Source organism: Carya illinoinensis, chromosome 14, assembly GCF_018687715.1.
Source record: "Carya illinoinensis cultivar Pawnee chromosome 14, C.illinoinensisPawnee_v1, whole genome shotgun sequence".
Classification (NCBI taxonomy): domain Eukaryota; kingdom Viridiplantae; phylum Streptophyta; class Magnoliopsida; order Fagales; family Juglandaceae; genus Carya; species Carya illinoinensis.
In genome coordinates this window covers 20,298,393-20,370,481 of record NC_056765.1, presented here as the reverse complement: position 1 = coordinate 20,370,481, position 72,089 = coordinate 20,298,393, and the positions used below count along the sequence as shown (strand labels likewise).

Below are 72,089 nucleotides of genomic sequence, written 5' to 3'. Positions count from 1 at the left end.
TCCGATAAACAAAATCATAAGTAGGTTAAACAGATATGACAAGACTACTAATGAGAAACAATGCATACAAAGATGTAATGCATAGTTTCATGTAAAAGATCTGTGAACACGTGTATTTGTGCATGGCAAGGAATCACCTTCTAAGCAAAACACATGCATTCAAAGTCATGGCGAGGGATCACCCTTCAAGTAAAACACAAGTATATAAGAATGGGGAGGAATCACCCTCTGAAGAATTACCCTCTATGCAAAACTCAAGTGTGTGTGTATATATATATGTATCACTTAGGCGAGGAATCACCCTCTTCTAAAGCATGTAAAACTCATCTCATCACATCACATAGATTCTCATCCCATAAAGTCTTATCTCAACCCCAACAGCCTCAGGGGCTTCTCTTTGCAATACATAGCAAGCCAACAATATACAACCCAACATGCAAGCCAATAATAATCAAGAATGTCTCAAATGGGGTGATAGAACTTAAGCCTTAATTTCATCGAGAACATCCCAATGTACAAACTAACATGCTCATTGGCCCATTAATTGGTGACTATGCCACTGAGTGAGTCGAGAAGAATCAATCAGATAGAATCTAGGATTCCAAACCATTCCCTCGCAGAGTCTAACTCCACTAGAGTGGTGGTCACAACCCATCGAGTCTCCTTAAAGGTGATAGAGTGGGTGAAGTCCACCCTAGTAATGTGTTTAGAATCATGCCCAGAGAGGGGTTCCAGTGAGCGTCGTCCGAAGACCAATGCGAAAGAGAAGATCGAGAGGTGTTTCTGGTAGGGTTTCCAAGAGCAAAGGAGAGTGTAAGGTAAGAAGAATTGAAAGAGTGAGAGTCAACAGAATAAGAGAAAGAAGTGAGAGAGAAGAAGGAGAAGGGAAGAGAATGAAGAAGACCAACAATTATGGGAAGATGAAAGGACTAGATGAGGGGAAATTAGGCCAAGTGTAAAACACCATGTGTTGGAAAAAAGGAAGGCACGCCGAAAATAATCTCAGGATTCATGTTGTACAAAGCAACTGGTGATAGTGTCAAGCGAACCCTTGAATGGGTGAGGATTTGTTAGGTGAACCATTAACACACACCTGGAAAAGGACGTGTGTCCAAGAAGGCAGGCCATGATAGGAATTCGAAAAGAAAATTCATGTTAGCAGGGAACCTTACCCGACGAGGTTTATCTAGAAGGAGATTCACGCTGACAATAGCTAGCTTAGAGATACCTTCACTGACGGGGCATCATCATCTCCAATATTGTATCCACGAGAAAGACTTCACCATGTGAGACCACTTAAACCCTATAAATACACCCCTCGTATTATAAGATGATTAGATTGATTAAGAGACTCTAGCTTCTATTTAACTTAACCATTGGACGCATCCCTTATTGGGATTGCCCAAGATTGTTTCTCTATTTGCAGGTGGTTGTTGGAAGTGCTGCATACATCGATGAGAATCGTCTCAATAGTAGTGTCGTTTCGTGACTTATGTGAACGAGAAGATCAAGAGGTGTTTCTTGCAAGGTTTGTAGGAGCCATGAAGAGTGCAAGAGTAATATAAAGTGCAAAGCAGGAGGAGGAAGGAGAAGGAAAAAAAGATGAAGAAGGCCAACGATTATGGAAAGATGAAATGACAAGAAGTGGAAATTGGGCCAAGGCTAAAACGTCCCATTTGGAAAGAAGGGAGGCACACCTTGCACAAAGCAACAAGTGAGAGAGGTGAACAATCAACACACGCTAGGAAAATGACACATGTCTAGGCAGGCAAGCCACAATAAGAATGTGAAAAGGAAAAGTCCCACCATCACATGTGTGGTAAGAATTTGTAAGCTAATTGTGATGACCTAGACTTAGCCAAGCCCTTGAGCATGTATTATTCTTGGGTTATACATAGTTGTTGGGCCATGCAAGGTGGTGAGACCCACTTAGAAATTTTGACTTGATGCACTAGGCATCTAAGCCAACTAGGGAGGCCCACAAGGCCCATGCAAATATAGCCTCAACTTGGATTTAGGGTTTAGAAACCCTAGAGGATGCAGGGCACACGCCTAACCTATCCCTTAGTGTCATTTGTCATTCACTTGAGACCTACACTAGGAGCAATGAACCTGGACATAATATGAGGAAATGGAGGCGAGAGAATTTAGGGATTGGTGATCTAAGAAGCCCTACACGTCTACCCAATAACTTTTCACCTACTTTTGCCACTTGTGAAGCATATAAAGAGCTTTGTTTGTAGAAAAGTGCTTTTGACACAGGTCACTAGTTAGAGAAGGCTTCTAGAAAAAGGAATGATGAATACATGGGGAAGTGACACCTAGGGGAAGCCAATAGACAAAGGGGCACAACAACACTAGAAGGGAATTTTCGGTTTCAATAAGAGATGGCCAAGTTGCATCCATGCATTTGGGTCTTTGGTCTTTCAAGAAGGGATCACATGCCTATATAAGGGGGAGGGGCCGAAACCATGGAGTCCTTTGGTCACTTGGTGAAATTTTCTTTTGAATCATTTGGCCATACCATTCTCTCTCAATTTCCACCACTTTCTCTCCATCCAAACACCACTCATGCCACCACCACCTTTTTGCAAACACTATTCTAGTGCACCACAAAATAGAGACACCATCTAAGGAGGAAGGCCACGCAAGGTAAGAAACCAACCACTCATTCCTCACTCACACATATGGCCTAAGAGAGAAAGAGGGTTTCAGATTGGTGAAGTTTTTCACATGAACAAATGCTGGCACACATCCTCGCGAAGGCTAGGGTTTTCTTTTCAAGGGATGAAGACCCAAACCCCACTTGCCTTAGCACTTGAGTATGACATCTTTGAGAGAAGTAAATTTCACGGCCTTAACTAGCGCTTTTATCTCATGAGAGTTTTGGACTTGAGAATGGAGAGTTCGAAATGTTGAGAGGTATTTCTTGTCTTGGAGATAAGTTTCATAAGCCAAGAACACAACACTCACTCACACACATGGATTAGGGTTTTGGATAACCGATTCTAATGGGTGTTAAAATATATTTTTTAGCTTACTCATTGTTGGTTGTTGGATTTTTGTAAGTAGACTTTCAACTTACTCTTGGATAATATAAGTATACGATGTGTAAACTTGCTTTGTTGTGTTTGATTTGATGTCATTTTTATCATGCCATGTATTCGGTTTCCTTAAATATTTGTTGCTATGTTATTTGTTGGTTAATATTATCATGATTGGTATTCGGTTTTCACCATGCAAATAATTTGTGATGCTACAGTGCTCGAATCTACATGTTATGATGCATATGTTAGTATTTGATGCATAACCGAATGTATTAGAAGTTTCAAGTTCGTGAAATGGTTGAATATTCAAATTTATAATCACATGTATGATTCAACCATGTTGATGACTTGCATAATTTAGTATATTTTATCACTTCTTAACTTTAAATTTTAGTCTAATTTTATTTATTTTTTTATTGATTTTAGGCTTCATTGTTGTCTTTTAAATTTTATTTCAAATTTGAAGAAAATGAAGATCTAAATTTTAGAAGCCTATTGTTAAAGGACTCTCAGATTTAAATGAAGATTTATTTGAATATAAAAGTTGATCACCACTGCTATTTGAGAATAAATATCAAGTTAAATTTTTGAATATGCTAAAGATAGAAGAAGATTCTCAAATTTAAAGGGAAGAGACGTTGGCAAAGAGAAGCAATCATTTGAATCTACACTATTGGCATCTAACTACAAGGAGGAGAAAAAGTTTAAAAAAAAAAAGGTATACATCAAATTCAAAAAGAGAATTTCATGCATGACAAGCTCTTTTGGTTTTGACTTAGCTCAAAACATGCATGCGGTTTGGTTGACTTGGAATGACGACCCATGATGCGGAGCAGATTTCATTTACATTGGGGCCCCTTGGACATGAGAATTGGATGCAAGCTGACGGTTTGAATATATAAGAGACGCACGCACGTGACACGAAAGCTAGCAACAACATTTTGATAAAGACGCAAGAGACGTGGGTGGAGTTATTTTTGCTTTTTGGCTGGGTTCTTGGATTGACGTAAAGGGGACGGCTCATTTGGATTTTCTAGATAGTTTTGGAAGAAGGACGCTGTGACTTGAAGGATGAGATTATGGACTACGATGAGTATTTTTTTTAGTGTTCATTTTCTTTCATTCCTCTTAAAAAAATTATGGTGAATTCGTTTATATTGAATTTAATTTTTAGCATAAACTAAATTTTCTTTATTCTAGAAAAATGATGTAATCTAGTTTCAAACTGTACTTGATTTTCTATACTAATTTGAAATAATTCTCTTCTATATTTGTCTGATTTATTATGTGAGCTTATTCCTTCTAATTAACTAGTCATTAATTAGATGATTTTGATATTGTGATTTGCTATCGAAATAGGGAATTATAGGATATATTTGGATATTTTAGCATAGGTAAATATAGAGATCGAAAGACTTATATAAAACCTATGTAGTATTAAAATCGTTGATCTTAATACTTTCTTACTTTATTAATTTCCATCCTCTTGTGTAAAATGATGAATAAGATATTTCTAATTGACTATCGGGCTTTTGGATGCGTTTGAGAATTCCCTAACAAACAGATAGAATTAAATTCAATTAGTTAGATGAGTAAAGTATAGTGAGTGATTATGTGAAATCGATTTCCCAAAAGTTCTTTTTCTCATTAATTTGATATTCGAACAACCGCTTTCTTTTCCTTTGAATTGATTTTATTTCAAATTACAATTAAAAAAATGTTAGTGACTTCTCTAAATAAAGTCGAGATTAGTATAATTTCGGTATTTGTCAAAAATAAGTTACAAATCCCTAAGGACAATACTCTTCTCATCACTTTACTATAAAACTACGATACTGTGCACTTGCAATTTTGCACCGATCAATTTTTTGGCGCCATTGACAGGGATTGATTTCTTCTTATTTTTGCCAACATCGATACTAAGCAATCTTAGTTTTAATTTAGAATTTTATTTTATTTTATTGCTATTTTCATTTTTGTTCTATATGTGTGTTTTTTACGTTAGATGCGTCGTGCTAGATATCTTGAAATTACTCATTTTGATTCAAAAATTGAAAGAACTCTTAAATCAAGAAGAAAAAAGAAAGTACTAGCTATGGCTGACGGACAACATGATGCACAACTACGCACCTTGAAGGATTATGTACGGCCAGTTGTAAATGACAACTACTTTGGTATAAGATGTCAAAAATAATTATTCCCAACAATTTTGAACTCAAACCAACCTTAATCAGTATGGTGGAACAAGCCCAATTCGGTGGATTGCCACTTGATGATCCTAATATTCATTTGGTAATGTTTATGGAGATTTGCAATACAGTAAAAATCAATGGTGTTATTGAAGACATCATTAGACTAAGATTGTTTCCTTTTTCTTTGAGGGACAAGGCAAGATATTGGTTACAATCTCTACAACCAAGAATCATCACTAGTTGGCAGAATAGGCTAAAAAGTTTCTTACTAAATTTGACTCGCTCCAAAATGAGCAACACAAAGGCTATCCTAAATGCAGGAGGATGTTGCGTAATAATTAAGAATAAAGTCCATATAGATCGTCTCCTTAAGGAAAGTGTGTTTAAAATCAAACTCATACAATGATGGAAGATATTTACAAAGAGAAAATAAAAGTAGTGGTATGTACAATGAATGGAAGATAAAATTACTGAGGTGAAAATTTTTAAAGTAGCATAATACAACTAAAATGATAAAATAAAGAGATATTAAAAATTACTACGGTTTCAAGAATCCATCTAATAATTTAGAATATTGCGATCAATCTACTTCAATTAAATTAGAAAGCCAATTCTGTCTAACTGGAAGATTTACTAGTTAAGGCCAATAAAATTAATCACTAAAGATTAAGCATGAACAATTAATAGTTAGAACATTCATAAACCCATTCGAATATCACAGGGATTATTCAAGCATTCAATGTATTCAAAAATCACAATGAATCAAGATAAATATATAGAAAATGTGATACCCCGTTTTTACGTGTATTTTCACTGAAGGAGTATTTTAATTTAATTAAAATATTAGTTCTTTTATTTTAATTTATTGTATTTTAATTAGATTTATTAGTTGTAATATTGGTTTTGTAAAGCTTTCTTAATATTAATTATCATTTTGAGTTTAAATTGCTGTGTAATTTATTTTAGTTTGTGTTTGGATTTAAAATTATGTTGTTAGTTTTACTAGTTATTTATTATATTTTAGCTTGATATGGTGTTTAAATTATTTTAATCGTTTTATAGCTTTTAAAATTGTTTTCGTTGGATCAGTTTCTGGACTCCAGAGGTGAGGATTGGATCTCATTCTTTTCCCCATATTTTCTTTTTCTCTTTTTCTTTTTTCTCTTTTCTTTTTCTTTCTCTTTTCTTCCTTTTCTTTTTCTTCTTCTCTTCCGTTCTCCTTTCGCTCGACGTACGCTCTCTCTCTCTCTCTCTCTCTCTCTCCTCACTATCGCCGTTTGCCTTCTGCCGCCCAGCACCGTCGCTCGCCGGTGACGTGGTCAACACCACCGACCCAGAAATCTTCCCCTCCGACCGGTGCACCTCCCCACCAAATTTCACCTCCATCTAAGCCACCGTTAGCCACCACGAGCTCCTTCAAGCCACACAATTTTTCCCTCATTCCGTCGCCGTCGTTCCACCTCCGGCCACCATCTCTTCACCACTTCATCACCTATATCTTGCCGTTCTAAACCACCCATTTCCAGCTCCAATCCATTGCCAGAGCAGCTCCCACGAGCTCATCCTTGTTTTTGCCGTTTTTCACTTCCACCGCCACCCACGGCCAACTCTCACTTCCATTAGCTTCATAAACACATCTAGGCCATTCCCTATCAATCCCAAGTCTTGGTTTGTCCCCGTTCGAAAGTGGGTATTTTACAACCCACGGCTACACTGTATTTTACACTGTTACGTTACTTTTCTCTGCCGTTTGCAGCTCCTTGATCCTTCAAAAATTATCATATAATGCTGTAAGTATTTTCCAAACTCTATTTTAGATTTAAATATATTATTACTTTTACAATAAATTCATTGGCTGGTTGGTTATTCCGGATTGAGTCCGAAGAGTCGGGGGTCGGATGGATTTGAGGAAGGAGTTGTTTGTTATTGTTGATATTGTTATTTGTTGGATAAATTGTGTCTTGAGGTGTGCATTGCATGGTGCATTCATGTGCATGTATTAAATTGAGAAAAATTGGTTTTATCTGTATAAATAGATTTTCGGGTGTGTGTGTATCACGACCCCAAGCCGGGATGGGGTATTATCTCGATGGAGCTCCTCTGGTCACTCGGGAGTGGATAATACTGAGTGACATCCCCTGGGTTGTCGCTGGGCGATAACCGGATCGCAGGATACGGTAACGCTATCTTGTCGACTCCGTGGTCCCTAGGCTGGCGGGGACTAGAGGATGACCTAGTTTAGGTATGCGCTGGGTGCGAGACTGGGCATCACTCGTTTAGGTGTCACATGCGTAGTCGTTACCTGTGGTGTGGCACAAGAGCCAGAGTGTGCGAATAATCCCTAGGGGAGATCATGGTGCATGCAATAAATTGGAACGAGTTTTGAATATTGGATACAGGTCATTTTCTGAGAAAATGGTGAGGTTTTGTTTGAGGTTATTGTGATCCATTTTCTGAAAAAATGGTGGTTTCTTTGGTTTGTGCCATTATCTGGGATAATGGCAAGGATTTGATTAAAGGATATGTTTTGGGCCAAAAGGGAATTTTTTTTGGCGTGCATGGAAAAATGTGGATTTTCTGGGATATGTGCACTTGGCATTATTTCATGCATATTGTTGAGTTTAATATATTTTTATCTTGTGGCGTTTGGAATGTTACTTACTTGCGGCACCATTTTGGTACCATAGACTTTGTTGCAGATGTGGAGGAAGAGGAGGAGGCTAAGCTCGAGGAGGTGGCTCCACCAGAGTTTTGACTTGAAGTCTTTCATGTTTAAAAATTATCTCTATTAGTTTTTATGGCTTGTAATTTGGTTTGAAACAGTATTTGTGACTTTTAATATTTTATTATGTATGTTTTAAACGGGTTTATATTAAAGAAAAATTCTGGTCCTTAGTTATAAGACTTTTATTATCCGCTACGTGTTTTTATTGTACACTTGTTGCATGTACACACACTTGGCACTTGGCGATGGGATATGTGACCCATGTTGTCATCATCCCGACTCTTCGATTTTCACGTGTCCGTACGTGGGAATGGGGGCATCACAGGTGGTATCAGAGCGGTTTGGCTCTGGGTAAAACCACATGTCCCATAGGTGTAGTACCAGAAAGTTTTTAAAGCTGTGATTTGAAATCTATTTTATTTAAAGTTTTAGATTTTATTTAAAGTTTGCTATTTGATATGTTTTATTTGTTTTGAATTTATTTGAGTTAGCTTGTTTGTATTTATTTGTTTAGTTATGTTATTGTATGCTAGTATATTTTATTTTCTTGTTATTTGGTCTTGGTTTCGGTTTATGTTGTTTGTTTTATTCGATATTTAAATGGGGTCAAAGGTTGTGTTGTGGCAGGAAGATGGTAAGACCAAGAAAGCCTACTCAAGAGCCTCGGGATGATTTGCCGAGAGACGATGCCATAGCTCAAGCGTTAAGTCAAATGACGGAATTTCTACAGCAAAATTTTAGGCCACAACAAGGAGAGCCTAGTAGAGCGGTGCAAGCTGGATGCACCTATGAGTGCTTTCTAGCGCATAGAACCCCATCTTTCATGGGAGAAGAGGATCCACTTTGGGCTGGAAAGTGGATTAGAGATATAAAAAAGACATTTGAAGTATGTGATTGCACTGAGGCGCAACAAGTACTTTATGCCAGTTATTTGTTACAAGGTCAGCTTCTGAATGGCGGGAGACAAAAAGAGTAATGTTAGAGTCAGAATTGGGGTCTTTTGCCTCTGTGTCCTGGCGGCACTTCAAGAATGAATTTAATGATCGTTTCTTTCTGGCTTCTGTGAGAAGACAAAAAGTAAGGGAATTTACAAGCTTGGTCCAAGGAAGTATGACCGTGGAACAGTATGCCCGAAGATTTATAGAGTTTGGGCGATTTGCTACCCATCTCATTGCCACAAAGGAGATGCAGGCCGAGCATTTCCAGGATGGTTTGCGACCTGATATACACAGAATGGTAGTCTGCCACCGGATTACCACTTTTCAGGATTTAGTTGACTTGGCCACTCTTGCAGAGCAAGAGATTAATTTGAGTATGAGCTCCCCTCCAGGACAAAAGAGGAGGAGTTTTATTGGCGAAGGAAGTAGTTCTGGTTCGCCTCAGAATTTTGTTCAGCGGACCGGGACTCGACCACAAGCAGCCTCAGGTGTACGTATGGGAGGACGGGTGCCAGTTTGCGGAAGTTGTAATAGAGCCCATGTGGGTGAGTGCCCTTCGGGTGGGGCTCGATCTATAATTGTGGCCAGCAGGGACACTTTGCTCGTGAGTTTCCTAGGCCAGTTTAAGGAAGCCGTGGAGGTCGACGTGGTGGAAGAACTAATCAGAGGCAAACAGTGCAAGCTCGGGTATATGCTGTTACACCCGAAAATGTTGATGACGAGGCACCAGCGACCCATGATGCTGGAGTGATTACAGGTATGGATCTAATTTAATTTTGGATTTGATTTTTGGTGTGATTTGGTTTTTTCTTTGTATTTGGATTTCATTGGTTAATGTGATTGGTTCAAGAAGAGTCCGTTTATATGAATTTTATGCTTGCACTTTGTTTGATTCGGGTGCATCTCAGTCGTTTGTATCTTCCACTTTCGCTCGAATATGTAATCTGGTTACGAGACCCTTGCCAAAATCATTAATAGTGACTCTACCAAATGGTGAAGTGGTGTGGTGTTCCAAAGTTGCATTAGGTTGTCCTTTGAATTTTGGTGGAAGGTTTCTGGATGCAGATTTGGTTGTATTTAAGCTGCTGGGATTTGATATTATCCTTGGGATGGATTGGCTATATCGATATTCTACGAGTATTAATTGTAGAAGTCGAGTAATTAGCTTTCAGCTCCCAGATGGTGATTATTTGGAATTTGCGGGAAGTAAACTAAAAGAAAAGCCGGTAGTTATATCGGCAATTCAAGCGAGAAGAGAGATTGCTTGTGGAGCGGATGCCTTCTTAATCCAAATGGTGTCTACGCCATCTGAGAAGAAGTCTTTAGTAGATATCCCAGTTGTGGAAGAATTTCCTGACGTGTTTGTGGATGATTTGCCTGGGTTACCCCCTGTTCGTGAGTTGGAGTTTGTTATTGACTTGGAACCTGGAGCGGCTCCTGTACATAAAGCCCCTTACCGTATGGCACCAACTGAATTAAAAGAGTTGAAGGTTCAGTTGCAAGAATTGGTAGATAAGGGGTTTATTCGACTAAGTACTTCGCCATGGGGTGCGTCAGTGTTGTTTGTTAAAAAGAAAGATGGTACTCTCAGAATGTGCATTGATTATCGAGAACTAAATAAGGTGACCATCAAGAATAAGTATCCTCTTCCATGGATTGACGATTTGTTTGATCAGCTTCAAGGAGCAGCTGTGTTCTCGAAGATTGATTTGAGATCAGGATATTATCAGTTGCGGATAAGAGATAAGGATATATCCAAAACTACTTTTAGATCGAGATATGGGCATTATGAATTTAAGGTGATGCCTTTGGGGTTAGCCAATGCCCCTACAGCTTTTATGGATTTAATGAATCAGGTATTTAGACCTTATTTGGATTCCTTTGTGGTAGTTTTCATTGATGATATTTTAATTTATTCCCGAGATTTTGAAGAGCATGTCTATCATCTTCGTCTAGTACTTGGGAAATTAAGAGAACACCAGTTGTATGCAAAGCTCAGCAAATGTGAATTTTGGTTGGAGGAAGTCAAATTTCTTGGGCATGTGATTTCCTGAGACGGGGTGGCTATTGATCCTAGCAAGGTGGAAGCTATTTTGTCATAGCAGCGTCCAACGACCATGCGTGAGATTCAGAGTTTCTTGGGACTTGCTGGATATTATCGAAGATTTGTGAAGGGATTTTCTCACTTATCCGGACCTCTCACTGCTTTGACTAGAAAGAATGCAGAATTTATTTGGTCAGACAAGTGCGAGAGAAGTTTCCAAGAATTGAAGAAGAGATTGACAACTGCACCAGTATTGGCACTTCCAGAATCGCACAAGCCATTTGTAGTTTTTAGCGATGCTTCTAAATTTGGATTGGGATGTGTTCTTATGCAGGAGAGACGGGTTGTTGCTTATGCATCTCGTCAGCTGAAAGATCATGAGAAGAATTATCCGACGCATGATTTAGAATTGGCTGCGATTGTGTTTGCTCTTAAGATCTGGCGGCACTATTTGTATGGAGAAGTTTGCGAAGTATACACCGATCATAAGAGTTTGAAGTACTTGTTTTCTTAGAAGAATCTAAACATGAGGCAAAGGCGATGGCTAGATTTAATCAGTGATTACCAAGGCAAGATCAAGTATCATCCAGGGAAGGCAAATATAGTTGCTGATGCTTTGAGTCGAAAGTCACACTTGGAAGATGAAGCTGAATCGTCAGGATGGGATTCTTTACTTTGCGGGATGAGAAGACTTCTTATTGAAAGTTCACAACAAGAGGAAGTGTTATCTTCAATTCTTGATATTCGAGTAGTTGATTTTGAGGAATTGAAGACTCTCCAAAGGAAGGACACGAAACTGTTAGATATTAGAAAAAGAGTTAGAAAATCTAGAGGGCCATTGCATTATAGTATGGATAAGGATGGAATTCTTCGGTTTCGAGATCATAGAGTAATCCCCAAAGATTCGGACTTCAAAGAGCGAATCATGGCAGAAGCTCATGCGGCCCCTTATTCAGTTCATCCTGGCAGTACGAAGATGTATCGGGATTTGAAGAAAAATTATTGGTGGGAAGGGATGAAGAAGGATATTGCCTTTTATATTGAGAGATGTCACACATGCCGTCAAGTCAAGGTCGAACATCAAAGACTCGCTGGTATGCTCCAACCCCTCCCTATTCCTGAGTGGAAGTGGGACGACATTATGATGGATTTTGTAGTGGGGTTACCAAGGACTCCTAGTGGAAAGAACTCGGTTTGGGTGATTGTTGACCGGTTAATTAAGAGTGCTCATTTCTTGCCTGTTAATAACACTGATTCCTTGGGAAAGTTAACTCACTTGTATGTAAAAGAGATAGTGCGGTTGCACGACATACCGAAGAGTATTGTATCGGATCGGGACCCAAGGTTCACATCTCAGTTTTGGAAAAGTTTGCAGGCAGCATTGGGTACTAAGTTGAAGTTTAGTACTGCATATCACCCTCAGACGGACGCCCAATCAGAGCGCACTATTCAGACCCTTGAAGATATGTTGCGAGCATGTGTTATGGAATTTCAAGGAAGTTGGAAAAATCACTTGCCACTCATAGAATTTGGTTATAATAATAGCTTCCATGCTTCCATTCAAATGGCTCCTTATGAAGCTCTTTATGGGAGGAAGTGCAGATCGCCATTGTGTTGGGATGAAGTCGGGGAGAATAAAATAGTTGGGCTCGAAATAATTCAAGAGATGCAAAGTCAAGTTTGGATTATAAGGGATAAAATGGCGGCAGCTCAGAGTCGTTAGAAAAGCTACGCAGATACAAGGAGGAGAGATTTATCTTTCGAAGAAGGTGATTGGGTTTATCTCAAAGTCTCTCCCATTAAAGGAGTTAAGCGTTTTGGTAAAAGTAGGAAACTGGATCCGAGATATGTTGGCCATTTTCAGATTTTGGAGAAGGTAGGGCCCGTTGCTTATAGAATTGCATTGCCAGAATATTTTAGGGAAATTCACAATGTCTTCCATGTATCATCCTGGAAGAAGAGTTTTGGACAACAAGAGCCACGCTTTGTCGACCCAAAGCATATTCAGCTGCAACCGGATCTTACTTATGAGGTTGTTCCTTCGCAGATTATGGATTGGAAAGAGCAACAGTTGAGATCCAAGACAATACCTCTCGTAAATGTGGCATGGGGAGATCCGTTAGCTCAAGCTTTCTCTTGGGAGAGAGAAGCAGACATGAGAGAGCATTATCCCTATTTGGTATCCCCGTTTTTACGTGTATTTTCACTGAATGAGTATTTTAATTTAATTAAAATATTAGTTCTTTTATTTTTGTGATGACCCGCTTTTGCGTGTTTTTTTCACTAAAGGATTGTTTTTAATTTAATTAATATATTGCTTTATTTATTTTAAATTACTGCGTTTTAAAATTTGTTTTTATTTGTTGGATGTTGGGTTTCATTTATTTACTTGTTTTACAGTTTTTAATCTCGTTCTCGGCGGATTTGTTTTGTTGTCCGGAGTGAGGATTGGACCTCATTTCTTCCTACATCTCTTTTTTCCCTTTTTCCTTTTTCCTTTTTTCTCTTTTCTTTTTCTTCTTTCTTTTTCTTTTTCTTTTTTTTTTTCTTTTCTTTTTTCTTCTTCCTTCCTCTCTCCCGTGCATCGACCCTCTCTCTCTCTCCTCTCCCACGCCGGAAGCCACCCCAGCCCCGACCCACCGCCGTCCGGCCACCGTGGTCGACACCACCCCCACCGGTCGAACCCCCTCCCTCCGGCGCACTACCCCACCGAACCCCAGCCCCATCCGGCCAGCCGTTTGGCCGGAAAACGCCCAAGAAGCCCCACGGATTTTGCCCCGATCCGCCGCCGTCGCTCCACCTCTGGCCACCACCTCTTCACCACTTCATCACCAGTTCCTTGCCGTCCTAACCCACCCATTTCCGGCCTCTAATAGCCACCGGAACAGCTCCCACGAGCTAGCTTTCCATTTTGGGAAATCCGGCCATCAACCACCGTTTTCGCCGCCACCCACGGCCAACCACCACTTCCAATAGCTTCATAATCATCCTTAGACCATTCCCTATCAATCCCAAGCCTTGGTTTGTCCCCGTTCAAAAGTGAGTATTTTACAACCCACGACCACAGTGAATTTTCACTGTTATGTTGTTTTTTCTCCGCCGTTTGCAACGCCGCAAGCTTTTTAAAAATACCATATAGCGCTGTAAATATTTTCCAAACCCTACTTTTAGATTTAAATATATATTGCTCATTCAATAATTTATTGCTGCTGGTTGGTTGATTCCGGACTGAGTCCGAGGAGTTCGGGGGTCAGATGGATTGAGGACGGAGTGCTTGGTTTTGTTTGTTTGGGTTTGCTTGATTATTTGTGCTATGAGGTGTGAGTTGCATATTGGGTTTATGTGCATATTGTTTTTAATCAGAAAAATCCCGTTTTATTGGCGTAAATGGTTTTTGGGTGCATGTGTCTCACGAGCCCAAGCCGGGATGAGTTATTATCTCGGTGGAGCTCCTCTGGTCACTCGGGAGTGGATAAAACTGAGTGACATCCCCTACGTTATTGCAGGGCGACGACTGGATCACACGATACGATAACGCTGTCGTGTCGACTCCGTGGTCCCTAGGGTGGCGGGGACTAGAGGATGGCCTGGCCAGGTACGCGCTGGGCGCGAGTCTGGGCATCACTCGTGTAGGTGTCACATGCGTGGTCATTACCTGCGGTGTGGCACAGAGCCAGGGTGTGCGGATGATCCCTAGGGGAGATCATGGTGCATGCATAACCGGATTGTTTTTATGGTTTTCGGATGTGGGCCATTTTTTGGGAAAATGGCGATGCTTGGTTTCCGAGGTTTTTGATCCATTTTTTGGGAAAATGGTGGTTTGGGCCATTATCTGGGATGATGGCGAGGCTTGGTTTTAAGGATATGTTTTTGTGGGCCAAATGGGTTTTTTTGGCGTGCGTGATAAAAATGTGGTTTTGCGGGACATGTGCATTGGCTTTTCTTGTATCCATGTTGTTTGAGTTTTATATGTTTTTATCTAGTGGTGTTTAGAGTTTACTTACCTGCGGCACCATTTTTTGGTACCGTAGATTTTGGTGCAGAGATCGAGGATGAGGAGGAGGAGGCTGAGCCCGAGGATGCAGCTCCGCCGGGTTGCTGATGTTATGTTTTGTATTTGGTTTAAAAATTATATTTGTGTCTTGTAATATTTATCTATGTACGTTTTAAACAGCTTGTATCATATTAAGAAAAATTCTGGTACTTAGTTATTGACTTTGCTTTTCGCTGCATATTTCGCGTGCACATTCGTCGCTTTTACACACACTTGGCACGTCGATAGGATGGTAACCCGTGATGTCATCATCCGGATGTCTCGATTTCCCCGTATTCGTGCGTGGGGATTTGGGAGCGTCACAGGTGGTATCAGAGCGGTTTGGCTCTGGGTAAAACCACATGTCCCGTAGATAGTACCAGAATGCTTTTAAAGTTGTGTTTTAAAATTTATGTTAAGTAAAGTTATTTAAATTGTTTTATTTGTTTTATTTGTTTGAACTTGTTTGTTTGTTTTTATTTATTTAGTTATGTTTTTGCAGGTTGGTTTCTTTTGTTTTGTGTGATGTGGTGTTGGTCTTTGGTTCTGTTTTTATTTGTTGTTGGTTTTATTTGTTTTTATTTTCTGAAAGGGGGTCAAAGGTTGTGGTGGCAGGAAAATAGGGAGGCCAAAGAAATCTACTCAGGAGCCACGGGACAATAGGTCAAGAGATGACTCCATAGCCCAAGCCATACGGCAAATGACAGAGTTTATGCAGCAAAATTTTAGGCCACAACAGACAGGGCCTTGACCACAACCAGGGGGACCTTGGCCACAACAAGGGGGTCCCTGGCCGCCACAAGGAGGGCCTTGTCCGCAACAAGAAGGACTTTGGCCGCAACCAAGAGGTCCTTGGCCATATCAGGGAGGGCCTTGGCTATACCCGAGAGGATCTAGCAGCATGGTGCAAGCCGGGTGCACCTATGAGCACTTTCTGGCGCATAGGACCCCACACTTCACTGGAGAAAAGGATCCGCTTCAAGCTGGAAAGTGGATCAAAGACCTGGAAAAAACTTTTGAGGTGTGTGGTTGCACTGAGGCGCAACAGGTACTCTACGCTAGCTATCTGTTGCAAGGCACCACTTTTGATTGGTGGGATACCAAGAGGGTGATGTTAGAAGCAGAGTTCGGATCATTCGCCGCTGTAACCTGGCAGCGCTTCAAGAAAGAATTTAATGACCGCTTCTTTCCCGCCTCGGTAAGGAAGCAAAAGGCAAGAGAGTTCTCAAATTTGGTCCAAGGAGGCATGACAGTGGAATAGTACGCCCGAAGGTTTATAGAACTTGGGCGATTTGCTCCCCACCTTATCGCCACATAGGAGATGCGAGCTGATCATTTTCAGGAGGGACTACGCCCTGATATATGCCGTATGGTGGTCAGCCATCGGATATCCACTTTTAAGGAATTAGTGGATGTGGCCACCCTTGTGGAGCGAGAAAATAATCTGAGTATGGGCTCCCCTCCAGGACATAAGAGGCGGAGTTTTTCTGGTGAAGGAAGCAGCTCGGGTTCGCCTCAGAAATTTGTTCAGCGGACCGGAACTCGACCGCAAGCATCCTCAGGTGTTCGCATGGGAGAGCGTGTGCCTGTTTGCGGAGTTTGTAATAGAGCCCATGTGGGTGAGTGCCCTCCTGGTGGGACTCGATGTTATAATTGTGGCCAGCAGGATCACTTTGCCCGAGAATGTCCAAGAGCAGCTCAAGGAAGCCGTGGAGGTAGACGTGGTGGAAGAACAAATCCAAGGCAAGCAGTGCAAGCCCGGGTTTATGCTGTCACACCCGAAGATGTGGATGATGAGGCACCAGCGACCCATGATGCTGGAGTAATTACAGGTATGGATTAATTTGATTCTATGTTGGATTTAATTTTGGTGTATTTGGTTTCTTCTTTGTTTTTTTTGGATTTCATGGGTTGTGTGTTTGGTTCAGGGAGAGTCCGTTTGTATGAGTTTTATGCTTGCACTTTTTTTGATTCCGGTGCTTCACAGTCATTTGTATCTTCCACGTTTGCGCGGATGTGTAATTTGGTCACGGAACCCTTGCCAAAGTCATTGGTGGTGGCTTTACCCGATGGTGAAATGGTATGGTGCTCCAAGGTTGCGTTGGGATGTTCGTTAAATTTTGATGGAAGGTTCTTAGATGCTGATTTGGTTGTATTTAAGCTGTTGGGTTTTGATATCATCCTCAGGATGGATTGGCTATACCGATATTCTGCGAGTATTAATTGCAGAAGTTGGGTAATTACCTTTCAGCTTCCAGATGGTGATTGTCTGGAATTTGCAGGGAGTAAGTTAAAAGAAAAAACGGTAATTATATCGGCAATTCAAGTAAGAAGAGAGATTGCATGGGGAGCGGATTCATTCTTAGTTCAGATGGTGTCCACGCCGTCTGAGAAGAAGTCTTTGGCAGACATTCTAGTTGTGGAAGAATTTCCCGATGTGTTTGTGGATGACTTGCCCGGACTACCCCCTGTTCGGGAAATGGAGTTTGTTATAGACTTGGAACCTGGAGCGGCTCTTATACATAAAGCTCCTTATCGCATGGCATCGGCTGAATTAAAAGAGCTGAAGACTCAGTTGCAAGAGCTGGTAGATAAGGGATTTATTCAGCCTAGTACTTCGCCGTGGGGTGCGCCAGTATTGTTGGTTAAAAAGAAAGATGGAACCCTCCGTATGTGCATAGATTATCGGGAATTAAACAAGGTGACCATCAAAAATAAATATCCTCTCCTGCGGATCGACGATTTATTTGATCAGCTTCAAGGAGCAGCCGTGTTCTTGAAGATTGATTTGAGGTCGGGATACTACCAGCTGAGGATCAGAGACAAGGATGTGCCTAAAACTGCTTTCAGGTCGAGGTACGGGCATTATGAATTTAAGGTGATGCCGTTTGGGTTAGCTAATGCCCCTGCCGCTTTCATGGATTTGATGAATCGAGTATTTCAACCTTATCTGGATTCCTTTGTGGTAGTGCTTATTGATGATATTCTGATTTATTCCCGAGATGTTGAAGAACATGTGTATCATCTTCATCTGGTACTTGGGAAATTGAGAGAACACCAGCTATATGCCAAGCTTAGCAAGTGTGAATTCTGGCTGGAGGAAGTCAGATTTCTTGGGCATGTGATTTCCCGAGACAGAGTGGCTGTTGATCCTAGTAAGGTGGAAGCCATTTTTTCATGGCCGCGTCCGACTACAGTGCGTGAGATCTGGAGTTTCTTGGGACTTGCCGGATATTACCGAAGATTTGTGGAGGGATTTGCTCGCCTATCTGGACCTCTCACAGCTTTGACTCGGAAGAATACAGATTTTGTTTGGTCCGATAAGTGTGAGAGAAGCTTCCAAGAATTAAAGAACAGGTTGACGATGGCACCAGTGTTAGCGCTTCCAGAACCGCTTAAGCCATTCATAGTCTTCAGTGATGCGTCCAAATTTGGTTTGGGTTGTGTCCTTATGCAGCAAGGACGGGTTGTTGCCTATGCATCTCGTCAGCTAAAGGACCATGAGAAGAATTATCCAACGCACGATTATCTGGCGGCACTTCTTGTATGGGGAAGCTTGCGAGGTATTTACTGATCACAAGAGCTTGAAGCATTTGTTTTCCCAGAAAAATCTGAACATGAGGCAGAGGCGATGGCTAGAGCTAATTAGTGACTATCCGGGGAAGGCTAACATAGTTGCTGATGCTTTGAGCCGAAAATCACATTTAGAAGATGAAGCCAATCCATCGAAATTAGATTCGTTGCTTTGTGGGATTAGAAGGCTCCTTATTGAGAGTTCGCAGCAAGAAGAGATTTTATCTTCAGTTCTTGATATTCGGGTAACTGATTTTGAGGAATTGAAGACTCTTCAAAGGAAGGATCCAAAGTTGCTGAATATCAGAAAAAGGGTCAGAAAATCTCGAGGGCTGTTGCATTATAGCATGGATAAAGATGGGATACTTCGGTTCCGAGATCGCAGAGTGGTCTCCAAAGATTCAGAATTCAAAGAGCGGATCATGGCAGAAGCTCATGCGGCCCCTTATTCAGTTCATCCCGGCAGTACAAAGATGTATCGAGACTTGAAGAAAAATTTTTGGTGGGATGGAATGAAGAGGGATATTGCCTTGTATGTTGAGAAATGCCACACATGCCGTCAAGTGAAGGCCGAGCATCAAAGACCTGCAGGTATGCTCCAACCCCTCCCTATTCCTGAGTGGAAATGGGATGACATCATGATGGACTTTGTAGTGGGTTTGCCGAGAACGCCTAGTGGGAAAAATTCTGTTTGGGTGATTGTTGACCGGTTAACGAAAAGTGCTCATTTCCTGCCTGTTAATAACACCGATTCCTTGGGTAAGTTGATCCGCTTGTATGTCAAGGAGATAGTGCAGCTGCACGGCATACCAAAGAGTATAGTGTTGGATCGAGACCCAAGGTTCACGTCGCAGTTCTGGAAGAGTTTGCAGGCAGCTTTGGGTACTAAGTTGAAGTTCAGTACTGCATATCACCCGCAGACAGACGGCCAATCAGAGCGCACCATTCAGACCCTTGAAGACATGTTGCGAGCATGTGTCATGGAATTTCAAGGGAGTTGGGAAAACCATTTGCCGCTCATCGAGTTTGCCTATAATAATAGCTTCCATGCGACCATTCAGATGGCTCCCTATGAAGCTCTTTACGGGAGGAAGTGTAGATCACCCTTGTGTTGGGATGAAGTTGGGGAGAGTAAGATTATTGGACCCAAAATAATTCAAGAGATGCAAAGCCAAGTCTGGATCATCAGAGATAAAATGGTGGCAGCTCAGAGTCGCCAGAAAAGCTACGCTGATACCAGGAGGAGAGAATTGTCTTTTGAAGTTGGTGATTGGGTTTATCTCAAAGTCTCTCCCATGAGAGGTGTTAAGCGTTTTGGTAAGAAGAGGAAGCTGGATCCGAGGTATGTCGGCCCTTTTCAGATTCTAGAGAAGGTAGGGTCCGTCGCCTATAGAGTTGCTTTGCCAGAATATTTTGGGGATAGTCATGATGTCTTCCACGTATCGTCCTTGAAGAAGAGCTTTGGACAGCAAGAGCCACGCTTCGTCGACCCAGAGGGTATTCAATTGCAACCGGATCTCACTTATGAGGTTGTTCCGTCGCAGATCATAGATTGGAAGGAGCAACAGTTGAGGCCCAAGACGATACCTTTGGTTAAGATGGGGTGGGGAGATCCGTTAGCTCAAGACTTCTCTTGGGAGCGAGTAGCGGACATGAGGGAGCAGTATCCATACTTGTTTGAGTAATGAAGGTACCTATCTTAATCTTGGTCACAGTTGGTTTATGTGATTTTATGTGGCTTGCTTTAAGTTGGTAGTTGATCTTGTAAATTTCGAGGATGAAATTCGTTTTAAGGGAGGAGGATGCGATGACCCGCTTTTGTGTGTTTTTTTCATTGAACGGTTGTTTTTAATTTAATTAATATATTGCTTTATTTATTTTAAATTACTGCGTTTTAAAATTTGTTTTTATTTGTTGGATGTTGGGTTTCATTTGTTTACTTGTTTTACGGTTTTTAATCTCGTTCTTGACGGATTTGTTTTGTTGTCCGGAGTGAGGATTGGACCTCATTTCTTCCTACATCTCTTTTTTCCCTTTTTCCTTTTTCCTTTTTTTCTCTTTTCTTTTTCTTCTTTCTTTTTCTTTTTCTTTTTTCTTTCTTTTCTTTCTTCTTCTTCCTTCCTCTCTCCCGTGCGTCGACCCTCTCTCTCTCTCCTCTCCCACGCCGGAAGCCACCCCAGCCACGACCCACCGCCGCCCGGCCACCGTGGTCGACACCACCCCCACCGGTCGAACCCCCTCCCTCCGACGCACCACCCCACCGAACCCCAGCCCCATCCGGCCAGCCGTTTGGCCGGAAAACACCCAAGAAGCCCCACGGATTTTGCCCCGATCCGCCGGCGTTGCTCCACCTCCGGCCACCACCTCTTCACCACTTCATCACCGGTTCCTTGCCGTCCTAACCCACCCATTTCCGGCCTCTAATAACCACCGGAACAGCTCCCACGAGCTAGCTTTCCATTTTGGAAAATCCGGCCATCAACCACCGTTTTCGCCGCCACCCACGGCCAACCACCACTTCCAATAGCTTCATAATCATCCTTAGACCATTCCCTATCAATCCCAAGCTTTGGTTTGTCCCCGTTCAAAAGTGGGTATTTTACAACCCACGGCCACAGTGAATTTTCACTGTTACGTTGATTTTTCTCCGCCGTTTGCAACACCGCAAGCTTTCTAAAAATACCATATAGCGCTGTAAGTATTTTCCAAACCCTACTTTTAGATTTAAATATATATTGCTCATTCAATAATTTATTGCTGCTGGTTGGTTGATTCCAGACTGAGTCCGAGGAGTTCGGGGGTCGGATGGATTGAGGACGGAGTGCTTGGTTTTGTTTGTTTGGGTTTGCTTGATTATTTGTGCTATGAGGCGTGAGTTGCATATTGGGTTTATGTGCATATTGTTTTTAATCAAAAAAATCCCGTTTTATTGGCGTAAATGGTTTTTGGGTGCATGTGTCTCACGAGCCCAAGCCGGGATGGGTTATTATCTCGGTGGAGCTCCTCTGGTCACTCGGGAGTAGATAAAACTGAGTGGCATCCCCTGGGTTGTCGCAGGGCGACGACCGGATCGCACGATACGGTAACACTGTCGTGTTGACTCCGTGGTCCCTAGAGTGGCGGGGACTAGAGGATGGCCTGGCCAGGTACACGCTGGGCGCGAGTCTGGGCATCACTCGTGTAGGTGTCACATGCGTGGTCGTTACCTGCAGTGTGGCACAGAGCCAGGGTGTGCGGATGATCCCTAGGGGAGATCATGGTGCATGCATTATTTTTATGGTTTTCGGATGTGGGCCATTTTCTGGGAAAATGGCGATACTTGGTTTCCGAGGTTTTTGATCCATTTTCTAGGAAAATGGTGGTTTGGGCCATTATCTGGGATAATGGCGAGGCTTGGTTTTAAGGATATGTTTTTGTGGGCCAAATGGGTTTTTTTGGCGTGCGTGGTAAAAATGTGGTTTTGCGGGACATGTGCATTGGCTTTTCTTGCATCCATGTTATTTAAGTTTTATATGTTTTTATCTAGTGGTGTTTGGAGTTTACTTACCTGCGGCACCATTTTTTGGTACCGTAGATTTTGGTGCAGAGATCGAAAATAAGGAGGAGGAGGCTGAGCCCGAGGATGCGGCTCCGCCGAGTTGCTGATGTTATGTTTTGTAGTTGGTTTAAAAATTATATTTGTGTCTTGTAATATTTATCTATGTACGTTTTAAACAGCTTGTATCATATTAAGAAAAATTCTGGTACTTAGTTATTGACTTTGTTTTCACTGCGTATTTCGCGTGCACATTCGTCGCTTTTACACATACTTGGCACGTCGATAGGATGGTGACCCGTGATGTCATCATCCAGACGTCTCGATTTCCCCGTGTTGGTGCGTGGGGATTTGGGGGCATCACAATTTTAATTTATTGTATTTTAATTAGATTTATTTAGTTGTAATATTTGTTTTGTGGAGCTTTCTTAATATTAATTATCGTTTTGAGTTTAAATTACTGTGTAATTTATTTTAGTTCGTGTTTGGATTTAAAATTATGTTGTTAGTTTTACTAGTTATTTTTTATATTTTAGCTTGATGTGGTGTTTAAATTATTTTAATCGTTTTATAGCCTTTTAAAATTGTTTTCGTCGGATCAGTTTCTGGACTCCAAAGGTGAGGATTGGATCTCATTTCTTTTCCCCATCTTTTCTTTTTCTATTTTTCTCTTTTCTCTTTTCTTTTTCTTTCTCTTTTCTTCCTTTTCTTTTTCTTTCTTTTTCTTCTTCTCTTTCGTTCTCCTTCCGCTCGACGTATGCTCTCTCTCTCCTCACTATTGCCGTTTGCCTTCTGCCGCCCAGCACCGCCGCTCACCGGCGACGTGGTCAACACCACCCACCCAGAAATCTTCCCCTCTGGCCAGCGCACCTCCCCACCAAATTTCACCTCCATCCGAGCCACCGTTAGCCGCCACGAGCTCCTCCAAGCCACACGGTTTTTCCCTCATTCAGCCGCCGTCGTTCCCCCTCCGGCCACCATCTCTTCACCACTTAATCACCTACCTCTTGCCATCCTAAACCACCCATTTTCAGTTCCGATCCGTTGCCGAAGCAGCTCCCACGAGCTCATCCTTGTTTTTGCCATTTTTCACTTCCACCGCCATTTCCACCGTCACCCACGACCAACTCTCACTTCCATTAGCTTCATAAACACCTTTAGGCCATTCTCTATCAATCCCAAGTCTTGGTTTCTCCCCGTTCGAAAGTGGGTATTTTACAACCCACGGCCACAGTGTATTTTACACTGTTACGTTGCTTTTTCTCTGCCGTTTGCAGCTCTTTGATCTTTCAAAAATTATCATATAGCGCTATAAGTATTTTCCAAACTCTATTTTAGATTTAAATATATTATTACTTTTACAATAAATTCATTGGCTGGTTGGTTATTCCGGACTGAGTCCGAGGAGTCTGGGGTCGGATGGATTTGAGGACGGAGTTGTTTGTTATTGTTGATATTGTTATTTGTTGGATAAATTGTGTCTTGAGGTGTGCATTGCATATTGCATTCATGTACATGTATTAAATTGAGAAAAATTTATTTTATCAGTATAAATAGATTTTCAGGTGCTTGTGTATCACGACCCCAAGCCGGGATGAGGTATTATCTCGGTGGAGCTCCTCTGGTCACTCGGGAGTGGATAATACTGAGTGACATCACGTGGGTTGTCGCTGGGCAACGACAGGATTGCACGATACTGTAACGCTGTCGTGTCGACTCCGTGGTCCCTAGGCTAGCGGGGACTAGAGGATGGCCTGGTCCAGGTACGCGCTGGATGCAAGATTGGGCATCGCTCGTTTTGGTGTCACATGCGTAGTCGTTACCTGCAGTGTGGCACAGGAGCCAGAGTGTGTGGATGATCCCTAAGGGAGATCATGGTGCACGCAATAAATTGGAACGGGTTTTGGATATTGGATACGGGCCATTTTCGGGGAAAATGGCGAGATTTTGTTTGAGGTTATTGTGATCCATTTTCTGGGAAAATGGTGGTTCTTTGGTTTGGGCCATTATCAGGGATAATGGCAAGGATTTGATTAAAGGATATGTTTTGGGCCAAAAGAGGATTTTTTTTTTTTTTCGTGCGTGGAAAAATGTGAATTTCTGGGATATGTGCATTTGGCATCATTTCATGCATCTTGTTGAGTTTAATATATTTTTATCTTATAGCATTTGGAATGTTACTTACCTGCAGCACCATTTTGGTACTGTAGACTTTGATGCAAATGTGGAGGAAGAGGAGGAGACTGAGCCCGAGGAGGTGGCTCCGCCAGAGTTTTGACTTGAAGTCTTTCATGTTTAAAAATTATCTCTATTAGTTTTTATGGTTTGTAATTTGGTTTGAAACAATATTTGTGACTTATAATATTTTATTATGTATGTTTTAAACGGGTTTGTATTAAACAAAAATTCTGGTCCTTAGTTATAAGACTTTTATTATCCGCTGCGTGTTTTTATTGTACACTTGTTGCATGTACACACACTTGGCACTTGGCGATGGGATGTGTGATCCGTGTTGTCATCATCCCGACGCTTCGATTTTCACGTGTCCGTATGTGGGAATTGGGGGCATCACAGAAAATCAAAGTATCTAATAAAAAAACTATTCAATCAATTAAGCTCACAATATAAACTCTATTGTTGATCCGAAACAATGTATAAATCATTAGACTTGAACTCTAATTTTAGTACAATGTAAGAAAAATAAATGACATCAAATTAAACAAGCTGGAATTAAAATGAACTGGAGAGAGAGGCTACAAATAGAGGAGGAAGGCTGCGCAGCAATAATTGGGCCACAGGCTCTGCAACCACGCTGCCTAGCTCCCTCTCCCCACCTGTGTTCTCTGAAGAACTAAAAACAGTACTAAGAGCAAAACTAAATTTGACCGAAAAAGAGACTCCCGTTCAGTTCTCCTTCAGTTCCTTTTTATAGACGTGTGTTCGAGCAAAAATGATGCACCCATGCGTCCAGAAGTCAAAGAGAAAGTAGAACTACTGCTTTTTTTACGTGTGCATCCCCAGTAAAAACTAAAGAATACAACCATGTGTCCAAAAAGCTGAAGGAATAACTCATGCACTGACAGTTGAAAGTTCCATGTCTGCTGCCTCAAAATTCGCATGCAAATCTATGTGTCTCACATTTGCCTGTCCGTGTTCACATCCATCCAAATGAATCCAGCCAAAAGCTGTAGGTAACTGCAGCTTGTACTGCTTTCGTTCAAAAGCAAGAAAACAATTTGTAGCGTGTGTCGTCATGGCTTTTTGCCTTTCATCAGGATGGTTGTTGCTTTGCGTGTGTGAGGTTCCTTGTTTATATGTCCAAAATGAGAGCCCAGCCAAAAAGTCCCTTGTCCTATGTGCTTGATGGTTGAAAAGCTCTACATGTTTCAAAGTTGCCGTGTGTGTGCTTGTGCTTCCCAAATCCATGTGCTTATATAAAATAATGAGTGGGTCCCACAGAAAGGATAGAACCATGTGCATGTGTTTTTTTTGTTCCATGTTTCCACTCGCTTGTCTTCCGAATTGTTGTGCTACTTCAACATGCTCTCTTCCATGATTTGGAAAATGATCCCACGGTTTGCATGTCGTTCCCCTTTGACTTCCTGCCCAAAATCCAATTGTCATGTGTTAAACTGAATTTTAACATGCTTGCATTTTATCCAAAGACAGGAACTTAGAAACTATAAAATTAAAGGAACGGCTAATCATTTAAAAGTAAAAACAAGGAAAAGAAACAACACACCAAAAAAATAGAAAACCAAAAATAAATTAAAAAGCAAAAATAGAATATCAAAAATAGATTGTGCATGTGAAGAATTATTGCCTAATTAAATCATAGGTTATAAAACTAAGCATAAATCATGATATTAATCAATTTAAATTATAACTCGGATTTATGCCTATTAACTATTTTTCCATCTAAAATAAATAGTAATGTCAATGAAATAATTAAAATATATTGGTTCTAGATATAAAAAATGCAATAATTTAGCTTAATGGAATTTCTTTCCACCTGCAAAAACAGTCTAACTCAAAAGTGAGATTGGTCAATTCAAGCAAAATGATTTCGAATCACTCTATGAATCATGAGAAATGTATAAAGATTTGATTTGACACTGCCCTCAACACGAATTGCCATACTGGTTACAAGTTCAGATGTTTTACAATGGGTTAAATGGGCAAACTCGAACGATAGTTGATGATACTTTTGGTGAAACTTTGATGTCAAAGACAACTGAATGTGCTACCTATCTTTTGGAGGAAATGGCCTTAAACAATTATCAATGGCCAACTGAAAGAACAATGGCTAAACAAGTTGATGGGATTTATGAATTGGAGTTGTTAGCAGCCCTTTCAACTTAAGTTGCTTCTATATCCCATCAGATTTCAGCTTTGACAACCCAAAGGATATCACAAAGTACAGAATATGTTGTAACTCAAAGGATATCACAAAGTACAGAATATGTTGTAGCTACAAGTATGATAGTTTCGAGTAATGAAGCGAGTCAAGAACAAGTTCAATATATCAACAATTGGAACTACAACTATTGTGGTAATCCTAGCCCAAATTACTACCATCCATGGCTTTGAAATCATGAGAATTTGACTTATGGAAACACTGACTCACTCAAAAATAGTAGCACTAATGCTATCCCAAGTGCAGGAGGATGTCGTGTAATAATTAGGAATAAATTCCTAGATCGTCTCCTCCGGGAAAGTTACTTAAAATTAAACTCGTTGAAAAATGTGAAAAACTTCACAAAGAGAAAACAAGAGGATGATATGTGCAATGGATGGAAGAGGTTACTAGTCATGGACTAGATTCATGTTTTTAGATTTTGATTGTCGGATTGGAATGTAAAGGACTAATAGATTAAACTCAGAAATTAATAAAACTAAATTAAGAATTAAACTAATTTAGATAGTAATTGACAAAACATGCACTGAAAATTGAAAAGCCTCAAAATCAATATTCTAGGGTTCATCACAAATTCTCAAATTAAACCATAGCAATTGTAATCACTATTAAAATGAAAGCTTAATGAAACAATAAAAATAAATAACATGAAATAAGTAAACAACAAATAAATTACCCAACTAAAACAAAAACAAAAGTTCTCTCCTTCACTTTCTGAAAAATATAATTCAAACCAACTAAATCTCCTCTAGAAAAAATAAATCTAAACCAACTCACTTCACTTTACGAATGAAAAGCTCAATTCCCTCTACTCCCATGTATCATGTTTCAGAAAAATAAAAAACAAAAGCTCTCAACCGAACCCTTCTTGCAATAAATTAAACTAGCACACTTAATTAAAAACTTCTAAAACAATTCCTTTGTTTCATGAAACAAACTAGCATACTTGATTAAAACTTCAAAAATAATTCTTTTGTTGCATGAAACCAACTAGCACACTTGAAAGAAATTAAGGTATTACACTTAATGAAATAAAATTCTAGAACAATTCTTTAATACACTTAATAAAAATTCTAAAACAACAAAGCATTGAAGCCAAAAGGAAAAACTGCCGAACAAACAAAATGTTTAAGTCAAAACAAAAACTGCCGAACACAACTAAATGTTTAAGTCAAAACAAAAACTGCCGAACACAACTCCCCATTTTCAGCCCCCTTCCTCCTCTTAAATAAACTGCCCAGCCGTATAAAAACAAGTTGAAAAATAAAGAGCCGAAGTCCAGCCCGTCTGTCTATGTGTGATCCCATGTGATCTCCTGCTGCCCCAGATGCTAAAGGCTGCTGCATGTCCGAGTGTCCAACGTGATCTTCTGCTGCCTCTCATTCTTCTCCTGCAACGTGCTGCTTTCCAACGAAATGATGCATGAGCTGCTGCTGCATGTGCATGGTTCTGTTCTGTCAAAGTTGAAGGCCAGCTACTTTATTCTTCTGCTGATCTGCTGCACGTTCGTGTGAGTTTCTTTCTGCATGTGTGTTGCATGTGCGAGTTGGTTGCTGCATGTGTAAGTTGCTGTCACGTTTATTGCATGTGTGAGTGTTCTGCAACGTGCAGGTTGTGTGCTGTCTGAATGAGTGCTGTCCGAGTGAGTGTTCTCCTGCTGTTGAGTGTCTTTGCTGCAGGTTTATTGCATGTGTGAGCTGTTGTGGTCCATGTGATGCTATTGATCTCTTGCTGCACGTCTAGCTACTTGGAAAAGAAGGAATAAATTTGCTGCTGCTGCACGTTCAGCTCCAGCTCAATCCATGTGCTGTTGTAGAACCAACAAAAGGAATAAAGCCTGATGTTCTTCTGCTGAATCCCGTAACATTTCAGTTTGAGTTTCTATAGTTGTGTGTCTTGTGAGCTGTCTGGTTGTGTTTGTTGATTTGTTTCCCTTCCATCCGTGAGTTCCAGCATCCTACCAAGTTCAGGCCATGTTCAGCAAAGTAAAGAGAGAATCAAGTTGTCGCCCAGCCATGTGCTTGGTTCTGCTGCTTTCCATCCGTGAGTGATGATGCTCCCAAGTTTTCTACATGTGTGAGCTGTTCGTCCCACGTTTTCTGCATGTCTGAGTGGCTGGCTGTGAGTTGCTGTTTTGATGCATGTGTGAGTGAGTGGAGGTAAGCTAAAAGGGACCATGTGAGTTGGGAGTGTTTGAATGGTGGGAAAGCTCAAGACAAAGTATGAACAAGGCATGAACATAATGAACCATGGTATGCACGAAAAATGGAGATGGAGATTAAAAAAAAAAAAAAAACACTCAACAACAAAATAACACAAATGAAAGATTAGCTTGAGCAACTTCCATTCACGGATGGCAAGAAGTGCTTCTATCTTTTGAAGATGGAAAGATAGCTCAAGAAACCTTATGAACATGAAGAACAAGGAGAACAATGGTACAAACACAAATGATAATGGAAAGCAAGAAAAATTATGGACTAGAATGCACAGTAATCAATAGTTGGTAGAATTCAAACAGAAATTCATGCTTTTAATCAATTAAAATCACAACTTTGATTTATTCATTTTAACCATTTTTCCATTTAAAACCAATAATAATGTCATGATGAATTTAAAATACATTGGTTTTAAATAGTTAAAATATGCAATATTTCAGTTCAATCAAACACAAAAAATATGTTACAACCTCCTCCAGGATTTGATAGTCAACCAAGCGAGAAGAATGTCACTTGAGGATGACATGGTTTCCTTTGTTAAGGAGACAAATGCAAGGTTTAAAAAGACCGATTCACGGTTGAACAACATTGACACTCATTGTAGCAACATGAGAGCTGCTATAAAGAATCTTGAAGTACAAATTGGGCAACTAGCCATAACTATCAATGCCCAACAATGAGGAACTTTTCCTAGCAACACAGAAGTGAATCCAAAAGAGCAATGTAAGGCCATCACACTTAGGAGTGTAAGAGAAATTGAGAGGTCACTATCAAAGGAAACTAAGTCCACCTCTACAGCTCCAAATAATGGCCAAAGTAAGAATAAAGTAGAAGAAGAGGAGATTGTTGATGATACACTAAAAGAGACTAGCAGACCTCCAGTAATTTCATTTCCTGACAATCCTCCTATTCTCCATACTCCACTTCCTTATTCTTAACGTTTTCAAAAACAAAAATTAGATAAGCAAATTTCTAATTTTTTGGGTATTTTTAAGAAAATTCACATAAATATCCATTTTACAGATGCTTTGGAACAAATGCCAAATTATGTCAAATTCCTGAAGGACATGATTTCCAAGAAGAGAAAGTTGGAGGAGTTAGAAACAATAAAGTTTTATGAAGAATAAAGAACTTACATAAAAAATTAAAAGATCCGAAGAGTTTTACTTTGTCTTGTACTATTGGAAATTCATTTTTTGATAAAGTTTTATGTGATCTTGGTGCTAGCATTAATCTTATGCCACTTTCTATTTGTAGGAAATTAAGACTTGAAGAGATGAAACAAACAACCATTTCTTTGCAACTAGCAAACTGATCCATTAAGTATCCACGTGGAATCATACAAGATGTATTGGTAAAGGTGGATAAATTTATTTTTCCTACTGATTTTGTGGTATTAGATATGGAGGAAGATGAAGAAGTTCCACTAATTCTTGGCTGGCCATTCTTGGCTACGGGAAGGGCTTTAATTGATGTTCAAAAGTGTGAGTTAACATTGAGAGTAAACAAGGAAGAGATTTTGTTTAACATCTACCAAGCCATGAGAATTCTAGAAGAGCCAAGCACTTGTTTTCGGGTAGATGCCATTAAGCAATGTGAAGAAGAGGCCTTTCAAGAAGATGCACCAGCTGATCACCTACAATGAGCCTTACAGCAGGATACATCACTTAGCAATGAAGTGGGAAGGCTAAAGCCAATTGTAGCAAAGCCAGATTCTGCATTTTCTAAAAAACAAATATAGCAAAATACAACTTACATCCCTCTAGAGTTGAAGCAATTACCTGAGCATATTCATTGTGCATTCTTGAATGATAATTACACATTTTCAGTGATTGTTGCTACATCACTCACACCTAAAGAAAAAAAAAAGCTACTGTGTGTGTTAAGGAAGCATAGAGCTTCCTAGGTTGTAAAGAAGTTTAATTTAGATTTGAAGGATAAGACAGAAAGTATATTCAGAGTTAACGGTCAGAGATTGAAGCATTATTATGGAGAACAAGTGGAGAGGAACTATGCACTTACTCCTCTTAGAGATCCCAATTGATGAAGATTGAAAAGTCTGGCTGTTGACTTTAAAACAAGCGCTTATGAGAGGCAGCCCATAGAACTTTATTTTATTCTTTTATTTTTATTGTTTTGAATGATTTGGATTTTGATGCAGGTTTATTTAGCATGAACAAAGAGCTGAAGAATATAAACTACGGCTAATTCACCATGAAACTACATAAGTTCCTTTCATTTCTTCAATCTTTCTCGCTTTTGAATTACAATAAGGACATTGTTTAGTTTAAGTTCGGGGGTGTAAAATCCTATAATGTTTTGGTTTATTTGGTTTGATTTTTTATTTTTGCTTGTGATTCTATAAGTTTTTAGTTGTTGGATTCTCTTACCAAGCATGCATTTGAATATGATTGAATTCTCTATGATTTTGAAATTTGTGATTGAGGATAGGACTGAGAAAAATATTCAAAAATTTCTTTTATGTCAGGCTAAGTTTTGTGGGTACTTTGATTTAAATCTTTGTCCTTGAACATAATTGAGCATATAGTCATTTTTTTTAATTCTATTTTGCTTATGAAGAGAATGAGTAGAATTAATTGGGTTAGGGAAGTTTAATCTTGCTTTGCTCTAGAATCCGTTAATGGATCCTTAAGGCGAAATCCTAGTTGATACCAAATATTAGAGAAATGATCTAAGCAATTTTTTGTCATAACCAAAAAGCTTTCCTAGCTGTCCTAAGTATCATGCCATCATTGCATGGTGTATTAGTCAACCCCCTTAAGCCTTATTTTATATAAGCATTTATTTGTTCTTTTAACTATATCAACCATTCTCATTCTAAGCCTGAAAAATCATGAATTTATCTTTTACAGTTTGAGAAAATACTTTGATGGAAATCTACATTTAAAGAGAAAGTTAGTTCAAAGGAAATTATCCACATTATGTTTGCTCTGTTTGATCAAAGTGTGAAAAAAAAAGAGAGCTGAAGTAGTTGAAAATTTGAAAAGGCTACAAGAACCGAGGTAGCTAAACGAAAAAGGTGGGAGGCTGAAAAAATAAATACAAAAAAAGTATTTTTGCTAGATTTGTCTCATTACAGCAACAATAATGTTATTAGTATGAGCATACTGTCAAGAAAAAATTATGATTTGAATCTTGTGGATATCTCTTTTATTGTTCTTTAAACCAAGTATTTTCTCAATTTGCTTTAATTTTCTTATCCATTTCTTTCTTAGCCATCACCCTGTGGCTTGTCATTACAACCTGATTAAAAGACATTTTGATCTCTGATTTTGGTGTTTGACTACATTAGTGGAGAGCATTTCTGAATTGGATTTATGGGGTTAAGTTTTGAGAAAATTCTTTTAGTTTCAATTGTTCTACTTTTATCTGAATTTGCAGGTAGTTTGGAGTTAAATTGACTATATCACACACACACACACACACACACACACACACACACACACACACACACACACACACACACACACACACACACACACACACACACACACACACACTCAATGTCTTAGCTTTAGGTTTAAGTAACTTCTTAACTCTTGCTTGACAAATTGCTAAATTTTTTATTTATTTATTTTTTTTTTTTGCTATTTTTTATGTTAAAAGAGTAATATACTAATGATGAAATTTAATTCAGATCATGGCTTGGTGAGTGATGAGACTTCTCTCTGGGTTCTATTGTATATAGTGGTCTATTATTTTATTTTATTTTTGTTTGAGGACAAACAAAGTTTTAAGTTTGGGGTGTTTGATGACTTGCATAATTTAATATATTTTACCACTTCTTAATTTTAAATTTTAGTCTAATTTTATTTATTTTTTTATTGATTTTAGGGTTTATTGTTGTCATTTAAACTTTATTTCAAATTTGAAGAAAATGAAGATCTAAATTTTAGAAGCCTATCGTCTAAGGACTCTCAGATTTAAATAAAGATTTATTTGAATATAAGAGTTGATCAATAGTATTATTTAGGAATAAAGATCAAGTTAAAATTTTGAAGATGCTAAAAATAAAAGAAGATTCTCAAATTTAAAAGGAAGAGACGTTGGCAAAGAAAAGTGATAATTTGAATCTACTCTATTGGCGTCTAACTACCAAGAGGAGAAAAAGTTTTTTTTTTTTTAAAAAAAAGAAGAAGTAAAAAGAAAAAGAAAAGAAGGTATTCATCAAATTCAAAAAAAGAGTTTCACGCATGACATGCTCTTTTGGTTTTGACTTGGCTCAAAACACGCATGCAGTTTGGTTTTGGCTTGGAATGAAGGCCCATGATGCAAAGCAGATTTCATTTACGTTGGGGCCCTTGGACGCGAAAATTGGATGCAAGCTGGCGGTTTGAATTTATAAGAGATGCATGCATTCGACACAAAAGCTGGCAACAACATGTTGATAAGGAGGCAACAGATGTGGGTGGAGTTATTTTTGTTTTTTGGCTGGGTTCTTGGACGCACGTAAAGGGGACAACTCATTTGGATTTTTTTGGAAGATTTTGGAAGAATGATGCTGCGACTTGAAGGATGAGATTGTGGACTGCGACGAGTATTTTTTTTTAGTGTTCATTTTCTTTCATTCCTCTTAAAAAAATTATGGTAAATTCATGTTGAATTTAATTTTTAGCATAAACTAAATTTTCTTTATTATAGGAAAACGATGTAATTTAGTTTTAAACTATGCTTACTTTTCTATGCTAATTTGAAATAATTCTCTTTTATATTTGTCTGAACTTATTACTTCTAATTGACTAGCCATTAATTAGATGATTTTGATATTGTGATTTGCTATTGAAAGAGGGAATTATAGGATAGATTTGGATATTTCAACATAGGTAAAAATAGAGATTAAAAAACTTATATGAACCTTCATAGTATTAAAATCGTTGATCTTAATGCTTTCTTACTTTATTAATTTGCATACTCTTGTGTAAAATGATGAATAAGAATATTTTCAATTGACTATCGAAAGAGGCTTTTGGATGCGTTTAGAGATTTTGCTAACAAACAGAGAGAATTAAACTCAATTAGTTAGATGAGTAAAGTATAGTGAGGGATTAGGTGAAATCAATTTCCTAAAATTTTTTTTTCTCATTAATTTGATCTTCGAGCAACCGCTTTCTTTTCCTTTGAATTGATTTTATTTCAAATTATAAATACAAAAATCTTAGTAACTTCTCTAAATAATGTCAAGGTTAGTATAATTTCAATATTTGTCAAAAGTAAGTTACAAATCCCTGAGGACGATATTTTTCTTATCACTTTACTATAAAACTACGATACTGTGCACTTGCAATTTTGCACCGATCACATGTGTATGTTGATTATTGATGCATAACCAAATGTGTTAGAAGTTCCAAGTTCATGTAAAGGTTGAATATTCATGTGTATAAACACTTGTATGATTCGGCTATGCCTATGTTTGATGCATTATCGAATATGTTAGAAGTTCCAAGTTCATGAAATAAATGAATATCCAAGGGTATATTTACTTATATGTTTCAGCCATGCATAGTACATGATATAGTGCAATTGTTTTGTTCCTTGTTACTCAGTGAATGTCTATGTTTAATTAAATAAGTAAAGTAACCACATGTATTAATATTTTCAAGCCATAACACGGGATGCATATGGTTGCGTACGATTACATGTTGTATGATTTGTATAAGTCTCGGCATACATGATTTCATGATTTATGAAAAGAGCAAGGTATCATAGTCTATGTCATATGCATTGGGTTTGTGAATTGTTTTTAAAAGAAAAGAGTCAATAAAAGTTTTAATCACGACCCTAATTGCTAAGAAAGGGGAATGCCCTAGTGGAACTCCTTTATCCACTCAAGAGTGTTTAAAATTGAGTGGTAACCCATGGGTCGAAGAAGTACAGTTGACAGACCTTGAATGGATCCTAAAGTAAAGGATACCAAAGCAGGGTTGCATCTAAAACTAGTGGGTGCCATAAGGTGAAAGCGAAAATGTGAACTGCCGTAATAAGTATATTTAAGAATATGACGTAGTCTCCTAGGTCAAAGTGGGCCGTTAGTTCATGTGGTAATAACGGGGAAGACACGGTGCGCAGGGGAGCCGTGAGGTATCCAACCACATATTTATGAAATGTATGAGGCATTGAGCTTCAAAATATGCTATGTTATTGTTGAACTCAAGGTTTCAAGTTTCATGTGATTATAAATCTACATATGGATTTTGATGATAACAAATGAATTCAAAGAATAAAGAAGTCTCAAGCTCAAGTTGTCTACACAATGGCAAGAAGGGAACAAGTTCACATTAAAATTATAGAGTAATGTTGTAAATCTCTTCAAAATTCGAAATTAGGATTAATGCTCAAAATTAATATTTTATCGTAAAGCATTAAAATACATTTTCCACATGTGCATGAATATTTTTGAAAATTAAATTTGAAAATTTTGAAAGATGATTGATTGTCATCTTTTGCATGTGCATGCCTTGATTAAAGGGTTGAACTTTGAAAATATTAAAGATGATTGATTGTCATCTTTCACATGTGCATGTTTTATTTGAATATTTTCAAAAGTGATTGATGCTTTTTTAGACTTATACAAAAAGTAAAAGATTAGGTTTGAATTTTTTGAAAATGAAAGTGTGCTCATTTTGTCATATGCCAAAAGTAAAAGATTAGGTTTGATTTTTTTGAAAAAGTGAATGATGTTGTCTTTGACAATTGAAAAAGAAGAACCTTTTATTTGAATTCTTTGAAAAAGTGAATGATGTTGTCTTTGACAATTGAAAAAGAAGAACCTTTTATTTGAATTTTTTGAAAAAGTGAATGATGTTGTCTTTAACATGTGAATCTTTTTAAATTTGAATATGAAGTCTCATATGCCTATAAATAGATCATTTGAGAGCTTCACATTCACAACACCAAGAGCCTACAACATTCATTCAAAGCTTTCATTCTCTCTTCTCTAAGCATTGAGCCTTAATCTTTGTTCATTTTGAGAGATATAGTTTGCATTGTATTGTTCTTATTTCACTCATTGAGGAGTGTTTTCTGATAACCTACCCACTATCAGCTTTTGTATTAGAAAAAGGGTGTGTATAACCCTTGTGTGTGTAGAAAGTATTCTACACGGGGAATAGTTGAATCACCACGTGTAAGGTGATTGCAAGTGTAGAGGGTGTTCTACACGGATCCTTTGTAGCGTTGTTGTTCAAAGGTGTAATAGGTTTCTATCTCCACCTGAAGGAGGTTGAATAGTGAATTTGGGAATCCTCAAGGGGTAGCTTGAGGTGAGGACGTAGGCAGTGGGGCCGAACCTCGTTAACATACTGAGTTTGCTTCTTTCTTACCCTTACTTTTTATATTTATTGTTATTTCATATTTTGTTTATATTTTATATTATATATTTGATTTATAATTGTTATTTTTTTTTAATACAACTCAATTCACCCCCCTCTTGTGTTAGTCATCTGGGCAACAGTTATGTGAATGATCTAGAACTTGAGCTCAAATGAAATGTTATATGTTTGAGAACCAATAATGAAAATATGAAAAGATGTTTTTCTAAAAAATGTCAAGAATGTTTCTATTACAAGTTATCTTTTGTAAAACTCAAATTTGCATAAGTCAAAGTTCATGTCCATCCATTCATTATAGTTTACTCTTATATGTTTATGATATCTATTGCATGTTGCTTATTTACTTACTGAGATTTCTCGAAATCTCACTGTGGTAGTTTCCACTACCATTCACCACCTAGAATGGAAGAAGTTATGGTAGGTACACAAAGGCCCCTTAGAACCATGAATGAGATTCACGAGTTAGTAGAGGACGAGTTTATAGTAAGAGCTCATTACAACTTTAATATGGATATGTTAAAGTTTACAACAAAGCGACTTAAGAAGATTTGTGAGACCCTTAGTGAGGCTGACAACGGGATCCTGCTTCTTGATCTCGGAAGGGCCTCAAAATTGAAGAATGATATGGATTTTGTAACGGGGTATCTCAAGCAAGCTCGAGATTCCTCGATTGAAGCAAAAGAAATTATTGCTAAGTTAAGACTTTTGGAGCCTGACCCTCAACGAAGAAGGATAATCTTTTTAAGTTTAACTGAAGATGGGCCCTTGGTGTTAGTAAGCATGAACCAGTGGAAGAAAAGAAAGTGTTCTTGAGATTTTTGTGAAAATAGTTTTATGGTCTCGTGTTTTGAGAGTCTTTTGAAAAGCAACTTTATTTTGAAAGTTTTAATGAAATCTAGACTTTTGGGATAATTGCACTTCGGTACCATGATTATTATATTATCACCAAACCAATATAGTAAAAGAATTTTTTCGCTACGAATTATTGCATACTGCTAGAATAATAGGTACATTGCATCTTATTTGTCATATACGAGAGATATGTAACCTTGAGTTACATGTCCCGATACTTCAATCACCATTCAATCCCAAATGAGGAGCTGTGGGCGTCACACTAATTGTGTTTGGTAGGCTATCAAAGAGACTTTCACGTGATACAAGGCAAGGAAGGGTTAAAATTAAGGAAAACACATTGTTTAAAGATCATACGATAATGAAGAAATTGTTGTGGTTGGCAGGGAGCTTGATCCAAAGAGATTTATCTACAAGACGTTCACGTCAACAAAATAGTACATGCAAAGATACCTTCTTTGGCAAGACACTATCATCTTTAGTATCGTATCCAAGATAAAGACTTCACCATGTGAGGCAACTTGAACCCTATAAATACACACCCAAATACGAATTGCATGATGATTAGATTGATTAAAAGACTGTAACTTAGCTTCTCTCTTAAAAAGGGGAGTAATTCTACCCACCATCCCAATTCTCATCATTTTTTCATTATCTTATGATGTGTCATTAGATAATTGAATACTATTTATTATATTTCACTTATAAACCTATAATTTAATACCACATCATGAGATGATGAGAGGATTATGAGAAAATGAATGATTAATAGAATTTTTCTTGAAAGAGTTGTCTCAAATATTACTCTACTTTTTTTATTTAATAAAATTAATTTATTTTGTGTTATGGGATTTTTTTATTTTTTATTTTTTATTTTTATAACTGGTGTATAAACTATTTTTTTAAAGGTTAACAGCTATCCTAACATTATGAGAGGGAGAGTTGGAAAAATACTCGTCATTTCATTTACATGATAGTTGAGATTTCTAAACTATTTAAACTATTTTTACTAGAAAAAAACAAATTAAAAGTTCTTGGAAAGTGCTAGACGATTTAAATCCTCTCTACTTTTAATATTTTGAAAAAATGAAAAAATATGTTATATTTTTTGTTTTGGGTAAAAAATTGTGTTCCGTTAAAGTGAAATTGAAAAGTTATTTGGATATTTATTATGACAAAAATATGTTTCATATTGGATTTGGTGAAATTTATTTCGACCATAATAACCGAGTCAAATGATTAGATGTTTAAAAAGACATTTAGATTCAAAAGGAAAAAAGAATTTCTGAAAAATCTTTTGGAATCATACATTCCCTTAATATTAAGCATAATCAGGCAAATTTACCTACGAAACTCGTCGATGATAACCAGTTCCCAACACTTGGTCGACAAAATAGTCAAATAGGCTAAAGCCGAAAATCTCAAAAACTGCAAATATCTGAAAACACTCCGCAGAAATAGGAGAGCTTAAAACCAAACGGCATTTTTTCGGTGGAACCTAAACAACACTGATCAGATTTACCATGAATATAATGGAAACATTGAAGAAACAAGGTTAATGCATCGCCTATACCAATTTGCTGACCACATCTATCTACCAGAAAGGAATTTAATAATTAATAAAAAAACATAAAAACAGAACAAGATGTTGGAATGCATCGAAAAGAAAATAGGCCTAACCATGTAGAACTTCCACCGCAACAATTCGTGTTAGAGGAAAATAGGCTCAGATCAACTTTAAACCAAGGCACCACTAAACCCTAGCCGCACCTCCTTCCTCCAAATATGAAGCAAAATGCATTTATTTTCATAAGTGAAATAAATGCATAGCCTCCCAATATACAAATATTCCCTCGATATCATTAGTTAAGTTTATATATTTTTATTAGAATTGGGTGTCTGAAAATAAAATCCGGACTAATCCTAGGGTTGCACAACCTCGACAGAGAGTTTTCCATACATGTAACTCAGATAATTGAAGAAAAATTTCCCTGGGTCATTGGTTGCATCCAAGGATTCAGATCTTAGACCTAGAGGGAGCAAACCACCATGACCAAGGCTCTTCTAAGTTGATTTAGGCTAAGAAGTTTTATTTAGCATTATATAATTTATACCCACACATAACTAATTTCCATATAGACATAAGCAACTAGATTATTTCCTTGTGCATCCCAAGGTAATGAATTACATAGTACAAGCAATCTCATAGTACTTGTTAACACAAACAAACACCTACAACTAACATATTACGAGCTAAGAAACTAATGCAAGACATAGCTTTAAAAGATTCAATTCGCTGAAACCCTTGAGACACAAATTCATCTCGTATGCCATGAGACCTGCTTGCACACAGATAAATACACTGCCAACTGCAGCACCATAAACATACATTCACTATTTATTTGTGATACTTTGAAATAGAGAAGAATGTAAAACTATAATTTGATAAACTTGTAGCAAAGCAGCAAATGGAATACAACAGAGCTACTTCTGAGGTACCATTAAGTGAACCAAGTTTAGAATCCAAAGATATGACAATATAATAAGAGCTCCTTAAACCATTAATTGTCAACCATAATGGAATCAAATACCTAAATGAGTGGAAGGGCAGTGGTGCCAGAAGCAAACAGTTAATGCTACTGCTGCTATGCCTTCAGCTTGCTGCTCACCCCACGCTTGTTGTTCCAAACACCACCCCTATCACCATTAATTGGGTTCTTCTTGGCTGCAACTGAACATTGATCAGTCTGACCTTTACGGTCCATCTCTATTCGGAGCTTACGCCGCCTCATCCTATTCTCTAACCGTATTCCTCTTAAAGCACGAATCCTCTTCTCGATTTCCAAAGCTTGTGAAAAGTTCCAAATCCTAACAACACCTTCCTCCCCTCCACACACAATTCGATCAACACCAATGTCAACTGCAAACAGATTGCTTCCATACCCATGTAACATCCTCTGTGGGGGCTCCACGCTATTCTTGTCCACATGCTTACCCCTTGAAATACGCTTGCTTGAAGCACTGTTTTTAGTTCTTAACAGCTTTCTTACATCAATTAGTGACATCTTTCCATCACTAGAAGCTGAAACAAGCCACGGAAACTCAAATGCAAGGGCATGCACAGAACCTGAGTGTGGAATCCAGGTAGCAACCTGAAAAACAGTAGTCTCAGCACAATGAGTTGTAATCTCAAACATGTGTATCGTACCATCTTCTCCTCCAGTGAAAAGAAAATTTCCGGTGTGGCTTCGTGCCAGAGAGTAAGTATTACCAACGTGAGCATTATGAATAATGGTCATCAAAATCCCACTACTGGAATCCCAAACATATACATCTGAACCTGATGCAGAAGCAATTGTAGTATCATGAGGAACAAGTCCCCATACCCAATCATTATGCCTCAAAACCTTTAAGCACTTCAATGAAAAACGGTCCCACACACGAACAGTCATGTCCCATGATCCACTATACATCCTTGTAAGATCCAAAGAAAGAGAAGTTATGGGTCCCTCATGTTCCCATAGTCGGAACTCTGAGCTATGGCTTTGAGAACCCTTAAGGTCAAACAAGTGTTGAAGCTGATCCACTGCCTTCCAACCATGGATAAATCCATCGGTACCACCAGCAACCAAAAGTTTTGTATCTGCGGCAACTGCTCGGATCGTGCAACCTAGTGGTCGCGAGGATGCTATGGACAAACCTTCTTCCATGTTCCACATCCGAACCACTGTGTCATAGCCTGACGTGAAAATGAGCTTTGCAGAAGCCAGAAGGAAAACAGTGCGAACTGCTTCAGTGTGACCATACAAAACATCTGTGCTATAACGTCCCATAAACGTCTTACTCCTAAACTCCCTCTCCACAAATAGATCCTTCCATGACTTCTCATCTGAATACCCCAAACCCAGAGGTGGTGCTGGAAGTCCCCATCTCTCACAATAGAATTCCTTCCAAGCATGGTGGTCGGATGCATGCTTATAAAGAGTTGCGGAGACACACGACACGATACCAAGTTCTTTCGGATCAAGGCAGTTAAGAATCTCAGAAATCAGTGCCGGAGGAAGATCAGTAATTGACCGACAAAAAGTGGGCAAAACATCATTAGCCAAAAACTGTTTTGAAACAGCAGAGGTTATAATGCTTTTCCTGGAATGAAATTCCGATAAAGGCTCAGAAAGTGAAACCTTTTCTTTGTCAGGCTTGGAATCAAATTCGCTACTCACAAGTGAAGTTTTTTCAGTTTTGGGTATGGAAGTGAACTGATTAGATCCAGTGTGATTCGCACAAGGATTTTGAACACAATCTATCAGCTTCTTAGAAACCTCAGGACCGTCTTGGCATTCAAATGCCATAAAACAAAAATGACTCCTAAATTTGAATTCAAGAGTTGAAAACTCAATCCCCAAAGGCAAAAACTCCCAACAAACCTACAAAACTTTTTTCACCCAGAAATCTTAATCTGAAGAAAAAATGGAGGAAAACCTAAAAGCCTTACAACAAATCAAAGAGTGGCTAGAAAAGAAACCCTAGCAGTCAACCCTAGATATTCCGAACAATTGAACTTGAGAAACGAGAAAATTGAGAACAAAATACAAGAAGAATCTGAAACAGGGAACGGGAAATAGCTTGCAAAATAATAAATTCAAAGAAATTAATTGAGAACTAAAATGTGATCGACCTAAGACCCAGGAGAGCTAATAAGAGACGAAACTGTTCGACAAGTAAATAAACTAAATTACAATGTCTGTTAGGACGATATGAGTTTCAAAGGTACCTCAGAGATGGATGAATCAGAGATTCAAAATTTGCGTTGGGAATCTTTTAGCGATCAGGGGAATGCAAAATAAAGAGGAAACTGTAGTGTTCGGGAAGACAGTCTCCTGGTCCAAGCGGTTGGGTTATGGAGATTTCTATCACCGTTTAGCATTGGGGGGCCGAAGAACACAAATCGCACGAAGAACGAATAGAATGAAATAAAGCCCAGAAAGAAGTGAGATCCTCGGAGGCCCAAGAAGTAATAACGTGAAGTGAAGGTGAGTGGGCCTTACAAAAACTCTTATTAGGAAATGCGTTTCTTTATATAGGATCGTTAGAGTATTAGTATGGATTTATTTATATGTACATATATAAAATTATATATTTTGAAGATTGAATTTACTATTATAAAAAATTCTAGATTGAGTTATGCATATTTGAATCAAAATAAAAATCTTCTAATTTTATTATTATTAATTGTTTTTCTAAAATTAATTTTTTTTATATATAAATTTTGCAATTAGGATCCACTATAAGTTTTATTCTTTAACCTGTCTTAAAAAATACTAATTTTTTTACTGTTGAGAGACAGCGAAAGTGGAAGGAGAGAGAAGAAATTAATAAAATATCATTTGAAGAGTGAACTGTATGTCTACAAAGAAGTAAAGTTACTGTTTATAACTATCCATAAATTTACATATACATAATCTAATGTAATTAATTTAATGGTTTAGTTATGTAAATATGTATTTACATATGCATATAGATAAACCAATATTAATGCTCTAAAAATTTCTAGAAAGCGGAAGGAGTTTCGACTCTAGCCACTTAATAGAGGTGTGGATTAGCATATTTCAAATTTAAAAGTGAAAGTTTTAATGGAGCTTTTGAATTTCAAAGCTTCTCTTAAAATTCTTACAAAACACTTTTCTTTATAAATCATATCATTTATTCATTTAGGATCCTTTGAGAAAAATGGGTTTCACTTGAAAAACATTTATTTTTACAGTGGTTACCACTTTTTTCAATTGGTTTACACTGAGTTCGAACGCGTGGTTTTGTGCCAACATCATTAAAAAAAAAAATTATTTTTAAATAATATTAAAATATAGTGAGCTACTTTTTAACATCCTCAATGTAAATCATATCTTCACAAATATTTATTCAAATGATGTTCGATCTTTGCTTCGTCACCGAGTGCTGATAAGTTGTCTTCCTCGATGATACTTGCCGGTGTAAGGAAAATGACTAAGCGTTGGTCTCGTTATATAAAATTAAATTATCTCATTATATTTTATCTTATATAATTATTATAATTTTTTAAAATATCTACATAAAATATAATAAATAATTTTTTTAAATCTCAAAACAAAAATAATATTAATAAATAATATTATAATAATATTTTATTCAATTTTTAATAAAATATTTATTCTCATCTCATCTGAATTATATAACCAAACGAGACCTTAGAGACAGACTCCGTTCAGAATTTTCAATCTTTGTAATTCTAGGAGTAATTGGGCAATGAATCTTCTTTGTTGTGCTTCGCTAAAATATTATTGAGATAAAAATTAAAAATTAAATAAAATATTATTAAAATATTATTTTTTAATATTATTATTAGTTTGAGATTTGAAATAGTTGAATTGTTTATTATATTTTATGTAAAGATTTGTAAAAATTATAATAATAAAATGAGATGAGTTGAATATTTCTCAATCCAAACTGAACCTAAATATTTTACCATGTTCACCTGTTCAATTTTCAAACATAGTATAAAGATCCATTTATGTGAGTTTTTGGTTATTTTCTTGTCTTTTTACCTCGCATTTTTCTTTTTTCGGCCAATTTTACCATATTCTTTATATTGTTTTGGTGAATGATCTGTGTAATATCCCATTCCTTTGAGTTCATATTTTTAATGTATGTTTGTTGTTTTAACAAAGGAGGGTCTGTATGTGTGTGGGTGGCTCATGACCTCAAACCGGGATGTAGTATTATCCCAGTGGAGCTCTTTTGGTCGCTTGAGAGCATGTAAGAACGAAGTGATGTTCCATCAGTTGACATTTGACTATTAATAGGTTCAGACGAGACAGTAATGCTCTCGGGTCGATTTGATATCTCTTGGCTGGTGGAGACTAAAGAATGCTTACTGTGAAGCGATTCTCGAGACTAAGTCATATGCATGATTGTTACTTGCAGTGTGGTGAATAGAGTCAGAGTGTGTGCACAACCATTTTAGAGGAGGTTGTAATACACGTGTTGGAAAAGAGAAAAGGTTTTCAAGTCAGTTGTGGTAGTCGGATGACCTGGGGTTCTTGAAGTTATTATTGTTTCATTTGAAGTTGGGTATTAGATGCTCGTACCGTTTAGTGTTAAGGAAGTTGTGTACTTTGCTCGGGTTGCTCAAGTAATTTTTAGTTTGCCGATATTTATGTACCTCGGGAGTTCTCATGGTATATGTTAAAGAGTTTTGCTATATACAAGCATAGTCGCGCACTAATCTGTGTACCAACACTGATTTATTCATACTTAAAATTTAAATTAACACTGTTTTTAATAAAATCTACTTTTTGACCAATCACATCATATTGGTACACAAATTAATACACAATTGTACTTGCAACTATACTTTTCCTATATTAAATAACTAATTGCTCGAGCTTATCGTGGTCTTAAGGTTTCGAATACTTTTTGCTTGGATATCTTATTATTGGAAGCGTATAAGTTGCTCGGGTTCTTATGATTTATACTTGTATTATTTGTTGTCATTACATGTATTTTATGTTTTGTCATGGTATCATATACTTAATGGGATATTTTCAAATCTTAGAGTCTCACTACAGTTTCGCTCATTGAAACCATTGACTTTAATTAGATGTAGGCAATGAGGATATGTATGAGCAGGACAATCCAACGCCTCCTGAGGAGTGAGACGTGGATCCGTCCGTGTCGACCATCCCTTATTGTTTGTGCAAATATGGTTCTTGTTTTGGGTGAATCTTTCGAACGAGTTTATGGGTTGTAGTAACTCTTAACCACCTTGGAAGTTGAGACAATCTGACTTTATAGATAGCATGTGATGTCAAGTTTAATGTTTCAATATTTTCTTGGTAGTTATTATTCATGCCCTTTATATTTTTCTTTCTGCAAAGATTTTATCATACATATGTATGCTAGCATGCATGTAACGCCTGTCTTTATAGTGAGGCTTTAGAAAATAATTTTGGAAAACCAGATGAGAATTACTGAACTTTTTAGAACTTTTTATTTTCATCTCAGGATATAAAAGATTCTACAGTAAAAATCTAAAAAGGAGTTTTGCAAAGATATTCACTAAATTAAAAAATACAAGTCATTTTATAAAATATAATTTCACACAATTATTAAATGCCGCCTAGGCTTCTGTCATCTATTCTTTAGGTTGTGTCTGTCCTGATGATTCGTCCTCATTTCATTTCTAAGTGGGGTACACATAAAAATAAAATAAGGTGAATACTCATTAAACATTATTTCATATTGTAAAAATATGTCAATATAGGTTTCATTCATACATTTCTCATTTATATGTATACTTTACATAAAACATCTTCTTTCTTGAAAACATTACAATGCAGGATTTTTATTCTAAAAATCATTCCTCAAAACATTTCTCACCTTGTACATTTCTTCATAAAAACTAAAATTTTTCATACATCCAATTACTCTTATCAATTTTCCTATGCCGAGTACACACTATTACGCCCCCTGTATTGGGATTAGTAGTCTTTGGACCAGATTCCACCCTTAGCTGTGGGTTGGGAACCCCTTAGTCAAGGGGTAGCATTGAGTGCACTACTAGTACTACTTATCGATATTGCAATCTTCCGAATCCACTAGTACTTCATTCAATCATGGTCGTTACGTAGGTTCTTATATTAAAACATTCATTTCCTTTTAGTTATTTCCTTTCCTTTCATTCATTGCTTTCAGTCCTTTCATTTTCATACTTTTCATTCATCAGTCAAACATCATTTCATAACATAAAGTATAAACATCATCATTTTACTTCATGGAATATAAATACAATAATTACTACTATAAAATCTATTCACTTGCATACAACTATTTTGAGGTGCATAAAAAGGAGCTTCCAGAAAAAGCCATTACATACATATACTTAAACATTAATTCTTTAGCATAGATTCATAAATGTAATGCATGTCTTTGTGGTGGGACTTTAGAAAATGGTTTTAGAAAACAAGATGGGAATTATTGAAATTTTAAAACTTTTTCATTCCCTTCCTAGGGTATAAAAGATTTTATAGTTAAAGTTAAAAACTTGCATTTACAAATCTAAGAGAGGGTTTTGCAGTAAAAATGTGACGCCCCCAAATCCCCACGCACGAACACAGGGAAATCAAGACATCTGGATGATGACATTACGGGTCATCACCCTATCAATGTGTGCCAAGTGTGTGTATAAGCAACGAATGTGCACGAGAAATACGCAGCGAAAGCAAAGTCAATAACTAAGTACCATAATTTTTCTTAGTTTAATACAAAATTGTTTAAAACATATATGATAAAATATTACAAAGCACAAATATTGTTTTTAAAATCAAACAACAAAACTTTAACTTTAACTTCAGCACCCCGGCGGAGCCGCATCCTCGGGCTCGGCCTCCTCCTCTTCCTCGAACTTTGCACTAAAATCTACGGTACCAAAAATGGTGCCGCAGGTAAGTAAAATCCAAACACCACTAGATAAAAACATATAAAACTCAAACAATATGCATGAAAGGATGCCAATGCTCAAAACTCATAAAATCATATTTTTCCACACACACCAAAAATCTCATTTGGCCCACAAACACAACCTTTCCAAATATCATGCCAAAAGTCACATTTGACCCATATCAAACTCAAACCATTAACCAATTAATCCGTATGCACCATGACCTCCCCTAGGGGTCATCCGCACACCCTGGCTTCTGTGCCACACTGCAGGTAACGACCACGCGCGTGACACCTAAACGAGCGATGCCCAGTTCCGCGCCCCGCGCGTTCGTAGCCAAGCATCCTCTAGCCCTCGCCAGCAAAGGGCTACGGAGTCGGTGCGTAGAGCGATGCCCAGTTCCGCGCCCGGCGCGTTCGTAGCCAAGCATCCCTAGACAACTCAGGGGACGTCACTTAGTATATTACGCTCCCGAGTGACCAGAGGAGCTCCACCGGGATAATAACCCATCCCAGCTTGGGCTCGTGAGACACACGCTCCCAAAATCCATTTACGCCAATAAAACGGGATTTTCTCAATTTAATTAAAATGCACATGTATGCAATATGTAACGCACGCCTCATGGCACAAATAACAAAGCAACCATAAATCAATAAATCAAACAACTCCGTCCTCCATCCATCCGACTCCCGAACTCCTCGGACTCAGTCTGGAATCAACCAACTAGCAGATAATTATTTAATGTAAGAGCAAAATACATTTAAATCTAAAAGTAGAGTTTGAAAAATACTTACAGTGTTATACGGTATTTTTTAAAAGCTCGCAGCGTTGCAAACGGCAGAGGAAAAACAACGTAACAGTGTAATTTACACTGTGGCCGTGGGTAATAAATTACCCACTTTCGAACGGCTACAAACCAAGGCATGAAATTGATAGGGAATGGTCTTGAGATATTTATGAAGTTAAGGGAAACGAGTTTCGGCCGTGGGTGGCGGAGGAAGCGGAAAAAGCTCAAATCGGAGTTGAGCTCATGGGAGCTGCTTCGGCAACAGATCGAAATCGAAAATGGGTGGTTTAGGTCAGTAAGAGGTAGGGGAAGAAGCTGTGAAGAGATGGTGGCCGGAGGTGGTGCGACGGCACCGGAATTGGTGAAAAACCCTGTGGCTTGGAGGAGCTCGTGGTGGCTAACGGTGGCTCGGATGGAGGTGAAACTTGGTGGGGATGTTCACCGGTGAGAGGGGAAGAAAAATGGGTGGGTGGCGAGACCACGCCGCCGACGAGCAGCGGTTCTGGGTTGCGAAAGCAACTGGCGACAGGGAAAAAAACAGAGCAAGTACCGTGATTTCCAGGGGCTCGTGGTGGCTAACGGCTAGTCCGATGGCTCTGAAAATTGGTGGGGATGATCTCTGTGGAAGGGGAAGAGAATGGTGGGGGTGGTGTACAACACAGCCACCGGACAGCGGCGCGATGGGCGGTCGAAGTGGCAGCGATGGTAAGGGGAAAAAGAAGGGGCAGCGCGCGGGAGAGAGGAAACGGGGAAGAAAGAAGAAGAAAAAGAAAGAAAAGAAGAAAAAGAAAAGGAGAAAGGGAAAAAGAAAAAAGAGAAAAGACAAGAAATGAGGTTCAATCCTCACTCCGGAAACCAAAAGCAGATCCGCCGAAAACGATTTTAAAACCGTAAAACGATTAAAATAAATTAAACACAACATCAAATAAATTAAAAATTAATTAAAATACATTAATTTAAAATAAATAAACTAATATATTAATTAAATTAAAAACACTCCTTCAGTGAAAATACACGTAAAAGCAGGTCATCATAAATCATTAAACTAAAATATAAGTCATTTTACAAAATAAGATTTCATAGATTGCACAAAAAGGCTTAGGCTTTTGTCACATTTTCCTTGGACCATATTTGTCCTGACATTTCATCCTCATTTCATTCTTGAGTGGGGCACACTTTAAAACAAAATGAGTCGAGTATTCAGTAAGTATTACCCCATACCGTAAAAATAAAAGAACATAAGTTTCATTCATACATTCTCACTCATATACATAATTACATAAACGTTTTATTTTCTTTAAAAACATTCCAATGTGAGGAAGTTCGTCAAGTAACTCATGTAACTAGACTAACAAGGTCAGAATACTGTCCAAAAACTACCTATAGAAGCTGTAAGCTTTGCGTCGTGTTTGCAGAGTCTAGTCAACCTCCTCCAGTCTACCAGTGTCTGCTCCTTGCTCTGATCTTGACACATCGCCTATCATTTGGGGGGAATGGTAGTTGGAACTACCACGGTGAGATTTGGTTACAAATCTCAGTACGTTAACAGAAAACTCCAATACAGGTTAATGATGTATGCATGATAGTAAAAGCGTAAATGCATAATTTAAGTTGTAAGTAAACATAACATAACTTGATATATAGCATGGCATAACTGATATAACCTGAACTGAAACATGAACCGAACTTGACTTGATATGACATGAACTTGAACTTAAAACATAACATGGACTAGTAACATAACAAGAACGTAAACTTGAAAGATAAATTGGACTTGAAACATAGTATGAACGTGAACATACATACCATAAACATGAACTTGAACTTAACATAAACCTAAGCATAACATGACATAAATGTGAACTTGAGATATAATGTGAACGTGAACATAAAAAAACATGGATGTGAACTTGAATATAACATGTATGTGAACATAACATGACATGAATGTGAACTTGAAATATAACGTGAACATGAACATAACATAACATAAACATGAGCTTGAACATAACATAAACGTGAACATAACATGATATGAACATGAACTTGAAACTTAAGGTGAACATGAACGTAACATAACATGAACGTAAGCTTGAACATAACATAAACATGATATGAACATGAATTCAAAACTTAACGTGAACATGAATATAACATAACATAAATGTGAGTTTGAACATAACATGATATTGTGACATCCCGTTTTTACGTGTATTTTCAATGAATGAGTATTTTAATTTAATTAAAATATTAGTTCTTTTATTTTAAATGATTGTATTTAATTGGATTTAGTTAGTTGTGATATTTGTTTTGTGGAGCTTTCTTTATATTAATTATCGTTTTGAATTTAAATTGCTGTGTTATTTAATTTAGTTTGTTTTTGGATTTAAAATTTAGATTTTAGTTTTACTAGTTATTTATTATATTTTAGTTTGACGTGGTGTTTAAATTATTTTAGTCGTTTTATAGTTTTTAAATTTGTTTTCGTCAGATCAGTTTTTGGACTCCGGAAGTGAGGATTGGACCTCATTTCTTTTCCCCATCTTTTCTTTTTCTTTTCTCTTTTTCTTTTTCTCTTTTCCTTTTCTTTTTCTTTTCCTTCTTCTTTCCGGTTCCCTCCCGTGTGCTACGCTCTCTCTCTCTCTCCTCACTATCGCCAGTTTTGTTCTCCTCCCAGAACCGCCATTCGCCGGCAATGTGGTCGACACCACTCACCCAGTTCTCTTTCCCTCCAACCTGCGCACCTCCCCACCAAATTTCACCTCCATCCGAGCCGCCGTTTGCCGCTGAGAGCCCCTCCAAGCCGCACGATTTTGTGCATTTCCGCCTCCGTCGTTTCACCTCCGGACACCATCTCTTCACCACTTCATCACCTATCTCTTGCCGTCCTAAACCACCCATTTCTGGCCCCGATCCGTTGCCAGAGCAGCTCCCACGAGCTTAACTCCATTTTGCCCTTTTTTCACTTCCACCGCCATTTCCACAACCACCCACGGCCAAATCTCACTTCCATTAGCTTCATAAACATCTCTAAGCCATTCCCTATCAATCCCAAGTCTTGGTTTGTCCCCGTTTGAAAGTGGGTATTTTACAACCCAAGGCCACAGTGTATTTTACACTGTTACGTTGTTTTTTCTCCGCCGTTTGTAGCTCCTTGATTCTTCAAAAATTATTATATAGCGCTGTAAGTATTTTTCAACCTTTCTTTTAGATTAAAATATATCTTTACTTTAACGATAATTTGTGACTGGTTGGTTATTCCGGACTAAGTCCGAGGAGTCGGGGATCGGATGGTTTGAGGATGGAGCTATTTATATTTGGTTGATGTTGGTATTTGTTGGAGATTTTGTGCCTTGATGTTTGCATTGTATAGTGCATGCATGTTCATGTTTAAAAAGAGAAAACTAGGTTTTCGTGCAGTTACATGCATGTACATGTGTTTGTAAAATGAAAACTGGGCTTGTAAGCGAGAAATGATTTATGGTATATGTGAATGATTGGATTGACTGGTTTGAGTCAGAGGCACGCGACATGGGGATGGTGGTAAGTAGGGACGGTGATAGAATTCCGCCTATGATTCCCGCCTATGGTGCACATGTATGGATAGTGGTGAGAAAGGATGGTGGTAGAGTCCTGCCTGCGATTCCTGCCTACAGTGTTTTGATGGTTTGATTTTTGGACCATTATTGAGGATAATGGCGAGGTTATGTGTGACGCCCCCAAATCCCCACGCACGGACACGGGGAAATCGAGACGTCCGGATGATGACATTACGGGTCACCACCCTAACGATGTGTGCCAAAAGTGCACGAGAAATACGCAGCGAAAAGCAAGTCAAAAACTAAGTACCAGAATTTTTCTTGTTTAATACAAGACTATTCAAAACATACATAAATAAATATTACAAGACACAAATATGATTTTTGTATACCAAATACAAAACATAACATCAGCAACCCGGTGGAGCCGCATCCTTGGGCTCAGCCTCCTCCTCCTCATCCTTGATCTCTGCACCAAAATCTACGGTACCAAAAATGGTGCCGCAGGTAAGTAAACTCCAAACATCACTAGATAAAAACATATAAAACTCAAACAACATGGATGCAAGAAAAGTCAATGCACATGTCCCGCAAAACCACATTTTTACCACGCACGCAAAAAAAAAAAAAAAAAAACCCATTTGGCCTACTAAAACATATCCTTAAAACCAAGTCTCGCCATTATCCCAGATAATGGTCCAAACCACCATTTCCCCAGAAAATGGATCAAAAGCCTCGAAAACAAACATCGTCATTTTCCCAGAAAATGGCCCACATCCAAAAACCATAAAAACAATCCGGTTATGCATGCACCATGATCTCCCCTAGGGATCACCCGCACGCCCTGGCTCTGTGCCACACCGTAGGTAACGACCACGCATGTGACACCTAAACGAGTGATGTCCAGACTCGTGCCCCGCGCGTACCTGGCCAGGCCATCCTCTAGTCCTCGCCACTCTAGGGACCACGGAGTCGACACAACAGCGTTACCGTATCGTGCGATCCGGTTGTCGCCCTGCGACAACTCAGGGGATGTCACTCAGTTTTATCCACTCCCGAGTGACCAGAGGAGCTCCACCGAGATAATAACCCATCCCGGCTTGGGCTCGTGAGACACACACACCCAAAAACCATATACACCAATAAAACGGGATTTTCCCGATTAAAACAAAAACATAAACACAATATGCAACTCACGCCTCATAACACAATTACTCAAGCAATCGCATACAAGCAAAACCAAGCACTCCGTCCTCGATCCATCCGACCCCCGAACTCCTCGGACTCAGTCCGGAATCAACCAACCAACAACAATTAATTTATTAAATGAGAAAAATATATTTAAATCTAAAAGTAGGGTTTGAAAAATACTTACAGCGCTATACGGTATTTTTAGAAAACATGTGGCGTTGCAAATGGCGGAAGGAAAGCAACGTAACAGTGAAAATTCACTGTGGCCGTGGGTTGTAAAATACCCACTTTTGAACGGGGACAAACCAAGGCTTGGGATTGATAGGGAATGGTCTAAGGATGATTATGAAGCTAGTGGAAGTGAAGTTTGGCCATGGGTGGCGGTGAAAACGGTGGTTGATGGCCGGATTTCCCAAAATGGAAAGCTAGCTCGTGGGAGCTGTTCCGGTGGCTATTAGAGGCCGAAAATGGGTGGGTTAGGACGGTAAGGAACCGGTGATGAAGTGGTGAAGAGGTGGTGGCCGGAGGTGGAGCGACGGCGGCGGATCGGGGCAAAATCCGTGGGGCTTAGTTGGGAGTTTTCAGGCCAAACGGCTGGCCGGATGGGGCTGGGGTTCGGTGGGGTGGTGCGCCGGAGGGAGGGGGTTCGACCGGTGGGGGTGGTGTTGACCACGGTGGCCGGACGGCGATGGGTCGGGGCTGAGGGTGCTTCCGGCCTGGGAGAGGAGAGAGAGAGAGACGATCGGGGGGGGTTTACGCACGGGAAGAAAAGAAAAATAAGGAAAAAAAAGAAAAAGAAAAAAAAGAAAGAAGAAAAAGAAAAGAGAAAAAAAGGAAAAGGAAAAAAAGAGATGTAGGAAGAAATGAGGTCCAATCCTCACTCCGGACAACAAAACAAATCCGCCGAGAACGAGATTAAAAACCGTAAAACAAATAAAAACCAAATTTAAAACGCAATAATTTAAAATAAATAAAGCAATATATTAATTAAATTAAAAACAACCCTTCAGTGAAAATACACGCAAAAGTGGGTCATCACATTATGTTTAAAGGGAATGTTTTGGCCCAAAATGGAATTTTTGACGTGCGTGGAAAAATGTGGACTTTTGGGATATATGTATATATGGCATCATTTTCATGCATATTATTGTGGCATGAATGTATTTTCTATCTTGAGGTTTGCTTGGTTTATTACTTACCTGCGATACCATTTTGGAACCATAGATTTTGATGCAGAGTTTGAGGAGGAGGTTGAGCCCAAAGAGGCGGTTTCGCTAGAATATTGACTTGGAGTCTTTATGTCAAAAAAATATCTCTGCTAGCTTCTATGCCTTGTATTTTGGTTTTGAACCAATATTTGAGACTTATAATATTTTATTATGTATGTTTTAAATGGGTTTGTATTAAACAAAAATTTTGGTACTTAGTTATAAGACTTTTATTATCCGCTGTGTGTTTTTATTACACACTTGTTGCATGTATACACACTTGGCCACTTGGCGATAGGGTGGTGACCCGTGTTGTCATCATCGCAACGTCTTGATTTCCACGTGTCAGTACGTGGGATTTGGGGGCGTCACGGATATGAACAAGTTGAAACTTAACGTGAACATGGACATAACATAACATGAACATGAACTTGAACATAACTTGACAGCAGATTATACTCCTTCACCGTAGTACTTGGCAGCGCATAGCCTTGACTGCAGTACTAGGCAGCGCGTATCATCCTTCTGTAGTATGGTAGATTATACTCCTTCACTATAGTACTTGACAGCGCATAACCTTGACCATAGTACCAGGCAACGCGTATTATTCTTGACCGTAACATATTGCTTATTCTTAACTTCTTGACATAAATTTGGAATTTTGTTCAATAGACTTAATTAATAACGTGACCATATGGGTGCTACACGGGTCCCCTTGAGTCGTGTGTTCCTGCCGATTACTGCATCACAACACAAGTATCTACACCAGCTGTGAGTGTGTTAATATGTATTCCACAGTTGTTGTGGCCCCACGTATTTTACGTGTCATAATTGTTGTGTCTCACGTAGTATATGCTCCACAGTTGTTATGGCCCCATGAATTGTTTGTGCCACACTTGCTGTGAACACATATAAAATAAAATATGGCTCCATCAGCGTTAGTGCCTGGCACGCTCTGGTGACCAGCTAATTAGGCCCTATTCACAACTTATTGACTGTACTTCGTCAACTTAGGAAATTTCACACCTATTTAGACACTCCAGCTTGAACAAAGGAGTTCTACTAGAATATTACCCCATTCTATCACCTAGCGTCGTGATTGACACGAATAACTTAACATGAACGTGATCTAAAACTTGACTTAACATAAACTTGATCTAACTTTTTTACTTAACATGAACTTGGACTTGAATTCTGACAATCAAAATGATTCATCCAGTCATTTCGTCAGGAATAGTGAATAATCAGAATGATTCTGCCCAACATGTTCCCTTAGAGATACTCAGACAATCAAAATGATTCTATCATAAGTATTTTAAATAAGATACCCCAACAATCATAATGATTACACCAGGAGTATCTGCATAACTGAACTTGAATGTAACTCAAAATACTTGACTTACTTCATATGGAAACATTTCATAACATGACCTAACATGTAACAGATATCATATTTAACATAACATACTTGCAATAGTGAATATTACATGATATAACTAACATACATGCAACATATGGCATACTTAATATGACATACTTATAATATATAGCAATACGTGACAGAATAGATTGTGTAATAGTGAATCATGACCCTAAGTGCTAAGATGGGATAATATCTTAGTGAAACTCCATTGTTCATGTTGGAGTGTCTAAATATGTGTAAAATTCTCTAGGTTGATGAAATATAGTTAACAGATTGTGAAAGGAGCCTAACTAGCTGGTCATTAGTCCAAACCAGGCACTAATGTTGATGGAGCAACATTTTATTTCACTTATGTCTACAATAATTGTGGCACAAACAAGTCATGGGATCATAGCAATTGTGACGCATGAAGTATGAAGTCATAGCAATTGTGGTGTATACAATAGGTGAGACATAGAATTATGACACGTAGAATACATGGAGCTACAACAACTGTGGAGTATGTATTAACGTACTCATAGTTGGTCTAGATACCTGTATTATAATGCGGTAATTGGTAGGGACACATGGCTCTAGGGGACCCATGTATCACCCACATGGTCACACTTTATTAATAAACTTTATTGAATAAGATTCCAAGTTCATGTAGTTCACTTTCACGTCATGTTCAAGTTCACGTTCAGTCATGTTCAATTTCATGTTCATGTGATGTTCAATTTCACGTTCAGTCATGTTTCAAGTTCACGTTCATATCCAAGTCAGTTAACATTCATGCTATGTTTCAAGTTCATGTCACGTTAAGTTAAGTCTCAGTTTCAAGTTCATGTCATGTCAAGTTTCAAAGTCAGTTCACGTATCAGTTCAAGTTATGTTAGCTCATGTCATGTTATATCAAGTTATGTTATGCTTATTATTGACTTTGATTATATATTCATACCTTTACTGCCATAAATGCATCATTAATTTGTGTGGAAGCTTTTTTTTTTTTGACTTGCTGAAATTTGTATCCAAATCTCATCGTGGTAGTTCCAACTACCATTCCTCCCGAATGGTAGGTAATGTGTTAGGATTAGGACAGGGAGTGGACATTGGCAGACTGGAGGAGGTTGACCATTGCATATTGCATGATGCTAGATGCATAATGCTAATGCTCAATGCATAGTATTGCTCAAGAAAAAAATTATTTGCTGTGAATATTGCATACTGCTAGATGTATGTTAGGAACATTACATCTTATATGTCATAAATGAGGGTAGGTAATCTTGTGTTACATATCCTAATGTTTTAGATGTCCATCCGATCTTAAGCAAAATCTGGGGCGTGACTCACGACAGTGACTAAGGTGGTGCTAGCTGGTGATAGCAGCGATAGCAGCGGCTTGTGCCATGAGAGAGGGGGCGAGGGTAGAAATCGGGGAGAGAGAGGGCTATGCTACAGGGAGGAGAGAGGGAGAGATGGTCAGAGGTGAGGGATCTCTAGCATGAGGTGATGGTGGACAGAAGGTCACGACGGCGATGACTACTGCATGGAGATGTGATGGAGAAGATGGATCGGGGAGAGAGAGAAAGACAGCGTGGGAGGGAGAAGAGAGAGAGAGAGAGGGAAGAATGAGGGAATTTAGGGTTTTGGGGTCTTAAATCTGGGGGTCTCTAACCTAGATCCAATGGTGGATATAAATCCAACTAAATAAAAGATAGATAGCAATAAAAAATAGAAATACTTGCAAGGGAAATACATTGAGTTTTAAACCAACTTTTATTCTTGATTCAAAAATAAGAATCTTCATCATAAAATAAAATGATGAGTTTAATATACATTTGTAAGAGAAATAAATCCATATAAATAAATAGCATTTTTAACATAAAAGAAAATAATAAATATTCAATAACACTCTTAAAGAACTAAAATCATTTAAATAAAATGACTGGCTAAAACTATATTATTTTTGGGGCTTCAAAATATAGAAAGGCTTACTTGAAAATTAGGATTGGTTCAATAATACTACAAATACCCCACTTAAAAAAATAATTTTGGACATTTAACATATTTGGAATATTTTAAAACACTTGGTTCAATTTAAAAATCATATGCAATATTTAAAAACAACGATTTGAGATTTAAAATGCCAAAGTGAGACTTGTGACCAATCGAGAGAAAATGAGCAGTTGGTCATAGTAAAGCATCCTTTCATTCTAAGAAAACATTTCTTTTCATTTCATTTCATAAAAGAACATTTTTCTCATAAAACCATTTTATTTCATTTTTATAAATAAAAATATTTCTTTTTCATTTCATATCTTTGGAAAACTCTAGAAGAGTATAAACATAATACTTACCTAGGCTCTATACTATTTTCACTTCATATAGTACATTCATGTGTGTGTGATGACAACCTATATGCATTCATAACTTTATGTTATTTCTTTTCATTTACATAAGAATGTTAAACTTAGAACTTGCATAATAAAACTACTCCTAACTCTTAGTGCATTCACTTCCACTCAACTTAATTTGATGTTGGTTTGGATTGTATGTGTATAGAGGATGGATATTGTATTTGTAGTTTGGATCAAATGGTGAAGTGGGACTAATTTGTGAAGCTTATCGAGTGATGGTTTGGAGGTTATAGTGAAGCATATGAGCTCACTTTATGAGTTAGAAAATGATGTTAGGTTTTTAGATTCATAGTTTAGGCTTAGGATTTATGGAAAATTATTATACTTCAATGATTGAATGGCAACTTGTACAAGTGTAATGAAAGGGAAGTTATGAACACATAGAGGTGTAAGTTTCCACAATTAGGAATATTATGAAGAAGTATGCAAGTAATACACCATCCATACATAATATACTCAAGTATACAAATTTGTCTAATATATGCAACCAATCAATTTTCTACTCTTTTTATCACCTAAGGTCAACATACAATTCATTTTAAAGCATTAACTTGTTTAAACATGCACCATCCATACTCAATGCATTTAATATGTACAAATCTGTCGATTTAGAAACTAACATCATCATCATGCTTTTCAAACTCACTAAATCTCTATCATTTAATCCCAACACTTCAAGATAGGCCATCTCAATCCATACTTCATACATTTATATCCAACATCTCAATACAATTAAATCATGTAGCATAGTCCAAACTCAAGCTCAATCATGTAATTACAAACCATTTCTATATTCGTTCATCAAATACAATTGAATTTAAAGATTTACTATTAAGGTTGTCCAATGAATACCACGAAAACCAAGATGCATACTCTATTCATTTATCACTTGAGCCCAACTTAAATCCATTGTTCATGCACAGCATACACATTGTTCATGCGTAGCACACCCAACATAATTAAATTTGACCAACCAACCTTCACAAACACCTCACTCAATTTATAAGCCTCTTGGTAACACATCAATATTCCTAAATTACCATCCAATACCAACACACATTCCATTTCAAGTTCCTAATCAATACATCAATTCCTCATAGTAGATCATAACCAACGTATTAATACATAAAAATCTGTTGAGTCTTTCAAGAGTATCCTTATACAACTTTTAATCTATGCAATAACATTCATACATATTCAAAATGCTACCATCTTACAACCATAAATCATATATACTTCACACAAGCATAAAATGCAAGAAAGACAGCTTTAAACACAAATTTGAAAATCCTATTAAAATCCATACACATACTCATACTTAATCCATATATCACTATCACTTAGCTCAACATACAACAAACTAACACAATCACATCACAAATTGTCCATTAATCCCCATCACTTCACAAATACTATTCTCAAATCAATAAGCCTATCGACAATGAATAGAACACAAAAGATCTGTCATCCAATTAAACTCAATATGCAACACCCAACACAAAATTCACATACTAATTCCATAGTCCATTTAAAATCCACACAAAACAGACTAACACAACCCCATACTTCACAATCTCCATGCTTTACTTACAAATCCATTACAATCCCAACCAAACCTCACTTCACCTAGCACATCAAACTACATAGTTTATCTCGATACTACCCATGGCATTCAGCCACTTCACCACTACACAATCACCCTGTCACTTCACACAACACACAACACACAACCCAATCAAAAACTTCACATTATCACTTCAATCACTTCACAATATATAACCACATCATAAACTATCCCTCACTTCTTCTCAATTTATCACAACCAACACAGTCATTTTATATAGAAAATCTATCCAATTCATCACAACACCATTTTAGCTTCACAGCATAACATTTTCTAAATTTAAAGATGTGATGACCAACTTTCGCGTGTGTTTTCGCTGAAAGGTTGTTCTTATTTTAATTAATATATTAGTTTATTTATTTTAATTTATTTCGTTTTAAAATTGGGTTTTAATTTAATTGATGATGTGTTTTATTTCTTTTAGTCGTTTACGGTTTTTAATCTCGTTTCGGCGGTTTATTTTTGTTTTCCCGGAATGAGGATTAGACCTCATCTTCTTTTCCTACACCTCTTTTCCCTTTGGAAAACACTAAATCCACAGAAATGTTTTACCGAAATTTTTTTTATTTTTTTTTAATTTTTTTTTTGCTTAATGATTAAGTAAGTGTTTTTAAATGAATATGTGATTTTTTTAAAAAAAAATCTAAATAGTTGAAAAAAATATTGACAGAAAATTAAAAAAAAAAAAAGGAAATGAAGTGATCGGTAGAAGATTTCTGTAGAAATCTTCTGTGGACGTAGCAACGTCCTTTCCCATTTTCCTTTTTCTTTTTCCTTTTTCTCTTTTCCTTCTTTTTCTCCTTTCTTTTTCTTTCTTTTTCTCTTTTTTCTTTCTTTTCTTTTTTCTTCTCCTCCCTCCCGCGTCGACCCCGTCCCTCTCTCTCTCCTCCTCTCTCATGCCGGAGCTCCTTCCTGCCCTCGACCCGCCGCCGTTCGGCACACCGCCCCCAACGGTCGACACCTCTCCCTCCGGTGCACCTCACCACCAATTCCCAGCCCCATCCGGCCGGCCGTTTGGCCGGAAAACCCCCTTAAAGCCTACACGGTTTTTGGCTCGATTCGCCGCCGTCGCTCCACCTCCGGCCACCATTTCTTCACCACATCATCAACGGTCCATTGCCGTCCTAACCCACCTATTTTCGGCCTCCAACGGTCACCGGAACAGCTCCCACGAGCTAGCTTTCCTTTTTGGGAAATCCGGCCTCTCTCCGCCGTTTCTGCCGCCACCCACGGCCAACCACCACTTCCAATAGCTTCACAATCATCCCTAGACCATTCCCTATCAATCCCAAGCCCTGGTTTGTCCCCGTTCAAAAGTGGGTATTTTACAACCCACGGCCATAGTGAATTTTCACTGTAACGTTACTTTTTCTCCGCCGTTTGCAACGCCGAGTGTTTTCTAAAATTATCGTATAGCGCTGTAAGTATTTTCCAAACCCTATTTTTAGATTTAAATATATATTGCTCATTCAATTATTTTATCTGCTAGTTGGTAGATTCCGGACTGAGTCCGAGGAGTTCGGGGGTCGGATGGATGGAGGACGGAGTTGCTTCTTTTATTGAATTATGTTGGTTGATTATTTTTGTGCATTGATATGGCATTTACATGGTGCATGCATGTGTGTTTTTGTTTAAGTGTGAAAAGCCTGTGTATTGGCGTAAGTAGACTTTCAGGTGCGTGTGTATCACGACCCCAAGCCGGGATGGGGTATTATCCCAGTGGAGCTCCTCTGGTCACTCGGGAGCAGAATAAACTGAGTGATGTCCCCTGGGTTGTCGCTAGGCGACGACGGGAGCGGGGGCTAGGGGTTGCTTGGCTACGAACGCGCCGGGCGCAGAACCGGGCATCGCCCTACGCACCGACTCCGTGGCCCTTCGCTGGTGAGGGCTAGAGGATGCTTGGCTACGAACATGCGGGGCGTGGAACTGGGCATCGCTCGTTAGGTGTCACATGCGTAGTGGTACTCTGCGGTGTGGTACTGGAGCCAGGGTGTGCGGATGACCCCTAGGGGAGGTCATGGTGCATACGGGTAAAAATGGTTTTTGGTTGAAACAGTTATAGAGGCCAAATGTGACTTTTGGCGTGGTTTTTGGAAAATATGTGTTTTTGGGCCAAATAAGATTTTTGGCGTGTGTGGAAAATTATGTTTTATGGATTTTGTGCATTGGGTATGCTTCATGCATTTTGTTTGAGTTCTATGTGTTTTTATCTGGTGGTGTTTGGGTTTTACTTACCTGCGGTACCATTTTTGGTTCTGTAGCTTTTGGTGTAGGTTTTGAGGATGAGGAGGAGGAGGCTGAGCCCAAGGATGCGGCTCCGCCGGGTTGCTGATGTTATGCTTTATAGTTTGGTTTAAAACTATATTAGTGTTTTGTAATATTTTATTTATGTATGTTTCAAACAGCTTGTATTACGTTAAGAAAAATTCTGGTACTTAGTTATATGGCTTTCGTTATCCGCTGTGTGTTTCTTCGTGCACATATGTTGCCTTTGCACACACTTGGCACCCGTCGTTAGGGTGGTGACCCGGGTTGTCACCATCTGGACGTCTCGATTTCCCCACGTTCGTGTGTGGGGATTTGGGGGCGTCACAAAAGATACCGTAAATCGAAGGAATGTCGTGTGGTGGTTCTTGGTGGACTAGTGGCTCACAGTGGTGTTTAAAATAGATGATGTGGTGGTGGAGCTCTTGGACTACCATGGTTGGAGGCATTGGTTCGGTGGTTTTCAACTATGGGTCATAGTTGGGTAGGGGCTGTTTGGAACAGGGGTTGGGTGGTCGTGCAAGGGAAGGGAGGGGAAAAGGGGTTGGGTGGTGCTAAGGGTGGAATGATATGACTTGGCATGGGTGGGGGGGTTTCTAGGGAGAAAACTACAATGCAAGGAGAACTGTTGAGGCCATCTGGGTGGTTTCTCATGAGGTGGCATTAGGCTAAGGTGATGTGAGGGGGGTTTGTAGCAACATAGTTGGCCGTGAGGCACGGGAGCTTAGTTGTGGGGCATGGATGAAACTGTCATGGCTGAGAGAGAGAGAGAGAGAGAGAGAGAGAGAGAGAGAGAGAGAGAGAGAGAGAGAGAGAGAGAGAGAGAGAGAGAGAGAGAGAGAGAGAGAGAGAGAGAGAGAGAGGAACCTGACAATGAGGTGGTCATTGTTGGCGGTGTGTGAGCCTAGCGGTGGTAGTAGTTGGGCTAATGGCAGATGAATGGCAGCTGAGGGAGAGAAAGAGAGAAATGGAGGGAGTGAGATACGGAGAGGGGGATGCTGTCTTGGGGGGAAGACGGTCACCAGTGAGGATTGGCTACAATGACAATGCTATTGGCAGTGGCATGGCTCGATTGCAGGGAGACGACACTAGGAGGAAAGAGAAGAAAGAAGAAAATAAAGGGGGGGGGGACTAGGGTTTGGGAAATTAATCTTGACCGTACATGTGGTTTTGAAGTTTAATCTAAGGGTGGTAATAAATCATGAAAAGGAAATTGAGGAAAAAGGTAAAAAACTCATAATAGAAACACAAATGGGACTACATTTCAATCCAACTTGTTTTCTTAATTCCAAAATAATATTTTTCATCATAAATAAAATGATGAGTTTTGGTAAATATTTTCTTAGAGAAATAAATCCATTTAAATGGTTTTTAACATAGAATAAAATGATGAATATTAAATAATATTTCTAAGAAAATAAAATCATTTAAATAATTTTTTTTTTCTATTACTATATTATTTTCCGGACTCCACAATTAAAGAGGCATGGTCCAATAAAATTGAAACTACCCCATTTAAAATAATTTGGCCTTTTAAAATATTTGGAAGAATTTTAAAATACATGGCTCAATTTAAAACTCATATACTAGATTTTAAATAAAGATTTGAGTTTTAAAATGATTAGGCAGAGCTCTTGGCCAACCTAAGAGGAAAAGGAGCAGGTTGGTCACAACGCGAGCACACAAGTTATCACAATTGCAAGGGGTGTGACCAATGTGGTGCACATTCGGATGCCATAGTTCTCACCAAAACACAAGTTTTAAAAAAACCAATGTATCGCTCGTTTTTGTGTTGGGACTTTAAGAAATAGTTTTAAAAACGACATGGAAATTATTGAATTTTTAAAAAAATTTTCCTTTCCTCCCCAGGATACAAAAGATTCTATAGTTAAAATTTACAACCTACTTTGTAAACTAAAAGAGTTTGCACAAGAATTACTTAAACTAAATTAGAAAGTCCTTTTACAAAATGTGAGTTCATACATTTAATGAATACTTGCCTAGGCTTCTGTCACCTTTACTGTAGGCCATGTCTGCCCCTTGATGCTTCATCATCATTTCATTTTTAGGAGGGGAAAAGGCATATATAAAAGCAAAATAAGTTGAATACTCAGTAAGCATTATTTCATACTACAAAAATATACTAACATATATTTTCATTCATGCATTTATCATTCATCTACATACTTTACGTAAAGCATTTTCTTTCCTTATAAAATATTACAATATATGATTTTTCTTAAAAAAATGTTTTCCCTCATAAATAATTTCCACACTTGTACATTTCTTCATAAAGAAACCAAACCATTTTCCATTGACCTGTACAAACTGTTACACCCCGTGAGTTGGGGTTAGTGGTATTTTAGACCCAGATTCCACCCATGGCCATAGGTTAAGAACCCTTTTTAGTCAGGGGGTAGCACTAAATGCACTACTAGTACTACTTACCCGACATTAGAATCTACCCAATCCATTAGTACCATCATTCATTCAATCATGGATGTTACGTAGTTTCATATATTAAAATATTCATTTAATTTCCTTTCCTTTCATTCACTCCTTTCAATTAATTCATTTTCATTCATTTCATTTATCAATCCATTTTATTTCATAAACATCATTTCATTACATTGATTATAAACATTATTTGAAACATCACCATTCAAACATCATTTCATATCGTTGACCAAAAACATCATCATTTAACATCCTCTCATAGTGTCAAGCATACACATCATCATTTCATTTCATGGAACATAAAGACAATAACTACTACATATAATATCTATTTCACATGCATACGACTATTCTTGAGGTGCATAAAAAGGGGCTGCCAAAGAAGGCCATTACATACATATACTTTAAAACATTAATACTATATAACATACTTTCTTAAAACATTATTTCATTTCTAATAAAACATTTCATTTTCTTTCATTGCATAAGAAGAACATTTTTCTAATAAAATTACTTATATTTTCATTTTCATATCATTTAGAAAATTCTAGAAGCATACAAAAATAATACTTACTTTGACTCCATGCTATTTTCATTTCATACAATGTAGTCAAGTGCGTGTCAGATGGCAACCTACATGTATTTATAACTTAACGTCATTTCCTTTTCAAGTGCATATGTAACTTAAACTTAAAACTTGCATAAAACTATTATTGACTTAAACCTCCTTCAATTAAAAATACTCTATTGTGATGCCCCCAAATCCCCGCTCCTGGACGCGGGGAAATCGAGACGTCCGGATGGTGACAACCCGGGTCACCACCCTAACGACGGGTGCCAAGTGTGTGCAGAGGCAACATATGTGCACGAAGAAACACGCAGCGGATAACGAAAGCCATATAACTAAGTACCAGAATTTTTCTTAACGTAATACAAGCTGTTTAAAACATACCTAAATAAAATATTACAAAACACTAATATAGTTTTAAACCAAATATAAAGCATAACATCAGCAACCTGGCGGAGCCGCATCCTCGGACTCAGTCTCCTCCTCCTCATCCTCAAAACCTGCACCAAAAGCTACGGAACAAAAAATGGTACCGCAGGTAAGTAAAACCCAAACACCACCAGATAAAAACACATAGAACTCAAATAAAATGCATGAAGCATGCCCAATGCACAAAACCCAAAACCATAATTTTCCACACGCGCCAAAAATCCCATTTGGCCCAAAAACACATCTTTTCCAAAAACCACGCCAAAAGTCACATTTGACCTCTATAACCGTCTCAAACCAAAATCCATTTTATTCGTATGCGCCATGAGCTCCCCTAGGGGTCATCCGCACACCCTGGCTCCAGTGCCACACCTCAGAGTACCACCACGCATGTGACACCTAACGACTGATGCCCAGTTCCACGCCCCGCATGTTCATAGCCAAGCATCCTCTAGCCCTCACCAGCGAAGGGCCACGGAGTCGGTGCATAGGGCGATGCCCAGTTCCGCGCCCGGGGCGTTCGTAGCCAAGCAACCCCTAGCCCCCGCTCCCGTTGTCGCCTAGCGACAACCCAGGGGACATCACTCAGTTTATTCAGCTCCCGACTGACCAGAGGAGCTCCACCGGGATAATACCCCATCCTGGCTTGGGGTCGTGATACACACGCACCCGTAAGTCCATTTACGCCAATTAAACAGGCTTTTCTCAATTAAACAAAAACACACGTGCATGCACCATGTAATGCCATATCAATGCACAAAATAAACCATCAACATAAATCAAATAAACAAGCAACTTCGTCCTCCATCCATCCGACCCCCGAACTCCTCGGACTCAGTCCGGAATCAACCAACCAGCAAATAAAATAATTGAAAGAGCAATATATATTTAAATCTGAAAATAGGATTTGGAAAATACTTACAGCGCTATACGGTATTTTTAGAAAAGACACGGCGTTGCAAACGGAGGAGAAAAAGCAACGTTACAGTGAAAATTCACTGTGGCCGTGGGTTGTAAAATACCCACTTTTGAACGGGGACAAACTAGGGCTTGGGATTGATAGGGAATAGTCTAGGGATGATTATGAAGCTATTGGAAGTGGTGGTTGGCCGTGGGTGGCGGCAGAAACGGCAGAGAGAGGCCGGATTTCCCAAAAAGCTAGCTCGTGGGAGCTGTTCCGGTGACTATTGGAGGCCGAAAATAGGTGGGTTAGGACGGCAAGGGACCGGTGATGAAGTGGTGAAGAAATGGTGGCCGGAGGTGGAGCGACGGCGGAGGATCGAGGCAAAAACCGTGGAGGCTTTAAGGGGGTTTTCCGGCCAAACGGTTGGTCGGATGGGGCTGAGATTTGGTGGGGAGGTGCGCCAGAGGGAGGGGAGTCGAACGGTATGGGAGGTGTGCCGCACGGCGGTCGGACGGCGGCGGGTCGAGGGCAGGAAGCAGCTCCGGCGTGAGAGAGGAGGAGAGAGAGAGAGACGGGGTCGACTCGCACGAGGAAGAAAAAGAAAAAAGAAGAAAAAGAAAAGAAAGAAAAAGAAAAAGAAAGAAGAAAAAGAAAGAGAAAAAGAAAAAAAAGGAAAAAGGAAAAAAAGAGATGTAGGAAAAGATGAGGTCTAATCCTCATTCCGGGAAAACAAAACAAACTCGCCGAAACGAGATTAAAAATAGTAAAAAGACTAAAAGAAATAAAACACATCATCAAATAAATTAAAAACCAATTTTTAAAACGCAATAAATTAAAATAAATAAACTAATATATTAATTAAAATAAAAACAACCCTTCAGCGAAAATACACGCGAAAGCGGGTCATCACATCTATTATCCAAATCCTACCTCCATACATTCCTTTACTATCATTGTATTAATGTCAAAACCATAGTGTGTGATCCATTGAAGTCACTCTTCCAACACATTACATTCAACTTTATGTTCTTATCCTTTAAAGTGGTTCACTTTAAAGGTTAAGACATATTATTATCATTCTCTTCCTACCAAACCATTCCTTTCGATATATGACTAGAACACACAACTCAATTTTAGTCAACACATACATCTCTTCCTCCATTCATGTGTCCTTTAACCCACTATTTCAACATGGAACAATCTAAAACTTTAATCATTTTCACTATATACTACAAGGCCAAGCATAATATACAACTTTAAGTCAATTCTAGTGCTTAAATATTGTATATTCCTGCATAATACAGGTTATGCATTTGTAACATCTTGGCTCAAGCTAGGTTCTTGAGGTTAAGACTTAATTTCTGTTTTGACCTAAGTAGACCCAAGTCCAATAGAGTATGAAGACTATAACCAAGTGAGTGAAGTAAACCTTATCTTTTGTTAGTGGCATAGGCCCCAAGCCCAAGAGAAGGCGCAAGGTCTATTGAATTTTGGCTATAAAAGGGTTTAGGGTTTGAAAAAAGCCATTAGGGTTTTGTGTGTAAGTGAGAGGAGCCACTTGGAGCCAAGTAAGAAAGGGGACCTTTGAGTTTCCACGATCACAATCATGAGGCATCTAGGAAAGGGAAGTTTCGACTTTGCCAAGGATTTGCCACTTGGAAAACATGCAATAAAGCTTCTAGAAGAAGCCATAATAAGTAAGGGAAGAAGCCATTTTCTGGCTAAAGTGAAGAGGGTTGGCACACATGCAAGGGAATTTTTGAATTTTCAAGAAGGGTCTAATGATGGGAAGCATGGAATGTTCAGCTTATCAAGAGAAGGCACCACATGGCAACCATGCATAGATGTTTCTTACATTTTCAAGGAAGCAATGATGAGGGAGTAAGTGACAAGTTCTGGTAATGGCAGAGCATGCCACTTGGTGCCATATTCATGTGAAACTCCTAGGTTTCCCAAGAGGTAAATCATGAAGAAGAGATTAAGGGGTTTTGGATTGTATGACTTGGCACACATGCAAAGTGTTCTTATGTTTCCTAGGAAAGCAATTATGAGGAAAAGGAAGAGGATTTTGAATTTCTAAGGACCAATGACACTTGTCAATGGGATTCTTTTCAAAAACACTAGTGTGCCACCCATATCACCAATAAGATTGGGGGATTTTGGTTAGTATAATTATAAAGGTCAGGTTTCACTTATTCTTACAAGAAAGCTGGACAAGATTTAAGAAATGAAATGTAATGAGATGGCCGAAATCCACCTCTAGGGTTCCATCTATTTCTGCCCACCATCACCCAATAACACTCAAGTATTTAAAGCTTAGTGTTGGTTGTATCAATCCGCTAGAAATTCAAGGGATGAATTTCTTTAGGCTTTAAGAACTTCGTGAAAACTCCATAAGTTTTCATGAATCGACCAATCGCATAGGTTTTAATCTATCAGTATAGTTTATCATTCACTAAAGTGTCAGAAGAGCAATTTTATTTATTTGAGGTAGTTAAACTAGTTAGAATGGGATACCATTTACACCATTAGACTCAAAGGAATATTTAGGAATTTATGGCGGATACAATTTATACCATTACACTTAAGGAATATTTAGGAATTTATGGCACAATAAACCCATTTTTTGTTTTTAGACAAAATGCGTTTTGATAATTTCGAGGCACTTCAGAGTTGAATTTTGATAAACAAATTGTACTATTAGGTGATTATGTATATTTAGGATTTTAAAGTGAAAATTTTATTTTCACTTTCCCCGGAGTGAATAGTAACCTTGATAATAGCATAAAGTGCAGTGTTTTCAAAATCATAGTATGGAATGCCTAAGTTAGATTATAGAAGTTTCGTTTGGACACTTTGAAAGATCTTAGTCACACTTGGTGAATAGTACTAAACACTTGGCGTAAAAGGAACCATGAGATGGGAATGTGAAGAAAATCAAGATGTGAGATCATGTCACCTAAGCAAAATACTATTCCCTCCAATCATCTATTTTGTGCCAAACCAAATAGGGTTTCAACCCTAGTGAAACCCTAAATACTTGGAGTCCAACTAAAATCTCAACATTTTGGAGGAAATCGAAATACTAAATGTGTACCCCAAACCCCAAACTTGATTCCAAACCCTAAATGGATTTTGTGACGCCCCCAAATCCCCACGCACTGACACGGGAAAATCGAGACGTCCGGATGATGACAACCCGGGTCACCACCCTAAGATGAGTGCCAAGTGTGTGTAAGAGCAACAAATGTGCAAAAGGAAATGCAACGGATAACGAAAGTCATATAACTAAGTACCAGAATTTTTCTTAATATAATACAAGCTGTTTAAAACATACATAAATAAAATATTACATAACACAAATATAGTTTTAAAAACAGCTACACAGCACAACTTCAACTCAAAACTCCGGCGGAGCCGCATCCTCGGGCTCAGCCTCCTTCTCCTCCTCGAACCCTGCACCAAAATCTACGGAACCAAAAAATGGCGCCGCAGGTAAGTAAAATCTAAACACCACCAGATAAATACATATAAAACTCAAACAATATGCATGAAGTATGCCCAATGCACATGTCTCATAAACCACATCTCAAAACCCATAAAAACATATTTTTTTTCCACGCACGCCAAAAATTCCATTTGGCCCAAAAACATATCCTTTCCAAATATCACGCCAAAAGTCACATTGGGCCCATATCCATCTCAACCCATTATCCAATTAATCCGTATGCACCATGACCTCCCCTAGGGGTCATCCGCACACCCTGGCTCCAGTGCCACACCGCAGGTTACGACCACGCATGTGACACCTAACGAGCGATGCCCAGTTCCGCGCCCTGCGCGTTTGTAGCCAAGCATACTCTAGCCCTCGCCAGCGAAGGGCCACGGAGTCGGTGCGTAGCCAAGCATCCCCTAGCCCCCGCTCCTGTCGTCGCCTAGCGACAACTCAGGGGACGTCACTCAGTTTATTCTGCTCCCGAGTGACCAGAGGAGCTCCATCGAGATAATACCCCATCCCGGCTTGGGGTCGTGATACACATGCACCCGAAAATCCACTTACGCCAATAAAACAGGCTTTTCTCAATTAAATAAAAATGCATGCGCATGCACCATGTAAATGCGATATCAATGCACAAAAATAAACAACCATCCGTAAATCAATAAAACAAACAACTCCGTCCTCCATCCATTCGACCCCCGAACTCCTCAGACTCAGTCCGGAATCAGCCAACCAACAGATAAATAATTATTGAATGAGCAAAATATATTTAAATCTGAAAGTAGGGTTTGGAAAATACTTACAGCGCTATATGGTATTTTTAGAAAACACTCGGAGTTGCAAACGGCGGAAGGAAAGCAACGTAACAGTGCAAATTCACTATGGCCGTGGGTTTTAAAATACCCACTTTTGAACGGGGACAAACCAAGGCTCGGGATTGATAGGGAATGGCCTTGAGATATTTATGAAACTAAGGGAAATGAGTTTTGGCCATGGGTGGTGGTGGAAATGGCGGTCGAAGGCCAAAAAAGGGTTGAACGGAGTTGAGCTCGTGGGAGCTGCTCCGGCAACGGATCGAGGCCGAAAATGGGTGGTTTAGGTCGGCAAGAGGTAGGGGAAGAAGCTGTGAAAAGATGGTGGCCGGAGGTGGTGCGACGGCATCGAAAACGGTGAAAAACCATATGGCTTGGAGGAGTTCGTGGCGGCTAACTGTGGCTCGGATGGAGGTGAAACTTGGTGGAGATGTTCACCGGTGAGAGGGGAAGAAAACTAGGTGGGTGGTGTAGGCCACGCCGCCGGTGAGTGGCAGTTCTGGGCTGCAAAGCAACTGGCGACAGGGGCAAAAACGGAGCAGGTGCAGCAACTTTCGGCGGCTCTCGAAGGCTAACGGCTGTTCTGATGGCTCTGAAAATTGGTGGGAATGATCTCTGGTGGAAGGGGAAGAGAATGGTGGTGGCGGTGCACTAAACGGTGGCTGGACGGCGGAGAAATGAGCGGTCAAAGGGGCGGCGATGGAAAGGAGAAAAGAGAGAAGTGCTGCGTGGGGAGAGAGAAACCGGGAAGGAAAAGAGGAAGAAGAAAAGAAGAAAAGAAGAAAAAGAAAAAGGAAAAGGGAAAAAGAAAAAGAGAAAAGAAAAGAAATGAGGTCCAATCCTCACTCCGGAAACCAAAAACAGATCCGCCGAAAACAATATTAAAAACCGTAAAACGACTAAAATAAATTAAACACCACCTCAAATAAATTAAAAACCAATTAAAACAAATTAATTTAAAATAAATAAACTAATATATTAATTAAATTAAAAACAACTTTTCAGTGAAAATACACGTAAAAGCGGGTCATAACAAATTTGATTTCTAGCATTGTGTTTAATCATTCGATTAAATCACTTTCACATGCTATTTGGGATGCCCCCAACTCCCACATATGGACATGTGAAAATCAAGGCATTAGCATGATGACAACACGGGTCACGCATCCCATCGCCAAGTACTGAATGTGTGTACATGCAACATGTGTATAACAAAATAATGCAGCAGAATAAAAGTCTTTCAACTAAGTACCTGAATTTTGTTTAAATACAAATTCACTTAAAACACAAGCGTACCAAAATATTATAAGTTTCAATATTGTTTCAACTCCAAATTACATAACACAAAAGCAACTAAAATAAATTTCAGAAGTAAAATAACTCTAAATCAATACTCTGGCGGAGCTGCCTCCTCAGGCTCAACCTCCTCCTCCTCAACCTCTACATTAAAATCTATGGTATCAAAGAAGCTGCTGCAGGTAAGTAATAATCCAAACACCATAAGATAAAAATATATTAAACTCAATAATATGCATGAAAAGATGCCATATGCATGTGTCCCAAAAAATCCATATTTTTCTACGCATGCCAAAAATCCCATTTTTGGCCCACAATAAATTCCTTTAAAACAAGACCTCACCATTATCTCAGATAATGGAAAACTACCATTTTTCTAGAAAATGGTTCACAATAAATCTCTTATAAAACCTGGCCATTTTTTCAGAAAATGGCCACAAATATACCTTTAATCAAGCTCACCATTTTTCCAGAAAATAGCCCATATCCAATATCTAAAACTAGTTTCAATTTTAATGCATGCACCATGATCTCCCCTAGGAATCATCCGCACACTCTAGCTCCTATGCCACACGGCAGGTAATGTGACGCCCCCAAATCCCCATGCACGGACACGGGAAAATCGAGACGTCCGAATAATAACATCACGGGTCACCACCCCATCGACGTGTGCCAAGTGTGTGTATAAGCAACGAATATGCACGAGAAACATGCAGCGGATAGCAAAGTTAATAACTAAGTACCAGAATTTTTCTTAATTTAATACAAAGCTGTTTAAAACATACTGATGACTTGCAAAATTTCATATTGCAGATTTTACAAGTTCGCTTGAGCGGAAGCTTTTGGCTGCTCGAGCGAATTCAGGCAGATTCAAACGCTCGACTGCCGCTCGACAGGGAGCTCGAGCGGGTTGCTGAAAAACAAAGATCGCTCGAGCGGAGACATTGGCCGCTCGAGCGAACATCGTATTTTGACAGATTTTAGGTTTTCCGCCGTGAGACCATATAAAAGCAATTTTTCACTCTAGAGCCGAGAGTTTTGACTGGAGAACACTTCTTGGGAGAGAAAACCACAGTTAGAGGGATTCAATTCATCTGTTTTTGGAGACGGAATTCCAATTATTGCACGTACGTTGGAATCATACACGAGTTGAGCTTTTGAATCGTTCCCTTGAGCTTTTGACGACGAGTTGAGGCTGCAAGGAGGATTTTTCAGTGTTTATTTTCTTCTTCCCATCTTCTCAGAACAATTATGGTGAATTCGTTTATGTTGAATTCCATTTCTAGCATGAGCTA

General features: G+C 38.6%; 1 protein-coding gene and 1 non-coding gene across 2 annotated transcripts; both read right to left on the bottom strand.

Annotated features, from left to right (window-relative positions):
• Positions 1–26,114: 26,114 nt before the first annotated feature.
• LOC122295315 lies at positions 26,115–26,220 on the bottom strand. Its single transcript, XR_006237970.1, has one exon. It is a non-coding gene; the product is annotated as a small nucleolar RNA R71 (small nucleolar RNA).
• A 13,119-nt stretch (positions 26,221–39,339) lies between these two features.
• On the bottom strand, positions 39,340–41,850 carry LOC122294412 (F-box/WD-40 repeat-containing protein At5g21040). Its single transcript, XM_043103120.1, has one exon. It carries the CDS (start codon positions 41,271–41,273, stop codon positions 39,567–39,569), a length of 1,707 nt encoding a protein of 568 aa, XP_042959054.1. The 5' UTR covers positions 41,274–41,850; the 3' UTR covers positions 39,340–39,566.
• Positions 41,851–72,089: the final 30,239 nt, after the last annotated feature.

Coding starts and splice junctions, on each gene's coding strand:
- LOC122294412 (XM_043103120.1), bottom strand. CDS start 41,273: ATGGCATTTGAATGCCAAGACGGTCCTGAGGTTTCTAAGAAGCTGATA.